A 69,579-nucleotide genomic window follows, 5' to 3' on the forward strand; every position below is an offset into this window, starting at 1 on the left:
TCCAGGGTTTGCCCCTCTCCCTCCTCAAACACCACACCAGTGCCAGTGCCCAGCTGTACCGCGGCCCCCACCTTGCACTGTGGGCTGAGATGTGCCAGCCACCTTCCAGGGAACCCCCGAAAACCATGACAGCACCCTCCCTCCAATCCTGTCTGTGTCCTCATCCCCCCTCCCTCCCACACACACACACCAGTCCATCCTCCCCTCCCCACCCCTGCCCTCCAGTCCCTCTCTGTAAAGGAAGGGGCTGGACTGAGGGCCTCTCCTGCTCAGGAGCTCTGTGAACTTGGTACTTCTCTACACTGCCCCAGGCCCAGGCCCAGCCCCAAAGCAGCCGAGCATGGAGACAGGTTGACTGTGGGCCTGCTATCTCCCCATTAGCACCCTGGCCCCCCTGAGAAGGAGGCAGCAGGCCTGATTAAGCACTCCCTGCACTTCTCAGAATCCCCCTCCGCCTCCCCAGGGGCTCCATGCTTCCCCCTCATCTCTCTCCCCAGACATCCAAGGGAAGACAGCCAGGCAGACCTGGGCCACACTCCCGGAGAGAGAACCTGGCTCAAGGCCGCACCATATTTCCTTGTCATTTCCAAGTGGCCCCAGGTGGGCTGGGCAGGCGTGAGGCCGGACAATCCCCACCCAGGAGGCAGGGCAAATTCTCAGGGTAGCAGGTCACTGAGCCAAGGCTCTGGGGCACGGCTCCTAGGGACTGGCAGGTTCCAGAATAATGATGCTGCTAGGATGTGAGGCGTTTGCTGCTCCCCCTGCCTGCCCGCACCCCAAGGAAAGCCTTGGCCCTCCCGAGCCTGGTCAACACACACCCCTCACTCCACTCTGGGAAGCTTTCCCCAGCCAACCCCACCCAGCTCTTACCACCGCTTATTCCGCGTCCCCTTGGCAATTAGACCAGAGTTTTCCCTGTGTTCAGTTGTCCTTGGTTTATGTGTTGCTTTGCAAACGTTCTCAGAAAGCTTCATATTCCACAGTCATCACTAGCTGTGAGTCCCTCTCTCTGTTAATTAAGCCCGTTTTGCCAGGATATGAGTCCCTGCCCTACAGAAGTGCCAAGAAAAGCTCTAGAATCGAAGTCACATCTCTCTTCCTGCAACTTGTTTCTCTTGAGAAGCAACAAAATTCTCAAAAATCAGCAGCTTCTCCCCAAGTCCGAGTTCCTGCCTTGATTGCCAGAGAGGCCTCAGATAAGGTTGCATCAGAGCAGGAGTCTCCGGGGAGAACCTGGCAGGGGTCCGCTCTTCCTCAAGGGAAGCTTCTCCCTCCGGAGCACTGCAAACCTTCAGAGACCAGGTTCCCCCTTCCTGGCTGCTGGAGCCAAGCTGAGTGCTCATGCTGTGTCCCCACCACCACCACCCCTAGGTCTGCAGTAAGATGTAAGGACAGCCTGGCCTGGTATTGAATCTGCGCCCTAGCACTTGCTAGTTGTGTGGACTTGAGTGCTCTGGACCTCGGATCCCTCCTCTATAAAATGGGCACAATAATAAGAACACTTAGAGAAGGTGGTCAAGACCGGAGTTGACATGCGTAAACCAGCCTGAAGCAGGCACCGTCGCGTCCCCATTTTGCAGAGGAGATCACTGCAGGTCACTTCAAGGTGACACGGCCAGTTCAGGGGGTGCATTCATTAACCCGGAAAACCATCAGTGGGGCCCCACTGACCCCGGCAGAGTGCGAAGCTCATCTGCTTCTGCACAGAAACTTACGGCGGGAGCAGGCAGACCCGTAAGTTAGAACCCTCCGTAGGGAGGAGCAGGTGCAAAGCTGGAGGAGAGTATGAACGAATCGTGGCGGGTTCGCAGAAAGCCACCAGCGGCCCCTCCCCGGCTCCCTCATCCAGTCCAAAAGGCTATTTGAATTTCATTTCAACCATAGCAGATGGATCTGTGGGGTCAGCAAAGGAGGCTTCAGCCACCAGGGTGGCTTGCCCTGGACCCTGTGAACTCCTGGGCCGCCCAGCTCCCCTCACCCTCCAGGGGCGGCCCCGGACCGGAGCCTCTTGGGCACAGCCAAGCCCGCTCAGAGACACCATTCGCATTTGGGGAAGCGAGGAGGGCGTGGGGGTTGTGTGGGGGGAGGCAGGCTCCCGTCTGTGGGAGCTGATGCAGGTCAGGCTGCCAGAGTTCCAGGGCACCTGGCGGTTGGGAGAGGGACCGCGGGGAGCCGCCCAGCCCCGCCAGCGACAGAGGGCGAGGCCCAGACCTGGAGCTTCCCGCCCGCCCGGGAATGCCATCCGAATGCCATCCGCCAGCCACAGGTCCCAGCCCACACTGGGCACCGGAGGGCTGCGGGGGAGGGTGGGATGTGAGTTCCTCCCCACCCCCCCTGGACACCTGGTGGGGAATGTGTTGAGCTCGTCAACATCTCTCTGGCCACAGGCTGAGGGCTCCTGTGGCTCCTAAATGGTGGGGCAGAAGCCAGGTCATTAGACAGGGGAGACTGTCATTAGTGCGGGCGATGCCACCACCACACAGACAATGGCAAACAGTCATTAGTGGCTGTGTCACAGGGGTGAGGCAACGTTGGCGGGGTGCAGGGAGCTGGGCTGGGGGAGCACACACTCGCACACTCACATGCTCATGCACACCCACGTGTGCGCACCCACACACCCACGTTCACTCATAAACGGAAGTGGGAGTAGATCCACTCACACCCTCACGTGGGCGTGTGAGTAGGCACACGTCCACACACTTGCGTGGCCGCACACTCACACTCATAGAGAGACACACTTGCATGATTGCACACTCACCCATTTACAAGGGACGTGAGCGGGTATGCGCTCGCACACATACACGTCCACACGGGGACAGCTGGGTGCCATCGCACACTTACGCGTTCACTTGCTCGTGTGCGGGTGCGAGCAGACGCGCTCACACTCTCACAAGTCCACGCTCACGTGCAGAACGCGAGTAGGCACGCTCACACACTTGCACACTTACATGCTCGCACGGAGGCGTGAGTCGGTGCTCACACCTGTTCCCACGCCTCACATCAGTGTGATAGATACACTCATACGTTCACACCCTCCCACGGGGGCGCCAGAGACACATGTTCACACACTTGCACAGTCACACAATCGCTCACACACATGAGGTGTGAGGAGACACGCCCTCCCACCAGGGGCGCGAGTGCTTGCCCACTCCCACATTCACATACTCAGGGGCTGAACAGACATACTGCCCAGAAGGGCCCACAGGATCCAAGAGATGCCCCACACGCACCAGAGGGGAGGGCCATAGATCCTCCTACAGCCGGGTACCCAGACACACAGATATCTCCCCACTGCCTTGAGATGGACTCACAGACACCCCCTCTCACACACCCCCTCCCATGCCACCCACCCCTCGCTTCAAAGGACCAGCACCCAGGATGGAGAAGGCACACGAAGCAGAAGCAGAGAGGCTGGCTGTGCCCTAAGGGCAGAGACCAGGTCTGTTTTAACACCGTAGCCCCTGCACACCCCCATCCTCACAGCTAGCCGTGCCCTGCCTTACTCGACTCCCACACACACACACAAAATGGGCCACTGTAGGCATGTTTCTAAGAACTCCTGAGTCCTGCAGTCGGGGAGAGACAGGAAGAGGAGGCTGGGATCCGAGGAGGAGGAGAGCTCCTGAAATCCAGCCTCGGTCCCAGTTTTGACCCTTCCCTCCCACCCACCCCTCCACCCATCAGTGGTTTTCACGTGGCAAGTCGTGGGCCCAGCTTCCAGTTCAGAGCATGAGGGCGGGGGCAGGAGGGAAGAGAGGCGGCCTGGAGCTTACTCATCAGACGCGGAAGGTGGAAGGCAGCGGAGGCTGAGTCCTGGGTGCAGATCCTAGCTCGGCCACGAGTTGGGCGTGTTGGTTTCCTGTTGCTGTTGTAACAAATAAATCACCATGAATTTGAAGGCTTCAAACAACAGAATTTCATTAGCTCACAGTTTGAAGGTCAGAGTTCCAAAATGGAATGAAATGGGCTAAAATCAAGGCACAAAGAGGGCTGTGCCCCTGCAGAAAGTGCTAGAGGAAGAACATTTCCTCGTTCTTTTCTAGCCTCCACAGGCCACCCACTTCCTTGGCCCTTCCTCTCGAAAGCAATGGCCAGACGAGGCGGTCTCACTGCCCCATCCTTCTGCCCCCCCTCTTCGCATTAGAAAGACCCTTGTGATGACCCTGAGCCCACCCAGATAGTTCAGGATAATCTCCCCATCTCAAGCCCCTTGACTTAATCATGACAGCAAACTCCAGAAGTTAGCACAGACATATTTGGGGCAGAGCATCTTGCTGCCTGCCACACCAGGTGATCTTGGACAAGTCACTTCACCTCCCAGAGCCTCAGTGTTGTCAACGCAATCTGGAAATCACTCCTACCACATGGGTGGTCATGGGGGTTTAGAAAAGCCACGTGGATGAAGCACTGTGCCTCCCCGAGGTGGGGGGGGGGTGGGGAGGGGGGGCAGGGGGACTGGGTCCACAGTACCAGCCTCTCTCTTTGCAGCTTCCTGAGCATAAAGGATTCAGCATGGTGCAGGAGAAGGGTGGCTGAGGGGCCGCAGAGACTAGCAAGGGGGTCTCTGTGGGCTTGGGCAGGGGCAAGAACTGGGAGGGGCTGTGGGTATCTGTGAGGGTCCCTGGATCTGGGCAGCCACGAGCCCCTGACGTGAGGAGAGCCACCCCGCGAGGCTAGGGGCCCCCCCGCACCTGCAGTGACCTGAGCTAGGAAGCAGGGTGGGGCTGGGCCTGCCACTCCTGCCTTCCTGCCCCTCATCTGCTGCCATCTGTTTGCAGGGCCCCGGGGCCAGCGGGTGGGCAGGAGCCCCAGCCCAGGCTGCTATTACCCTGCTAAGTGCAGACGGCAGAATGATGACCCAGGAAGATAAACCCCGCATAGTGGAATGGCTCGCTCGAAAACACTCATTAGTCCCCACGTCTGCCCTGTGCTGTTTGCCCGCTCAGGACGCAGCCGTGGCATCTCAGAGAGGAGCTGAGGTCATCGGATTCCCACTGGCCGCCCTGCTCCAGCCAGTGGCCCTGGCTGGGCGCCCTGTCTGGAGTACCCCCTGCTACCCACCGCAGTCACCTCACTGGCCCAGCCCTGCACCCCGCTCCCTCTGCTCCTCCACCCACCCCCCCTCCTCCCCCAGCTAACCATACAACCCCAGCTCTTCTCGCACCATCCCAGCCCCACCTCCTCCCAGCTTCCGCCACAACCTCGGGGTCTAACCCAGAGACTAAGACTCCAGTCAGCATGAAGACGCAACTGGGGGCACGTGGATGCTGAGTGCGTCAAGTTCAACCGCCGAGCTCCCACTGTGCTCAGTACAGGGGATACAGAGATGAATGAACCAACCACCATAGCTCAGGCTTCCGTTCTCAAGATCCCTCCTCCTGTGTGCCCTGAAAGGCCCTGAGGACCCCTGGATGAGGGGGCAGCCCCACATGTGGGGTGGTGTGCAAGCTGGTGGCTGGCTGGCCCGGCTGTGCCTTTCCAGGACTGGCTGGCCTGTGTCAGCGGGCACAGTGCCCAGCACCACCGTGAGCTGCCACCATCCTGGCAGGCTCACAGAGGCCGGACACTCTCAACAGAGAGCCGGACACAGTTTCGGTCTATTATCAGGGCAGATAAAGCAGCCGCCGAAGCTCAGGGAGTAGTTTGGGCTCACAAATAGGCGGCTCCAGATGCCCTCCCCCCTCCCCCACCCTGCCTTTGTCAGCCACCCCAGCCTTCCAGTCCCTCTTTGTTCCTCTCTGAAAGCAGCCCCAGGGAGGGGGACACCTCCTAAATACTGCGTGCACGGTGCCAGGAATGAAAGGGTGAGGAGGCTGGAAACAGCCGGGCAGCAAGCCCGGAGGCAGGGGCTAAACGGAAAGAGATTTCAGAGTTCAGAAAGCACTAGACGGGGAGGCTGCAGGGACCCGGAATGTGGGGAGAACACCCAAGTCATCACCCTGCCTGTATTCGCCCCACTGCTCAGCAGAGACCCAGGCACCCGGGAGAGGTGCAGAACATATTCCCTGAGTGAAGGCACAGCAGGAGGGGTGGATAGAATTGGCTGGTTTCTTCAGTGACCAAGACTTGGCGGGAGTTGGGGGGGTGGGGGCAGCACAGGGACAGAATAGAGAAGAGACAGGGTTCCAGACCCTGTCTAGTGGCGGTGGGGGCCTGGGGGAGGGAAGAAACCTTTACCTAAGTGGGCTGTAGAAACAAGTGCTAAATAATAAGAGGGCACACTGTGCGTTAATTCAACAACTATTTCTTGCACACCTACTATGTGCCGCTGATGCTAGAGCAATGAACAAAGCAAAGTCCTGCCATCATGAAGGCTGCTTTTGAGAGCTCCTGGCTCAGAGGGCAAGTGGGGGGGCCATTTGGGGAGACTTCCTACAGGGAGGGAGCAGGCGGACCTAGAGCTGGCTGGGTGGCTGAGCGAGGCTCAGAGCAGACAGGGTTGTTGGAAGGACCAGGGCCAGGCACAGTGGGAGGCATGGAGAGCGAGGGGAGGCCACCAAGACCCCTGCTGCTGGGGGCAGCAGACAGCAGATGAGAGGGTGTGGTCTTTCCCAGGGAACCCAGGGACCCCTTGGCCCTCCTTGGGAGGCAGTGAACCATGGAGGAAGCAGGGCCCTCCCACCAGCTTCCCTTTGTGCAATTCTTTTTCCTGCTCCTCTCCACCCAGAAGCAGGCCTGGCAACAAGGCTGAAACACCACTGGCAGAAACCCAGCACCCACACAGCCAGGCATGGGCTGGGGTTCCCCAGGTAGGCCGGGCCTATCCTACCTCTGGACCAGGGGAACCTCCCCCATATGTCCTACCCTCAGGTCCTACAGTGAAGGAGGGACTGGGGAGCTTATGGCTTGGTCCCAGCCCTGCCCCAAATGCATGCCTGACCAGCTCAGAGAGGCCTCTTCCTTCCTCTTTCTTTTGCAGGGAAGACCATCAATCTTCTCACCCACCTAAGGCATTTGGCCGCGGCAAGAGGGCCTCAGAGTTCCTACCCGATGCTGAGTGGGACCCAAGGGAACAGGATGCCAGGCCTCTGCGGGTCACCCGTGGTGGTATGTGTGAAACCCCGGGCAGAGAACCCAACGTGAGCCATGGGCCCATCCCCATCGGCCCAGCTCAGCCCGGCAAGGAGGCAGCCAGGTCCCGGAGAGCAGGGGTCCCAGAGCCAGCTTCCAGAATTGGGGGTGTCTCCCCATCCTGACTTTCCTCCACAACCCACGTGGGGTCTGTCACTCTACACCACCCAAAGCTCTTTACATCGTGCCCTGTGTTGCAATTCAGTACAACAAGTGCCCTGTGCGGAAGGGTGGCCTTTTACTCATTCCAGAAATAAATGGCCATCAAGCACCCACTGCATGCGAGGCACTGTGCCGGGCACTGGGACACCGAGGGACTAAACCACCACACCGTCCCCGTGTTCACAGAGCTTCCCAGGAGAGGCACAGGTAAACAACCAACAACAAATAATTACAAATTGGGTTAAGTGCTATGAAGACAGGAAAGTGTAATTAGCCTGTGCTCACCTCTCTCTGGCCCCCGAGGCCTGCCCTCATTATAGAATACCCACAACTGCCTGACCTCTCCAGCACGCTGCTCGGCCAAGGACCTCGCTTCACCTGGCATGGCAAAGGGTGACAACAGTTTGAGGAACATTTGCTGAGCCCAACTGGAGACAAAAACAATTTTTCTTTATTTTTTTTAACGTGTATTTATTTATTTTTGAGAGAGAGAAAGAGAGACAGAGCATGAGTGGGGGAGGGGCAGAGAGCGAGGGAGACACAGAATCCGAAGCAAGGCTCCAGGCTCTGAGCTGTCAGCACCGAGCCCGATGCAGGGCTCGAACCCACGCACCGTGAGATCATGACCTGAGCTGGACGCTTAACCGCCTGAGCCACCCAGGTGCCCCCCAAATTTTTTTTAATTAAAAAAACAGCAAACTATATGCTAACTAATTTGGATGTAAATTTTAGAAAAATAAAAATAAAAAAAAAAAAAACCCCGGCAATCATGCAGGTGGATTGTACGATCGGAGTTTACAGCCACTGAAGCCCAGAGAGGCCGAACATTTGGCCCCGGAACCACACAGCTGGCGCGTGGTAGAGGCCAGACTAGAAACCAGCGTTGCCGTCCCCGGGTCCAGAGCTCTGCCACCACCATGCGGCCCTGCTGGCATATCCCGAACCACCTCACAGCCTGCGGGAGTCTCACAGCCTCCTGACCCGTCTCCGATGCCTACTTGGCAGGGCAGCAGGGTCCGGTGGCATCACACACGATGATGGAAGTGTTCCAAGCCTGTGCTCTCCAACACGGACTCATGACATCACTCAGCAGGTTCAGGGAAATAGGGCCAGAGCGGTGGGGTGGAAACCAGCAGGGGCTGTGGAGAGAAGGAAGGTATGGAGGTGATGAGATGCGGAGAAGAAGGAGAGTAGGAGCAAAGGATCCCAAGGAATCTTCCAGACTTTATCCCATAACACACGGGGAGCCACTGAAACACTATGCAAAGTAATGAAACTCCTTGAATGCAGCTTCCCTGGGCCCCCGAGGCGGTCACTGCTCCTCTGAACTCCTCGGCGTCATTGATACCTGCCCCCTCTGGAGATGTATCCCTGTATCCCAGACGCCCTCAGACAGCTCAGTGCCTCTCCCGGGTCCCCATGGCCTGCTTGGCATGTGGAGGAGGCTTACATGGTCTCCCCATTCCTGAGACTTGGCCACTGGGCAGAACCTCCCTCCTGCGGCCTCAGAGCAGGCCTGCTCAAAGGGACAGCCCAGAGGAATTAGGTGGGAGTTTCTCACCTTATCGGGCCAGAGGGTCCTGACCCAGTGAGCCTAGATGTGGATGTGCATTTAGGAGAGAGGAAGAGAGATAGCAGGAACCTGAACAGGATCATCTGGGAAGTCTTCCTAGAGGGGTCGCCGGGCCTCCCATCATGCCCTGGAGTGAGACTAAGATTCTTCCCCACATGGAGAGTCCCTGCCTGTCTCCCCAAGAGCCACATCCCGCCCCAGAGCCCCAGCCGGGCTGAGATAAGTTCACTGGAACATTCATCCAGGAACTATGCGTTGCTGTTCTGAGTGATCCCAGGCCCGCCTGCTCGACAGGCCAAGCCTCAGGCCAAGTGCGGAGCAGAGCACATGGAGGAGACACTGAAACTGTGACACATGGATGCCATTCCCACAAGGCCACCTAGGCAGGCTGCGGGGGCTCCGAGAGGGGAAGGAGCCCTGGGCCCGGGGCCCTGAGTGGGCAGGACACTCTGAGTGCAATGGGTAGACAGGGAGGCAAGAGAGAAGAGGTGGATGAGAAAGAAGGAGACAGATCAGAGGTTGGGAGGGAGTGACATAGAGAAACAGAAGGAAAGGAAGAAGCGGAGAAAATGAGAAACTCCCCTTTGCTTCTTGGGGGACCGATTTCAGGGGCCTTTCGGACATTCAGACAGTCCCGCCCACACCTTCCCCACCCCCTCCCCCGAAGCCCCACCTCTGGCCAGAACGTGCCCCCCGCTTCTCTGCCTCCGGGGGGGGGGGGGGGGGAATCAGGATTGTATCCTGTCACCAGTTACAGGACATCGGGGCGAAGGAGGGAGACACGGGTGGAGGGAGGGGCACTGAGATCTCCGTCCCTGGACCATGTAAGGACCAACCAGGACCGGCCTCCAGAACCCCAGAGGCACAGTGTCCTGATGCTGTCTCCAGCTGGGGGTCACCCACGCTTGCGCCCCACCTGAAACCCGAAGCGAGTTTGTTGTCAGTACCTCCAGGAGGGGTTTGGAGACTGCCCAGGTACCCGAACATCCCCAGAGAGAATGAAAATTCCGCCCACCTTCCATCCTCCCTCTCCCAACCCCTGCCAGGCATCCTGATTCCTGGGAGGCCTGAGCTCCTAGGTGGTTTGGCTCTGAATGGAGGCCGGGAGAGGGTCACATCGGGTCCTCTGTAAGGGTGGAGAAGCAGGGGACTGTGTAGTTGACCCCAAGGATGCCATCCTGGAGGTAGAGGATGATGTGGGTGGAGCTTGGAGCTGGAAGTGGGAGGGGCAGGGGAGGAGGAGGGGCTGGGTGTTTGGAGGAGTTTTGTTTGTTTGGAGCTTTTTCCGCTGCTCTTCCAGTTTGGCAGCCAGAGCTGTGACGGCCAATGGCCACCGGGACCCACACCCACCTCCGGCCAGGGCCCCAGGCCAACATGCCCTCCATGCCTCCAAGAGGCCCAGCCGCCCCCAAGGAAAGCCATGCAACGCTCAGGCCCCAGAGACGGGCCGGCCAGGCCAGCCTGGAAGCCGGGGACTAGGCCATTAACTGTGCCTTGTTAAAGCTCTGAGGCTGACAGAGGTCAGCACAAGTCAGCAAGAAACAGCAGACTTAAGTCAGGCAGAGGCATTTTTGAGAATTGGAGCACCCAGCTCAAAGAAAATTAGGAGGCACAGTAAGAAGGCCCTTCCTCTCATTATCACACTGCCCTTTCTGGGGGTCACCAGGCCCAGAGGCCAAGAGAAGAGGGAGGGCTCATAACTCCAACTGTCTGGGCCCAAATCATCCCTGCCAAGTTGTGTGACCTTAGACAGGCGCTGAACCCCTCTGAGCCTCAGTTTCGTCCTCTGTAAATTGGGGCTGATGAGAACGAACTCCTCTACCTCAAATGTCACGAGGATTCAGAGAGCTAATCCGCGTGAAGCATTCAGGACATACCTGGCGTGTTGGCTGTCATTTTGGCAGAGCCCCCATGCCACTGCCTGCGTCCCCCGTCCCCACAGAGCACACAGGGGTGGCCAGCGTGGGGGAGGGCAGGCTGCTGAGGCGGACCACATGCCATACGGATACCAGGTCGGGGAGGCCGGGGTGGGCCATGCGGTGGGTGCCGAGTGGGGAATGGACAGCACGTGTCAGAAGTGGGGACACAGACACCATCACAGTGACCCGGTCACCCAGAAGTACCTCGCCGGCCCACCCCCAACATCAGAGCTGGGAACTCGGCCTCGGGATAGTCGTGGCCTCGGGGCAGATTCCTGTGCCCTAGTGAGCCAGAAATGCCCACTCTGTGGGAAAGAGGTCTGGCCTGGGAGGCGGGAGGCCTGGACGGGGCCGTGTCATCCGGGCACTGGCTCTCATCTCCAGCCCGTCTCTTCCTTCAGTCCCGGAGGGGCCGAGAGCTCTCCTACCCCTGACCCCCTGAGCCTCTCCTAGACACTCTCTCTGCTGGGGTCCCACGGCCCCAGAGTGGTACGCCAGGCCCAGGGAGGGCACACAGGGCCAGCCAGCCAGGGCAAGAGTGCCCAGGACCATCAGGCCAGGCAGGAAGGAAAGGCAGGCCCCAGAGAGCCAGCAACCCAGGAAGGGAAAGAGCAGGGGCTCTGGAACTGCAGCAGGGTGGCACGGAGGGGGCAGTCTGGGCTGACTGAACTTTCTGCCGCCCCACCAGAGGTTCTCTGGGAACCATGGGGCATCTTTTCTATAGATACTTCATTCTGAAGATGAAACAGGGGAAGGAGAAGGGAGGACGGAGGAAAGGAGAGGAGAGAAAGGGCGGGACGCAGGGCCACATTCCCACAGCCCTTGAGGAAGAGCTGCATGTGACCCCTGCCATCTCCTCCATTAGACCCCTGGGTCTTAGCCACCATTTACTGAGGGCTTCGTGCCCTGCCCTCCGCTGAGTTCCGTGCATACACCAACTCCCGTGGCGGTGGTATTTTCATCCTCGACACAGAAGTCAAATGACCTGCCTGAGATCACAGGGGCGGCGGGCAGCCAAGCTGAGTCTGGAGCCCAGGCCTCACTTGGCCTTGGCCATCCGTTTCCTCCCCAGCCCCTGAAGAGTAAGTTGTCCCAGTAGGTGCTCAATAAATGATAGATCAAAGGAGGGAAGGAGGGAGAGAGGGAGGATGACAGGAAGAGACGATAAGCTGGGTAGACTCTCAGGCAGCTAGAAAACAAATAAGAAGGTGCTGTTTCCCAGTGTCAGGATGGCACGCTGCCCAGAACGGCTGCCCTACACTCAGGGAGCACAGGGCCCGCGCTTGCCTCATCTTTTCCAGAAGTATGTGAGCTCAGATACGTCAGCCTTCAGGTATGCAGTGAGGTCTGTGGTGAGAGGTGCGCTCTCTCTCTCTCCTCGCTCTCCTTCCTCCTCAAATCTGCCCTTCCCCTGCAGCCACCCCCATCCCACCCAGCCCGCCAGCCAGCCCAGCCAGCCCCAGCTCCATGGAGGGGGGGTGGGTGGCTGTGAACAGCACCCTCAGGCAGGCAGGTCTCAGGCCCTGGAACGAGCTGGGTGCGTGGTGCCGGGGGAGGGGCGGAAGCATCGCATCATCTAACAGGTTGGTCGGGCTGGGAGGCGTCCCGCCCTCCCGGAGCTAATGAGCACTGTAGGACAGGTGTTTGCTCCTCAGTCCCCAGCCTGCCCTGCCTGCGACCAGAGCCAGCTGCCCGCCACCCCTCAAAGGCTCACTCACACCCCCGTGCCCTCCCGAGTCCCGGGCCCGGGGGCCGCGATGGCCTGCCGCTCCTGCGTCGTTGGCTTCAGCAGCCTTAGCAGCTGTGAGGTGACCCCTGCGGGCGGCCCCCGGCCTGGGACCTCGGGATGGGGCAACTGTGGAACCCCCGGGCCAGACTTCAGCTCCCGCAGCCTCACGGGCTGTGGGCCGGCCGGCACCATCCCCAAGGTAACCGTGAACTCCAACCTGCTGGTGCCCCTGGACCTCAAAGTGGACCCAGCCATCCAGCAGCAGAAGAACCAAGAGAAGGAGGAGATGAAGGTCCTCAATGATAAATTTGCCTCCCTGATTGGCAAGGTGAGCAGATGTGGGGGGGGGGGTTCCCAAAAACTAAGGACCTTCAGACCTCGGCAGGTGGCTGAGCTCTGTATTTCTGGAGCATCCTGCCCCACCCCTGACCCCAGCCAATGAGGAGCCGGCAGGCTAGGTCTGAGCACAGAGATGGTGAGGGAAGTCCCTGAGCTATCCTAGCACTGGGGAAAAAGAGGCCCCAGGATGGCTCTAAGGGATGTCTGGATAATGATGTGCTTCATGGCCTGGGGTCACTGATACCAGGGAGGAGCTCTAAGTGCGGCCAGAAGGATACCCTCTCATAGGAACAGCAGATGGAGGCATGCTTGGCCGTCCTACACCAAGGCAGGCGGACAGAGGAGATAAGTCCCCAAGTCCATGCTTCACACCAGGCCTTGGCCCTGCTCAGCTCCTGGAGACGTGCCAGCAGGGCCAAAGGGGCATGTGCAGCCTCCAGAAGGAAGCTTCAGGGTAGGGATGCCGAGGTACCATGTCAGGAGATAAGAATGCAGAGATTGGGTATTGCGAGTCAGAAGCAGACAGGCAGCCAAGCCTCCCCAGCACCCACGTGAGAGAGGGAGTGAGTCCCCAGCACCCAGACTTCCTAGACCCCACTGCCATGGCTGGTGCGCTGGTCCGGGGGCACTCCTGTCCATCTCTGCCCCAGGGCAAGGGCTTCAAGAGCTCTGAGAAAGTCCCGTCCACCTCCCAAGCCCACTCCTCATTCACCTCCTCCAGGAGACCTCTCCCGATCAGCCCTCCCTGGGCTCTGCACCCCCTGCCCTGCCCAGAAACGATGATCACAAAAGTAACAGCTGCATTCACCGCTTACTACAGGCCAGCCGCTGTGCTGGAGGCTTTACAGATATATCTCTACTTCCCTCGACAACCTTATGAACGCAGTCATAATTTTAAGCCCATTTTACAGATGAGGAAAACTCAACGTCTCCCTCCTGCTCAGTAAACCAGAGCCCCATCCTTCTGCCCCTGCCTCCATCTTTCTCTGCACTTGGCCTCCTTGCTTCGGTGCTCCTCTGCACATGGCCAGTGTCCCCCATCAGGTGGGCGTTCGCGGAGAGGGGCAGAGGGAAGAAAGTAACGGGCATGGAACGCCTGCTTGTGCCCAACTCTCTGCGGGACCTTTGCAAATATGTGTCCTTTAGCCCACACAGCCACACTCCCCCGACGGCTATGTCCCCTGCTGTAAAGATGAGGAGACAGCCGCCCAGAGGTTAAGCCCCTTGACCAAGGTCACATGACCACCTAGTGTACAGTCTGGACTCGGGTTTGTTTCCTGCCGCCCCCGCCCCTCCCCCCACAGCTCATGTGCCCAGACCAGCATTCCCGTGCCCACAGCCGGGGTGGCCGCGGTGGGGGGGGATGAGGAGGGAAACGACAGCTGGAGAAGGACAACCATCCACTGAGGTGGCACATTCCCTCCCCCCGGCCCCCGCCTGGCCGGTTGTGCAGAGTCCCGTGCTGCTGGGCCGTGTGCCCTAGGAAAACAGCCTGCCACCCTGGGGAGGCAGGTCCCTGCACAGCCACCTCCTCTCGAAACCCGCTCTAATCCCTTAAAAGGAATGCTTCACGAGCTATGTAATTTGGCTCAGATGGGTGGCTTTTCTCTCTGAACGCCAGGGCTGATATCACCTTATGCCTCTGCCATGGGGACAGGAAAGGTACATAGGCACAGGGAAGGGGCCCAAAGTGTTGGGGTCCTGTGCCCGGGGCCAGGGCGACGCCCTCTAAGGTCTTCAGCAGAACTGGAGCCTCCCAACCCGAGAGCCTTGGCCTTGAGATGGATGTTCTTCAGGGTAGGACGCAAAGAGCCATGGGTGTTAGCCTCTTGGGGACCCTGATCATTGGGGCCAAAAAGCCCCAGCCGGTCCACCAGCTCCCCAGAGAAGGTCTGTGAGCTCAGTCTGTTAGCTCGTGTCCCTTCCCATCTCCTTGCAAAGGCCTCCGGGGCCCAAGGGAAAGCCCCATTTCTGGATTTGAGTCCTGGTGCCACCTCTGACCAGCTGTTCAGTCTCGGGCAAATTATTTAACCTCTCTGTTTCTCAGTACACATCTGTGTGGTCGTCTTATCAGGATCAAATGGGATAATTTTTGAAGAGCATTTATAAAGCACTTACCATGTGCCAGGTGGGTTCTGTGTGTTAAATTTAAAAATCACATAAATGGGCCCAGCCCAGGGAGCTCTTGAACCCAGGTGGTACCTTCTAGGCAGGAGCCTGAGGGAGGAAGTGGGGAGAGCTTCGTGGGTAGCAGCACAGCATAGGGCTAGAAGGAAACGTATGGGCCCAGCGGCGAGATGCCATAACCAATGCAGGGGTGGGGGCTCTAGGCAAGGAGCAGGAACGGGCAGAGACCCTCCAGCTTTACATCCCCTCTGGGCCCTCTGAGGCACCAAGAGAAATCAGAGAGCACCAAGGAAAAGAAGGAGGAAGAGGATGGGGGGGGTGACCCCCAGGAGTCGGCCGGGGGTCCCTGGAGCAGTGTTATTTCTTCCATTTGCAGGCTCTGTTTCCTTGAGCAAGCTACTCGCCCTCTCTGAGCTTCAGATTCCCCTGCCTGCTCTGCTCCTGCTCTCAAAGTGGCCCTGAGGGGCGCCTGGGTGGCGCAGTCGGTTAAGCGTCCGACTTCAGCCAGGTCACGATCTCGCGGTCCGTGAGTTCGAGCCCCGCGTCAGGCTCTGGGCTGATGGCTCGGAGCCTGGAGCCTGTTTCCGATTCTGTGTCTCCCTCTCTCTCTGCCCCTCCCCCGTTCATGCTCTGTCTCTCTCTGTCCCAAAAAATAAATAAAAAATGTTGAAAAAAAAAAAAAATTTAAAAGTGGCCCTGAGCTGTGCCCAGCAGGACGGGGACAGATACAGCCCAGAGAGGAGGAGGGGGAATGAGCAGAGGCAGCAGGGGGGAGAGGAGGCTGAGGCAGGCAGGGAGAGGCATGCTGACCACCAGCAGAGGCAGCCAGCCAGGCACTCTCACACTCACATGCAGACAGCAGAGGGGATGGAGACAGGACAAGAGAAAGGGCAGCCAGTAGTACCCCTGAGGGAACCTAAGAGGGGTGGTGAAGTGCCTGGAGACAGAGCCATGGGCACAATGTCTTCCCTAGGCCTGTGGGGCCTCTGGAAGCCTCTGGAGCCATCAACCTGCCTGCACACAGAAGGGCACGAGCCAGTGTTGCCTGGAAGGCAGGGGATGTGACAGCCCCACCTCCCCACCACCACCACCCATGTGAGGAGAAGAACATGCCAGCCCCAGAGTCACCTCTGTAAGCTCACCTGCTGGGACCGTGAGCTGAGGATCCGAATCCTCCCTCCCCAGAGGCCCCTAGCCGGGAGCCCCAGCCTGGCCTGTTCAGGTTCCTCTACCAACAGGACGTGTCTCCCCACCCTGGCTGGGCCTACTGCTCAGCCAGGCAGTGGAGTTGGGTCACAATGAGTTCTGTGCTGCCGGGCTTCAGTGTCTTCATCTGTAAAATGGGATGCAGGTAGACCAGGGCTTTGCTCTCCGAGGCCTCTCCTAGAGCTGCCACCTGCAATCTAAGGGCGGGGGGTGGGGGTCATCCAGAATAGGGAGGAAGGGGAGTAAGAGGTGACTGTTCAGCAGCCTTGACAGGTTAGGGGCAATTAACTGGTTACCTGGCCCTCCCTAGGTCTTTGTGGCAGAAAGGGAGGAGCCTTTGGGCAGGGGAGATTCTGGATGGGGGATGAGTTTCCATCTCCTCCCACCGAGACAAAGAGAAACCACCCCCCTCCGGAGGCAGCAGGGAAAAGGACTGCTCCATTTGTCACAACCAAAAGTGGCCTCTGGCTGGCCTGCCTGGTCACATGTACAGCAAGCGTCTCCCAGCAGGCTCAGAGCGAAGCATAGGAAATGGAGGTTAGGCTAAGGGAAGGACTTCCTGGTGTACAGGGGTTTTTGCTGCTGATGGGTGGAGGAAGGAGCCTCACATCTCTGCTCTCACCTCACCCTCAGTGTAAACACAGGGCTCTGGCTTGTCAAAACAGACGGAAGGTGGAGTGAGCAAATAGCGCCCCCACCAGAGATCCCTTCCACACACACGAGTAGGACCGAAACCTTCTGCGCCTCCGTCCCTCCTGCACCTGTTTGGCTGTGACAACAGCAGACGGCAGGCTCAGGTTGGCTGTAGGCAGAACTTACCAGGACAAATGGGAGCTAAGAAAGGAAATGACGGCACGGCCTACCGGGCCCCATGGCCCAGTAGCCCAGCTGGTGTTATCTAACACAAATGTCACAGGGGACTTCTCAAGGGTATTACGGTCTCTCAGAAAACCCAAGAAGGTGGGCAGGGCAGAAAGAAAGAGGAGGACCCACCCAGCACCCAAATTCAAAAGAAACAGGGAGTCCACGAAGGTCCAGAGTGGGCGGGGGCATCAGACGGGACCGTCTGGGAAGCTTGACCACCAAGTCGCCACGTGATCCTGGACAAGTCGCTTGACCACCGTGGGCCCTCACCTCCTTCTTTATAGGTGGCGAGCACAAACCAGCTGATCAAAAGTCTCCTGGCTATGATTCTGGCTCTTTCAGCTATGATTCTGAGAGCTGGTGCCAGCAGTGGTCAGGGGAGCGGCCAGCTACCTGCTTGCGGTCAGAGGGAACGTCACCGGGCTGGTTATCTATCACAGCATCCCCGTGACAACAGCCTGCCTGTCCAGGAGCCAGGCCCCTGCCGTCTCTCCCCGCTGCCCCTGTCGTGGGCACCAAGTTGTAGGGATCCCACGAAGGGACCAGGCGGCTCCCAGTCTGACGGGGAGGGTGGTAGGTCTGGACAAGTAAGGAACAGATGACCTGAGAACCCCGTAAGGAAAGGAAGGGGGGCGTCTTTTGAGCTGTGAGGCTTCCTGCAGGAGGGGTGCCGGGAGCACATACAGGAGGGGCAGGGATGGTGGAAGAGGAGGGGCAGAGAAAAGCTGGAGCCCCGAGAGGACAGGCAGCCTGGGGGAAAGCCGGGGGCCCCCTCAGGCTGCGCTGGGCTGGACTGGGTGGAAGGAAGGACAGGATTCAAGAGGGATCCCGACAGCGCACGGTGGCTGGGGTGGGAGCCGCGGGAAGCCCTGCACCAGTGTACGAAGGAAGCGGGATGGAGGCGGTTTGAGAGAGGCCGCTGTGCCCAGAGCCTGCCCAGTTGTCACCCTCTTGGCAAAACTGGCCCCAACTAGAGGCAGAAACCATTCTGGGAAAGGCAGGGGGATCCCAGGGCCCGCAGCGACTCCAGCAGCAGACAGGGGCCGCATGTTGTAGGGGGTAAAAGATCCTAAACCCCAACCGCCTGGATTCCACACCTGGCTCTGCCACTTGCCAATTTTGTGACCTTGGACAAGTTACTTAACCTCTCTGTGAAGTGTGGCGGAAGATAACTGTACCCAGCTCGTCAGGTTGCTAATGAAGCAAAGATGCCAAGCACATAGAACAAGGTTCCAGCACACAGTAGGGGCCGCGGAAACATTAGCTAGTAGGACTGTTCCAAAGCGCCTCCCCGGATTCCTCTCCCAAATAGCCCCGAGAGGCGGCAGGGCAGGCCATCGCATCCCCAACTTCTAGCTGGGGAAACTGAGGCTTGGAGAGGCTACAAGTCCAGAGTTGTCGAGAGGATTAGCATTTCAGTACTAACCAGGCCCTCCCCTGCTGAGTTTCCAAGGCAAGATGAGACTAGGCTTGTCAGGTGGGGGGTGGGAGGGGACGACGGGCCTCTGACACCCTACGTTCCCTGGGTCTCCCACCCAAGCCCCAGGCGGGCGTGGAGGGCCTCTCACCTCATTGGCACATTCAGCCCCTTCCCTCTTCTCTCTGACCCCGCTCCTCCCCTAGGAAATCTTTGCTAATTGGCCCCGCCTCTCTCTGATGCTTCACCTTATCTCTCCATCTTCTGTTGGAACCATCAGTAAGTGGAGATGTGATCTGAATGTGCCGAGTGGGGCCCGGGGTGGCGAGCACAGAGCAGATGAGCCACCACTGTGCAGGGAGGCCCCCATGCGGGCAGGCGAGCTGGCCCTGGGTGCCCGCGCACAGCCTGTCTGCACCCGACCCTCACACCACTGCTCCCCTGTTCTTCCAGGTGCAGGCCCTGGAGAGGCGCAACCAGCTGCTGGAGACCCGCTGGCACTTCCTGCAGGGCCAGGACTCCGCCACCTTCGACCTCGGGCACCTCTATGAGGAGTACCAGGGCCGGCTGCAAGACGAAGTGCGCAAAGTGAGCCAGGAGCGGGCCCAGCTGGAGGCCAACCTGCTGCAGGTGCTGGAGAAAGTCGAGGAGTTTCGAATCAGGTAGGGCGCACCTTACAGGGGCCAGGGGGCAGAGACTGATGGGGTGGGGGGGTGGGGGGCAACCTGCACTCAGACGCAAGGGCCAGGGCACCAAGCCACGAAAAGAGAAGACTTCCTTGAAGAACATTCCCTTCTTAAGACTGACTTACTGAGGACGTACTATATGGCAGCCAGCATTCTAAATATTGGGAGGATATGACAGTGAACCCACAGCAACCTTTCCAAACGGTGGCCATGCAACAGAGTCAGTCTTGCACTGGCTGACAGCTAAGCACCGGGGCACCATCGCAGCCCCTGTCCCCTATCCCCTCCTCTTCTGCCCGTAAACACGCTCGCTCTTACCCACACATCCCACTGGCAATGGGAAGTGGTCACCAGCTAGAGCGACAGATGGGCTCCTGCCTTGGATACGGTTTGGAAATTCGATCTCGGTGGGGGCTGGAAAGGGAAGCAGGTGCAGGCAGGAGGCAGACATGGCGGGGTTTGGTGGAATAAAGAAACAATCCCCTGTAGGTGACACGTGCCTGACCTCAGTGGTCACCTTGCGATCTCAAGAGACGAGGGAGCCCCAGCCCCAGCCCGCGAGACGCTTATGGACCGAAAGGGGCTCCCTCTTTGCCTCCATCCCCTCACTAGGTCCGCGACTGCGGGCAAGTTGCTTAACATCCACACCTCATTTCCCCCTGTGTGGAGGGGTGATGGTGATGCTGAACCAGCCTGAGCCTGGTGTAAGAAGGCAGAGGGCTCATCATGGTGCCCGGCAGCCAGACATGCCAAGTCTTCTGTCCCCTAGAAGGCTGAAGTGGCCGTCACACGGTAGTGACCTTGACACAGGTTTGCTGAACCGAACTGGGCAGTCTGGAAAGGCAGACCAGGCGGTTGGGTAACTCAGAGGGGAGGTGACATCTTTGACCAGATAGTGGGCAGGGATTCCAGGACGAGGGAGGCTGAGACAGAGCAGAGAGGTGCCCCTTCCTGTGGTCCGGTCTCCTCTGGAGGAGGGGGTGTGGGGCGGGAGGCTCCTGAACCCCTCCCCTCACCTCCTCCAGCACTTGGCCCAGCCCCAAAGCCTTGCCAACCCAAGGCGAGGCCTGCAGTCTTGGGAGAAGCCAGCCAGGTGGGGCTGGAGCATAGAGCACCCTATCGGGAGTCCAGGGGTCTGGACTGTGGCTCAGCTCTCCCACCACCTCTCTGTGTGACCTCCCGTGCTCAGGCCATATTCAGGGGAGATGCTCACATGGGAAGCTCTCCCCATTCTAGAGGCCTCAATTTCCTCATCTATCAATCTAGATAGAACTTCTGGCCAACGGGCATGATCTGCAGCCCTGGCCAGGGCTCATCCTCATGGTTGAGCCCCTTTGTGCCTAGGGGCCACCTATCCCCAGCCCTGCCCTACCAGTTCCTATGGAAACCCATAGAAACCCTCACTGCCCATTCTGGGCTGCCTGGCTTCAATGTCTGACCATGATGAGGAGAACAGGGTCGGCATACCAGAACCCAAGACTCTATTCACTGATATCTAGCCAGTCTTCGGCCCCCAGAGAATCAGAGAATGGCCGGATGGGGGCCTTGGATCTTCCCTTCATGGGGAAGGAAACACAGCCCCAGAGAGGGCAGGGAGTTGTCCTCAGTCACACAGCCATGCATGCTAAGTCCCATGTCTAACCCAGCCAGCCGCAGTACAAGGCCTGCTCCTGTGAGTCCAGCCAGATCACATCCATGGAGGCGCTTTGTAAGTGGAAGTTCTGTACAAACACTACTTGTTGTTTTAATCTGGCTCAGCCTCCTCGTTTGGCCTGCTGCCTGCCTTCCATCTGCTACCTGAGCTTGCTGTTTGGGCTCAGGGCCTCTCTTCCCCTCTCTGGGTAGGGAACCCACCAGGGTTGAGGAAGATGAGTTTGGAGGGCTTCTCCGGATCTGCAGGCCAGAGCCAGGGAAGCTCCAGCCTGGCTGTGCAGAGCCCGGGGGCCCCCAGGAGCCGGGAGATGCCAGGCCAAGCCCTAACAAGGAGGGGTGTGCCCTGCCTCTATAAGGCCGATGAGATCAGCTTCACTTCTGGAAATAAACAAGTTGGGGGGGGGGGGGGGGCGGGCGGGTGCCGGGGTGGGTGTGACAAGCTGAAAAGGGCTGAGAAGGGGTTTGGGAATTGGTGGCTGGCAGACTGGCAGGGGATTGGGAGTGCGGCGGGGGAGATGGCATTTACCCAAGTCTCCATGAGGATGGAGACTTCCAAAAGCTTTCATGTAGCCAGGACCCCAAGGATCAGCTAGCTAACTCTTCTATTTATTAAGGATGAAGCAGGGGCCGGGCAAAGCCTCTTGGGAAACCACTTGCCCAAGGCCACACAGCAAGTGACTCAGGGGTACCATGTACAATTGTGCAAGAGGTTCACTGCACAAAAGCATCTGGTTGAGGAGATGAACTAGGGCTGAAATCCAATGGAGTTGGTGAAGAGGGAGGAGGGAAGCCTATACAAAAGGATGGAAAGGGGAGTGAGGAGTAAGGAGGAGGTTTGACACCTCAGAGAACCCCCACTGGACAGCTCTCCCCACGGTCCTGCCCCCAGGCAGGCAGAACTCTGCTATCCAGATGGGAGGAGAGAGGGAGAGACTCTTGAGCACTGGGCTTATGTGGAGAGGGCCAGTCAATGAGGGGCTTCTCAGCTTGGGACTTCCTCAGCGGTCACCAAATTTCCAGTGGGAAGTCTGGGAAGGAAGTGCAGAGAACCACCCACACTCCCTCTGCAAAGAGGCCTCCCAGAAATGCTAGAGGCCAAGGCAGAAGGGTTGGAGGACGGGGCCTGGCGTTAGATAGAGCAGAGCTCTGGTAATAATAATAGCTTCAGCCGGTACCATGCACTTTGCAAACACTCCATGTATTAACTTACATAACCCTCGTGACATCACTGTTATCATGACCGAGGCGCACGCAAGTAGCTTCTTCGAGCTCACGTGGCTAGGGAGCGAGGAGCCAGGATCTGAGCCCCAGTAGTGTGGCTCTGGAGCCTGCTTGCACAGGAAAGAGTGTAAGTAAACTTCCCGGGCTTCCCGGGCTCTGCTGGGCCCCAGACTGCAGACCAGTCTCCCTGGCCCACCCTCCTCCCCACCCCCACGACCTGCATCCTAAGAACCCCCCTGCCCTGCAGACAGACTCTCGGAAGCCAGGGCAGTGGCTGAGGAGCCGGCGTGTGCTCAGCACACGGAGTTTCAGAGACCCCGTGCCCAGCGGGCTCTTGTTGGCTTGGGTCCACTCCCCTGGGTTTCTCAGGGAGGCTGGTGGAAAAGAGGGAGCCGTTCCAGCCAGCTGCTGTGGGCAATGGGTGACACTGCCTCCGTGAGGTCAGGGACCTGGGAAGGCGGGCGGCTGTAATTAGAGCCGCCAGTGATTCAGGCATTCCCTGGGGAGGAGGGATGAAAACAGGAAGCACAGAATCCCCACATCCACCCATCACCCTCAGCCCCAGGGGCCAAGATTAGAGGCAGGGGTTAAGATCAGTGACCCAGAGATCCCGTCTCCCATCCAGCAACGTTCTTATTCCAAACACAAGGTGGGCCTGAGTAAGGAGGAGACAAATCTAAGAAGAGAGAGAACCCACCTGCGTTGAGTTCTGACTCTGCAATATCTGTCATGCATCAGGGGTGGGCTTGGTCCAACCCCCACACGTGCACACACATGCAACTGCACCCCTGATAGACAGGCGAGCCAAGGAAGGAGGGCTTCACCTGCCCAAGAGCACACTGTGGGTCCCTCTGGCTGCAATGTCCACACTCTCCCCTCCAGAGGGACCATGATGGAATGGTGTCCTACCAGCGAGCAAAGCAGACGAGGTGGAGGGAGAGGGTGAGCGGTGAGCGGGCATCTTGGAGCAGACTTGACCGAAAGCACAGCTTGCTGGAAATGGAGATTCTTGGGGGGAGGAGATAGGGAAAAGAGGAGAGAACAAAGGATGAAAGGGTGCTGTGCAATCCAGAGAGGCTTCCTGAAGGAGGCGGATATGAGGAAGAGCTGGGAATGGGGACAGATGCCCCCCGGGAGAGGAGTGGCTGATCATCTGGAAAGAGCGCGAGAATGGGGAGCAGATGTGCCTGCCTCCCCGGAGCCCGCACCACGTGTCATGGGCCTAGAAGGGATGTATCACAGAAGATGAGGGGCTACATCCACCTGAGGCAAGGGCCGCTTTTTTTTCCAATTGGCACAAGGCACCGAATGGGACAGCAGAGGCCCTGAGCCCCACTGAGGAGAGTTCATCGTCCCCCGAGTTCCCGCCACATGCGGCTGAACGGCCTCTCTCTCTCTCTCTTTCTCTCTGCCGCTGCCTCGCCCCCCCCCCCCAACCTCATCCCAGGTATGAGGACGAGATCTCCAAGCGCACAGACATGGAGTTCACCTTCGTCCAGCTGAAGAAGGTAGCCTACGCTGCATGTCCCAGGGGCTCCTTCCCCGTGGACCCTCCGCCCTTGTCCCCTGAGGATCCCCCAGCAAAGCCCTCAGAGGCTTGAGTCCGGGGACCATAGACAGACACCGATATCTGTCCTCACCCTGCTGCTTCCCCCCCGGCACTGAGCCAGGGCCCCCCTGGAATCCACCCCCAGCTCCCAGGATGGGCACCCCTCTCCCGCCCTGGGACGCCGCCCTCCCGCATCACTCACCACTGCTCCCACCCTCAGGACCTGGATGCGGAGTGTCTCCGGCGGACCGAACTGGAGACCAAATTAAAAGGCTTGCAGAGCTTCGTGGAGCTGATGAGAAACATCTACGAGCAGGTGAGGAAAGGGGGCCGGTGTCCCACCAAGCCAAGAGCTCGGGGGAGGGAAGGGCGGCCAGCAACAATTTCCTCAACCCCTTCCTGCACTGTGGTTAATAATCCCACGTGTCCCCACATCACTCATTTCGTGGAGCACAGGCAGGTTCCCAAGAGGCCTCTCTCTCAAGGAGAACCTGTTCCTTGGAGTGTGCTGGTGTGCAGAGGGCGTGTGGGGGACCGGTGCATCCAGGCGAGGGTTGGGAAGTGGCCTTAGGGGCAGAGAACCAGGGGGCCTTGACCAGCTGTCTTTATGGAACTGATCTCTTCCCATCACTGCAGCCTAAATGGCGGGCACCCCCAGGCCCAGGTCTGAGAGGCACGCACTTCCCCCTCCCCTGTTTTGGGCTGAGGCAGAGAAGACCTATAGTCAGGTTCTTTGGTTCCCAGACAACGCTAGCTTCTGCCGGAACAAAAATGACCCAGGAAATGCAGACCGGGGAGCCTCCAGATCCCTTCTGATTTGTCCCGAAGTCCTCAGCTGAGCCTGGGGAGAAAACGGCCCTGCAAGGCCGAGGGCACAGCCAGTGCGGTCAGCAGATGGGCCCTGCTGCTGGCCGGGGACGCCGGCCCGGTCCGCGCCACTCTGCCTCCAGGGCGTCCTCTGGGACAGATGTTCTCCTCCCCACCTGCCCAGCCCATGAGCCCGGCCCATGACCAGGAATACACCTGGGCATTGCCAGAGGCACACCCACCTTCTTGGTCCGTGCTCCATTTGGATTTAGCAGTTCTTGGACCCCAAATCCTGACTCTTCATTTCCACCCCCCCAATCTTGTGCCTTTGGGCAAATTATTTCTCCTCCCTCTGTCTCAGTTTTTTCATCTGTAAAATGGGCTGAGTCATAACACGGGGCCCATAAGGTTGTGCTGATTATTCAATGCAGTCATCCAGGTAACAAATGGCGATGGCAAGCCTGCCGGGCCCCTAGCACCGATATCACAGCAGTGGGCACGATGGGCAAAGTCCACGCTCTCAGGGGCTACCTGAGAGCTAAGAAGGGACAGGTAATGCGCCAGTGAAAGAACATGTGAGCAAGATCGTTTGGGAGGGTGAAAAGTGCCAGGCTGCAGAAAGCCAGATGTGGTAGTCCTGGAGAGGGAGGGGAAGGTCAAGGATGGGAAGGGAGGGGTGGGGTCTCAGCGGAGGTGTGAGTGAGTGAAGGCCCCCGCTGGGGAGGTCCGGCCCAGGGGAGAGCTCAGTGGGTTTCGTGCAGAAGATCTGTGTAAAGCACCGAAGGCACGAGGGGTCTGGTGAGGAAGGGGAGAGGGAGAAGTGGCTGTGGCTAGGACGGAGCGGGCAGGGGTTGGCTTACACAGGGAGTTTGGAGCTCATTCTAAGAGCACCGGGCAGCTGCCGGGGGGCACTGGGAGGGGTGGTACAGAGAGGGGAGGGGTCTGGCCTGTGCCGTCACGAGACCACCGTGCACGTGGGGGTGCTCAGTGCGCACGGCAATTGTTAGCGCGAGGTGCCTAGTCGGCGTCGGGTTATAACGTCTGCGTGTCCACGGACTGCCGCAGGCTAAGAAGGCAACACTGACCCTGCGCTCCAAACTCTCCCCACGCCCGTGGGCCTCTAAGCTGGCACTCACAAAAATAGAACGCGAGCCACGTATGTGATTGTTTTTCCAGTAGCCACGTTTAAAAAAAAAAGAAGCGGAAAAATTTAATTTTAATAATACGATTCATTCGGCCCCGTATATCCACAATGTGATTATTCAGCATGTAATCGATACAAAAAAGTAAGAGGCTGTTTTACATTCTCTTTCTCATGCAACAGCTCATCTCCGTTCTGACTAGCCACATTTCAAGGGCGGGCTATCACACGTGGCTAGTGGCTACCCCAAGGGGCCAGGCAGGTCTAAGCAAAGGGAGGTGCCAGCCACAGCTGGCTCAGGGGCCAGAGAAGCACAGTGGGACGTGAGTAACCCCAGGAGGACCGGACACTCTAGTTTTGACTTTGAGCAGACACCAGATCAGCAAAGCACGGCTACAGGGGCGCCTGAGTGGTTCAGTCGGTTAAGGGTCCGACTTCGGCCCAGGTCATGATCTCACGGTTCATGGGTTCAAGCCCTGCATCGGGCTCTGTGCTGACAGCCCAGAGACTGGAGCTTGCTTCCGATTCTGTGTCTCCCTCTCTCTCTGCCCCTCTCCTGCTCATGCTGTCTCTCTCTGTCTCTCAAAAATAAATAAATGCAAAAAAAAAAAAAAAAAAAGCGTGGCTATGTAGCCCACCTCTGCATTTCAGAAAATAGGACTTCCCTCTCCCAACACACACACACACACACACACACACACACAGAGGCCAGGAAGCCTCAAAAGCGGATGACCAGGGGCTTCTCTGGGCCTCATCTATACACTGCAGCTGCCTGGGCAGCCCTCTGCCCCTCACCTCCCAGGGAGATTAGCCGAGGGATCTACTGACAACCCCCTGCAGGCAGGCGCCCCTCCTAAAATGCCGACAAAGAGAACCTGATGGGTCTAAGTTGATTTGGTGCCTGCTTGCCCGCCTTCATAGTGCCGGGGAGGCTGCTCCAGGAATATAGGCTGCTTTGCCTCCGGACATTTCACCCTGGTTTCATCACCTATCACAACAACAGTATGGTTAGCTACTGTTTATTGAGTACCTACTATATCCCAGGCACTGTGCTAAGTGTTTTCCAGGTGTAATCTCATTCACTCCTCATAGCAACCCTATAAAGGTAGGCATGATGATTAAGAGAGCACAAACTTCAGAGCAGCTTGGATTTGAATCCTGGCTCAGTAATTATGTGAGCTCCAGCACGTTCTTTTATCTCTCTCTAGACCCCAATTTCCCTATCTATAAAATGGGAAAATAATAGAGCCTAGCTTACTGGCCTGTTGTGAGGATCTATTTTGTTACTATACACTAAAGCAGGGGCGCCTGGATGTCTCAGTCGGTTAAGCGCCGACTTCAGCTCAGGTCGTGATCTCGCGGTTCGTGAGTTCGAGCCCCGCATCATGCTCTGTGCTGACAGCTCCGAGCCTGGAGCCTGCTTCGGATTCTGGGTCTCCCTCTCTCTCTGCCCCTCCCCTGCTCACACTCTCTCTCTTTCTCTCTCTCTCTATCAAAAATAAATGAACATTTAAAACTCGCATATATATGTGTGTATATATATATATACACACATATATATGCTAAAGCAGTCAGAACAGTATCTCGTATATGGTAAATATTAAATGTTAGCTGGTTTCGGTTCTACAATTACACCCATTTTACAGATGAGAACATGGAGGCTCAGAGAGGTTTTAAAAAACCTGGCCAGGATCGCACAGCTAGCAAGAGGTGGCAGCGTTCAGAGCCCAGTGCCATTAAGTACTCTATTTTACTGAGCGGCAGTCAATTACCCCCGCAGAGTCACCGCCTCCCCTGACGCAGGAACCACAAGAGGGTGGTCACGCACGTGGCAGTCTCCTCTGGCTCTGGCTCCGAAGAGAAGCTCTAAACTGCACACTGGCTCAATTGTTGCCAACTTGGAGGTGCACATGCTCTGTAGGGCCCATCCCGTGGAGGCTGCCTGCACACAGCCGGCATTGTTATGTCCTCTGCAGCCCAGCAGGGCCCAGCGTGTCGGAACAGGTCTACAGATGTTCTGCACCCTCCGTTTCCTACTTCTGTTTACCGAGCTCACGCTTACTCTGCCTCTTTCCAGAAAGGGACTGAGTCTGCGCCATCGGCTCTGTTTTGCCGATCCCTTCTCCCTCCCTCCCGACAGTGCGTTCTGACAGTGCCCTGGCCTTTTCCTGGCCCGTGACAAGGGCCAGCTCATGCCTGGGCTAGAGGGCTTTACGTGAAACTTCCTATGCCCACTGACACCCCCCCCCCCCCAGCGTGTTGACCAAGGAAGCCCCAAAGCTGCACTCCCGAAACCATCCACAGCCAAGCCCTGGCTGGGATACTGGTTCCAGGTGGGAAATGTCAGCCTCCATTGGTGACCTGGGAACAGCAGAGGTGGGACATGGGTCTGTAGGAACCATCAAGCTTATTCTGACAAAGGGTTGGGGCTTCCCCCTGCTTTTGCCCAGAGATCTTTGTTAAGTGCATTTGAAGAGCAATGAAAATCCTTCATCAGGAGACTTCAAGGGGCAGCTGGCCACCAGGCTCAGGGTCCTGCCAGCTCCGGGATGGGGACAGGTTGCCCCCAGCGGGCCTTCTGTACACCCACCACTGCCTTAAGCTTCCTTCTGCACGTTCCTTGTCCCCTGGGAGGCTGGCGGGTGAGGCTAGGCAGCCAGCAGACAGGGCAGGGGGGGTGCCTTCCTCCTCTGGCCTCCAACCTCTCTGTGCATAAAGACAGACCGAGGCTCAGGAGGGGGCCCGAAGTCAGCAACGAAGGTCAGAATATGGTCATGAGACAAAAACTGAACGTGGATCCAAGCAGGCCTCACCAACTGCCAGTTTTCAGGAAATGCAGGGGGCACGGGAGCAGGTTTAACACCAGCACATGGCACAATCAGTAAAATCCAGACTGGGGCTCGCTACAAGGCAAGCAACCCAGTGTTTGCAGTAAGAATAGCAAGGAGACTGGGTGACTCAGTCGGCCAAGTGTCCGACTCTAGGTTTCAGCTCATGATCTCATGGTTCGTGAGTTTGGGCCCCATGCCGGGTTCCATGCTGACAGTGCGGAGCCTGCTCGGGATTCTCTCTTTCTCTGCCCCTCCCCCACTTGCTCTCTCTGTCTCTCTCTCTCAAGAAAAGTAAATAAATAAACTTAAAAATTTTTAGTTAAATAAGAAAAATAGCAAAAGAGAGAGAGACAGAGAGGAAGAGAGAAAGTTGGAAGGGTATCTATAGAATAAGAGAGACTTAGAGACATATGGCCCAATTGCACTAGAGGGACCTTCTTTGGATCCTGATTCAAACAAGCAAGCAAGACAGAGAGAGGGAATATATATATCTCAGAAAAATGGGAACAGGGACCAAAATTTGCTGACTGAGGCAAAGGTCAAGGGTGAACTGTGAATGCCAGTAGGAGTAATTGTGCCGTCTGTGCCCCACGCCCTCCCTCCCCCCAAGTGAGCCCCACCCCTGCCTCCCAGGGGGCCCGCCCCCCTCCCTGCCACCTGACTCACTCTGTCTGTACAATGCTGGCCATGGACCCTCGCTCCTCCTTCCCGCACCAGTCCTGCCCAGGCCTGGGTTGTTCCGCACCTCCAGGGGAGGTGGCCCAGGGCCTGAAAGGTGACACCTTGCAGCCCCTTATGAAGACCCCTGTCCCCACCTGCCTCTCTCTACGTACCCCTGAGCATTCAGGCCGGAAGCTGTCAGGTTGCAGCCTGGGGCTAGAAAGATAGACCGGCTTCCGCCCCTGTCCCTTCCCCTCTAGGGGAGCTTAGCAAGAGCAGCAAGGGCTCTTGGAAGGCAGTCTGCACGCATGGTTGTCTCCATAACCTCTCTGTGCCTCATTCTCTTTCCTGTCTGTGATCTGGGTCCTGCCAGCCTGGCGAGGATGAAATGTGAGGTCTGGAAAGCACTTAGCACATAGCCTGGCCCGTAATAAGCCCCCTGAGAGCTGCTACCACTTCCAGGGGTCTCTGAAGATGTGGGCTGGCATTTCCTTTTTTTTTTTCTTCCCTGACAAAGTGAGGGAGCAAGGGCAGAGGGAGAGAGAGAATCCCAAGCAGGCTCCACGTTCAGCGTGGAGCCTGACGGTGGGGCTCAGTCCCACGAACCGTGAGATCATGACCTGACCTGAGCCAAAATCAAGAGTCCGACGCTCAACCAACCGCACCGGGCTGGCATTTTCGAAGCAGAGGAAAGGACAGAGAGGAAGAAGAAAGAAGGACCCTAAAAGATGGGGAGAAAATGAAAATATCGAGGCTAAATTGTGTTGTTGTGGGCAAGCTCCTCAGCCAGATTGGGGGGGGGGGGCGGGGGGCAGGTTGTGGCAAGTCTCTGGGGTGACTCTGAAGTCACCTCGGCCTCTGCCCCTGGCAGGGGAGCAAGGAGGACAGTTTGGTCAGCCTCCAGCCCCATTCCCGCCTCTCATCATTCACAGGCTCCCATTCCAATACTTATTCAACAAACAGTGTTCACTTCCAGATGTGGGGGGTGGGGTACAGAGAGGGCAGTGGCTCCCCAGGCCCTTGGGGAGCTCCCATCCAGAGGGGGAGGCCAGGCTGCATTACCACTGAGCCATGACAGACTAGAGGGGCCACAGCCCCCCCACCAGGCATCCCGGGCCTTTGTCCCATCAGCCAGGAGCAAAGTGTCCCACCCTGGGAGAGGTGGGGACACCAAAGAGAAATAGGCTTTCAGGATGAGCCTCTGGAGCCAGGAGTCCCTCACTGCCCTGTCCCCTCTACCCAGAGAGGGAGGCAACACTGGGTGAGTAGGGGCAGCGAGCTGCTTCCCAAGAGTCGGAGCTGGGGGCAAGTGGCCGAGAGGTGCCCATCACTGGGTCATCCCTCCGGGAGGCACAGAGTGTCACTCTCCACTCGCCCTGGGGACTCAGGGACCACAGGGGTCTATGGCTGGCTGCGGGTGTGGTCCACCTCCACCAGCCCTGAGGCCCCGCATCTGTGCCCGGCCAGGAGCTGAAGGACCTGACAGCCCAAGTGAAGGACGTGTCAGTGACCGTGGGCATGGACAGCCGCTGCCACATTGACCTGAGCGGCATCGTGGAGGAGGTGAAGGTCCAGTATGATGCCATCGCGGCCCGCAGCCTGGAGGAAGCCGAGGCGTACTCCCGGAGACAGGTGCGGGGCTGACTGAGCCGGGCGGGGAGGGGCTGAAGTCACCGGCAGCTCTGTGCGCTGACAGTCTGTGAGAGGGACGTGGGGAGCACAGGGACGGCGTGGGGAGCACAGGGGCGGCACAGCCGGTTCACGGGCAAGTGTGGACAATGTGAGAACCCAGCACTCCAGCACTGCCGGCCGAGAGCTGATGCGCTGGGGGACAGGTCACAGTCGATGCCCTCCAGAAGCCACCCAGTAACATCAGGCCAGGGGTGGGTCCAGCCAGAGTCAGGCGTGGAGGGGGTAGGAAGGCAAGGCTGGCCTAGGAGTGGTGGCTGCAGAGGAAGTGGAGCTGGGGAGGGGGGCGCTGGTAAGAGAGAAAGGGAGCAGCAAGGGGCAAGGGCACAGGGAGGGATGCAGTGAGCTGCCCCTCACTGCCACCTCCTCCGCGCCCTCCAGCTGGAGGAACGAGCCGCCTGCTCAGCTGAGTTTGGGAACAGCCTCCAGAGCAGCCGCGGCGAGATCGCTGACCTCAACGTGCGCATCCAGAAGCTTCGATCCCAGATCCTCTCCACCAAGAGCCATGTGAGTATCTTGAGGCCCCTCCTGGGGGTGAGGCAGGGAGGAGTGCAGGGGCACACACTCTCTCACCCTCACGCACGGACACACGCAGACACATGCTCACATGCTGAGGGCATGCAAAGCACTGGGCAGGTCACTTAGCAGCTCTGTGCCTCAGTTTCCTCACCTGTCCTAAGATGGCTGTGAGGATCACGTGAGCATTGCATGTAAAGGTGCTCTGTAAACTGGCCAGCGCCATGGGTACGGTGCAGAGCACCAGCACAAATCCCCAGAACCCACCTCCTCCCTCCCAGGCCTCTGGCCAATGATACCGAGAAGAGAGCGGACGCCCGAGCCCAGCGTCCAGCCAGGACAAGCCTTAGAGCAAGTGCTGCCCTCTCAGGACAGCTGAGACCGGCTCCCGGGGTGGGGGGTGGGGGCTGCAGAACTTCCCTCTCTCGTGGCCTCCGGAAAGGGTCTCCTTAGGTCTAACTGGACTCCCTCTTGCCTCAGGGCAACCCGGCACCACACCCAAGAATAAACCGCCGCAAAGCCCTCCCTGCTGTGCATACCTCCCCCTTGGACAGAGGTGGGCTCCCGGCCCACTCTCTCCTTCCGCCCAGTGCTCGCTAACCCCTTCCCTCTCTCGTCCTGGCTGCAGTGCCTGAAACTGGAGGAGAACATCAAAGCGGCCGAGGAGCAGGGGGAGCTGGCCTTCCAGGATGCCAAAGCCAAACTGGCCGAGCTGGAGGCCGCCTTGCACCAGGCCAAGAAGGACATGGCCCGGCAGCTGCGGGAGTACCAGGAGCTCATGAACACCAAGCTGGCCCTGGACATCGAGATCGCCACCTACCGCAAGCTGGTGGAGGGCGAAGAGTGCAGGTGAGGGCTGGGGCTGGCGGGGTGGGGCTGCAGGACAGACTGGACACGGGTCCCACGCAAAGCCAGCCTCCCCTTCCAGCAGGATACGTGAGCTGGGAAGACCTGGGGTCGTGTCCTGGCTCAGCCACTTACAAACTGGGACCTTGGCCCATTCGTTAAATCCTGTTTCCTTATCTGGAAAAGGAACTGACCGTAACACAGCCTACGGTGGGGAGGATTGATACGAGTCTGCATGCAAATGTCTGTCGTAATTAAGTGCTCAGTAAATGTTAGATACTTAGGCAGGGGAGAGGAAACAGAGGCCCAGAGAGGACAAACTGGCTAGCCAGGGTCACACAGCAGGCCAGCCCAGGACTGTGAATAACAGCCCAAGAACTGCCCTCCACCTGCCACTCCCCAGGGCCCCAGGCCCAGGGGGGCTTAAGCCACAGGCCCCCTTCACATCCTACCATTTCCCTCCTCCCCCAGGATGGACTTGCCTTCTACTGCCGTGGTCAGCGTTGTGCAGTCCAGATCCAGAACCGGTGAGTCCACTTGCCCTAGGAACCCCTGGTGGGGAAGGGGACACGGTGGGGGGGAGTCACGACCTTGAAGGCATCATTTTAAGTGGCTCCCAAACCTCCAGCCCCTTCCCTGCCCCACCCCTTATGTTCCCTGTAGCTGCCTCCAAGTCTGGCCTTTCAAGAGCCCCCTCCCGGATAAAGAAGAACAGAAAAGGCCCTGTGATCCAAATCACCGAAATGTCTGAGAAGTTCCTCTCGCAGGAGTCAGAGGCCTCAGAGTAAGGCAGCTGGACCCCAGGAGCCCAAGTCACCCCCCTGCAGCAGGAGGGACTTAAGCTAGACTCAAGAAAGCAGCTTGGAGCCTCTAGGTTGGGAGCGGAGGCAAACCTGACTCTGAATGAGATGGAGAAGGGTTCACAGCAGGGCCTGCTTTTTTGTGGGCTGCCTGGGGTGGCACAGGACTGTCGCCAGCTCTTGGGAATCACTCCACTCCATCTCGGTATTCCAGTCCCACCCTTCCAACCTCCTGGCCGGAGGTTTTCCCAACTAGGTAAACTGGTATCAGGGGTCAGTTTTATCACCACGTCCTTGCTCTCCTGAGGCTCCTCCCCAAACAGAGGGCTCTGACCGAGGAATCTTTGGCCCTTTCGCCCAACCCTTGCCCTAAACTCGCATCTCAAGCCTTGCCTTGCCTCTGCCCCAAGACTGAGGTGGGTGCCCTCACTCACCCAGCCCCAGCCAGCCATGAATCAGGGGCTGGTGAGGACTGTTTGGGCACCCTCCCCACATCTGGCGTTCCTGGGTGCTGAGCACCCCCGGGCCCCCCAGAGACCTGACAGTATTAGGGAGTGAAAGGAGGAAGTTCCCCAGGTGTGTGGGCCCTGAGCCCGGGGGTCAGCCCAGACACCTGTGCCTCTTCCCTCCTCCTGTGGGTCCAGTCAGAACTGGACAGGCTGCCCAGCCAGCTCCCGGCTCCTTCTCCAGAAGCTATTCTTGCCATGATAAACCCCCCGCGAGAGGGAAGTCCGATGGCAGCCTGGGACCAAGCAGGAGAATGTGGCCCTCCCCTCTCCTCCCTGCCATCCTGCGGTTCACCACTCTGCCCAGGCTCCAAGCTCTCTGCACCCCCATCTCCCGCCTAAGTGTTTCCAAGCCTGGAACTTGGCCCTGGTGTGCCAGGCCCTGGAGACCCCTAGGCCCACCCCTATCATGAAACCCTGGGCCATTTCCCATGAATCCCACCTCTCGGGGTCTCTGTTCTCTCCATCAGGCCGATCAGATTGACCCTTCCCTCCTTTGTATCACTGAGGGGCCCAGGAACACCCCCGCACCTGTGGGGTGAGAGCCCCCTCCTCCCACCACGCCCACTCCCCTGCCTACAGTGGGGCCATGAAGAAGGCACAGTCCAGGCAGGTCTGGGAGCTTCTGAGCCCTTCAGATTGGGCGGGGGAGCCCCAGTGACAACCAAAAGGAATTCCGCGTCCAAAGAGAAGATCAGGGCTGGGAAGAGCGTTCTCTTTCCTCATCTTGGTTCTCACCTCTGGGGCTCACAGGGGGATCCTGGCAGCTCCAGCCCCCCGGGTCCACAAGCCACCCTCTGTCCTTCCCTCCCTTCTCCCTACCTGCCCTTGCCTCTCTCCACTGCTAGCCTCAGTCTTCCTTTCCTTCATCTCAATTTCCAGGACATGGTCCCCCAAGGCCCCTGCGAGGCCTCAAGGTCCTCCAGCCTGTGGGGGGCGCTGGAGGGCCACTGACTCTCAGGCTGGAGGAAACTCAGACATAGACTCATCCCTGAAGTCCCCAAAGGGTGCTGATTGCTGCTCTTTCTCTGCCTATTTATTGGTTTCCAAGGGAGCAAGTCTTCAGTGGGGATGCAAGGTATATAAAGTATATATATTATTTTTCATAACTTATGTGGCTTTTAACTTATTGCTTCCCTTCCTGTTTCTGCATAGTCAGTGCTATATTTACTATCTGGATAAACAACACATATCCCAGCCACCCCAGCTGGCTGGCAGACTATCTCGGGGCAGTGCCCCCTTCTCCCTCCAGGGGATGAATAAAATGCTGAGATTTGTCCGTGGAAAAAGCTGTGTGTCTGTTTTGATCTGTCTTCTCAGGATTGGCCAGTCACTCACTGATCACATAGGTTGACCACAGGACTTTGGGGATCCTCCAATTATGGGGAAAGGGGTCCAGGGACTTATACCTTCAGACCAATGCAAACTTGGACACAAAAAGTTCTCCTGCCCCACCACCCTATAATGAGACTTGCCCAGTGTCAACCTACGTTCCCGACACCTGCTGAGGTATGTAGGCACCACGTGGCCGCCTCAGCAAGCACAGACAATGGGGGATTCCCCCCAAGCTCTTCACCGCGACCGTGGGGGTTGGGCACAGCCCAGAATATATTCTGATGGGTACAAGCCTAATCCTGTCAATTCAAATTTTAGATCAACAAACAAGGATTCAAGGACCTTCTCCAAGCCCAGCCCTGCATTAAGGCACCCACAATTGTTCCCCACCCCTCCGTCTCAGGAAGCTCGCAGTCAAGTCGAAAGATAAGCTATCTACCTAAGATAGCCAGCCCGAACTTCCTAACCAAGTGACAAGTCCAGGGAACCAAAAAATCAGCACAGGCTTCTTGGAGGAAGAGGGGCTTTAAGTGAGCAAGAAGGAGCTAGCTAGACAGAAGGAAGAGCAGATGTCTCAATGACAGGAAGCTTGAGAGCAAAGAAGGGACTTTGAAGCGTTCGTGTCCTGGCTCACCCACTCACTGAGACCCCAGACAAGCGGAGCTTCATTTTCCTCATCTGTGAAATGGAGCATAGACCTTCCCTACTCACCAGATAGGGTGTTTGAGGATCTGACAAGATAGCTGTGTTCTTTCCTATCAGGAATACCACATCCTTCATTTCCAGCACTCTGAACTATAACAGGATTGTGAGAAATGTCACTATTATTATAGCACGTGTTGTGGATTAAGCCCACTAGTTCGAATACCAAATAACAGGCAAAAAATGGGCCTCGGGCTGGCCCTCTTGGGGCACAGTACAGCCAGTCCCCCGGACTGGAAGTTCTGAGACTTCTATTCAGGGTTGATCCATTCTTCTGAGGTTGATCCATTCTTCTGAGCAGAGCCCTCGAAATTCAGCAGAAACTGCTGGATAATCCACATTCCCATCTAGGAGAGGTCTAGAACTGAGACTAACTCGCTCCTTACTCTATTCTATTACTTTCTGGATTATGACTTTCTAAATACTAATTTGAATGTCTGGATCTGAATATGAATTTCAGAGCCAAAAATTATACACACACTTGTTATTTCCTTCCTTCTGCTTTCTTTGAATTTATTATTTTTTTTAAGCCATCTCTGTGCCCAACTTGGGTCTCGAATTCATGACCCTGAGATCAAGAGTCGTATGCTCTACCAACTGAGCCAGCCAGGTGCCCCTGAATTTATTATTTTTACCATTTTCAACTTCTTGAGTTGAATGCTTTAGTTTTCCACCTTTCTTCTTTTTCAATATAAGATTCTTTGAAGACCATAAGTTTGCTTTTAAGAACCATTTTGAGGGGCGCCTGGGTGGCTCAGTCGGTTAAGCGCCGACTTCAGCACAGGTCACGATCTCACGGTCCGTGAGTTCGAGCCCCGCGTCGGGCTCTGGGCTGACGGCTCAGAGCCTGGAGCCTGCTTCCGATTCTGTGTCTCCCCCTCTCTCTCACCCTCCCCCATTCATGCTCTGTCTCTCTCTGTCTCAAAAATAAATAAACGTTAAAAAAAAAAAAAGAACCATTTTGACTGCTTCCTATTTTCCCATGTAGCATTTTTATCAACATTTCATTAAAAAAAAAAAAAAAACTTTACTCTTTAACTCATAAGTTATCTAAAAATTTCCCCACACCTGGGTCACTCATCTCCAGACATTTATTGAGCACATACTTAGTCTGTGCCTAGACCTACATGGATGCTGAGGGAGACATTAGATTCACCCAACACTTATCCCTAACTATCTGCTTCAGCCATGTTTCACTTGCCTGCTTTGGTGCCTTTTATCCAGAAGACTCTCAACTCCTTGGGGGTGAGGATGGCATCTTATCACATCCCCAGGGCCTTGCACGGTGCCTGGCATAGGAGGTTTTCACTAAAAAGTGAAATTGATGACAGAATGAATGAACAGTGTACCTTCCCAACTGAGGCCTCCTGGCCTAAATGAGCCATGCAAGTGAGGGTGCGGCTCCTTGACCTTTGTATCTCCAGTGCTAATGCAATGCTTGGCACACTGAAGGAGCACAGTTAGTGCAGGGAGGGAGGGAAGGAAAAGAAGGAGGGAGGGAAGGAAAAGAAGGAGGGAGGGAAGGAAAAGAAGGAGGGAGGAAAGGAAGGGAGGGAGAGAGGGGGGAGAAAGAAAGAAAGAAAGAAAGAAAGAAAGAAAGAAAGAAGAAAAGGGAAAGAAGAAAGAGAACAAAATAAGAAAGGAAGAGAAAGAAAGAAAGAAAGAAAGAAAGAGAAAGAAGAGAACAAAATAAGAAAGGAAGAAAAAGAAAGAAAGAAAGAAAGAAAGAAAGAAAGAAAATAAAGAAAGAGGGAAGGAAGAGGAAGAGAAAGAAAGAAAGAAAGAAAGAAAGAAAGAAAGAAAGAAAAGGAAAGAAGAAAGAGAACAAAATAAGAAAGGAAGAGAAAGAAAGAAAGAAAGAAAGAAAGAAAGAAAGAAAAGGAAAGAAGAAAGAGAACAAAATAAGAAAGGAAGAGAAAGAAGGAAGGAAAGAAAGAAAGAAAGAAAGAAAGAAAGAAAGAAAGAAAGAAAAGGAAAGAAGAAAGAGAACAAAATAAGAAAGGAAAAGAAAGAAAGAAGAAAGAAAGAAAGAAAGAAAGAAAGAAAGAAAGAAAGAAAGAAAGAAAGAAAGAAGAAAGAGGGGGGCGCCTGGGTGGCGCAGTCGGTTAAGCGTCCGACTTCAGCCAGGTCACGATCTCGCGGTCCGTGAGTTCGAGCCCCGCGTCAGGCTCTGGGCTGATGGCTCGGAGCCTGGAGCCTGTTTCCGATTCTATGTCTCCCTCTCTCTCTGCCCCTCCCCCGTTCATGCTCTGTCTCTCTCTGTCCCAAAAATAAATAAAAAACGTTGAAAAAAAAATTTATATAAAGAAAGAAGAAAGAGAACAAAATAAGAAAGGAAGAGAAAGAAGGAAAGAAAGAAAGAAAGAAAGAAAGAAAGAAAGAAAGAAAGAAAGAAAGAAAAGGAAAGAAGAGAACAAAATAAGAAAGGAAGAGAAAGAAAGAAAGAAAGAAAGAAAAGAAAGAGGGAAGGAAGAGGAAGAAAGAAAGAAAGAAAGAAAGAAAGAAAGAAAGAAAGAAAGAAAGAAAGAGAATTAAGTGCCGCTTTCCTAAAGGTGCATGGGAGAAGAATGAGTCACAAACAAGTCAGCTGCAAGAGAAAGGGAGCAGAGGATGACAGTTTGGAAGGACGGTCACCGCGAGCAACTCCTCATTCTCATATTTATTGGGAAAATCATATAAATCACCAATAGACATCACTATTCATTATATTGTTTAAAGAGTGTTCTCGGGAGGAAAACAGAACTTGTTGAAGCATGTAGCGGGAGTAATCTATGGTTGAGCAAGCACAAAGAATCTGATTAGACCCATAACAGGTGGTCATGGTCTCTGAGAAAGTGGAGAAGTACGAAGAAACAGGCGGTGTTCCACCCTGAGCGGGCCAGGCATTCCCAGCTGCTTGGCTTCAGCAATGTAAATCAACCGCCTCCCTGGAGAGACATTTCAATAGATGTTCTTCTTAGAGCTATCTTGTGTATTGTATAGTTCCAGTTAATGTTTTCCTCCAGTATTATGTTTGAAGCATCACATTGTTCTGAGGGGCCATTACAAGGAAGGAAGAGGAAGGAAAGGAAAGGAAAGGAAAGGAAAGGAAAGGAAAGGAAAGGAAAGGAAAGGAAAGGAAAGGAAGAAAGAAAGAAAAGAAAAGAAGAAAGAGAGGGAGGAAAGAAAGAAAGAAGGAAAGGAAGGAACAAAGAAAGAAAGGGAAGGAGGAAAGAAAAAAAGAGAAAGGAAGGAAGGAAGAAAGGGAAGGAGGAAAGAAAAAAAGAGAAAGGAAGGAAGGAAGGAAGGAAGGAGAAAGAAAAAAGAAAAGAAAAGAAAAGAAAAAGGAAGAAAGAAAAGAAGAGAGGGAAGAAAGAAGGAAAGGAAGGAACAAAGAAAGAAAGGGAAGGAGGAAAGAAAAAAAGAAAGGAAGGAAGAAAGAAAGAAAGAAAGAGCGAGCAAGCAAGCAGGAAAGAAAGAAAATTATTCTTATCTGCTGCACCTTTCTCACTCCCCCTCCCTGAGCAAGCTCCCTCCTTCCTCCTCCTTCCCACTCCCGCCCTCTAGAGGGATTCACTGAACACTTGGCCAAGGATGGACCCCTGCTCTGAGTAGAACAAAACCAAGCCCCTGCTTGGGTTGGGCTCTTTCTTCTCCTTGATCTCTGGTCCTCCTAACTACCTGTGAGACGGACAGAACAGGTATCGTTAGCTGAGGCCCAGAGAGGCCAATCACTATAACTTTGGTCGTCCAGCAAGTGAAAAAAAAGCATTGTGGTTTCATGGAACCATTTTTTACCTGCAGACTGCGTGCCATAAGGGCATGAAAAATGACCAACCCCAGGAGTTGGTGAAATGGAGACTAAAGACCCCCACCTTCAAACACAAAGAGTGGTGAAGTTGAGCAGTTACTCAACAGCTGGTGCCCAGCCTAAGCCCCTGGGGCTCAGCGTGGATGATCAGAGCTCAGAGGTCTTGGGCCAGGACTAGCAAATCAGCACCCTGGTGGCAACAGGGGGTCACCCTTCCTCTAAGGGAGTCCTGGGGCAGAACCCAGGAGAGGCCCTGTGTGCTAGGGATTGACAGCATGACCTCCCCTCCTGCCCCTTCTGCTGGTCTATTTAGGCCTTAGAAAAAACAGCCAGAAGGCAGGTGATCCCTATACTTGGAAAACTCCAGAGGCTGATGAGGGGTAGGGGGTACCCACAAAGAAACAGAGAACCAGAGATGCGTGGGCAGAGCTCAAGACCTCCACACTGGGGTCTGCAGAGGAGTTGGGGGATGTTAGTCAAAGAGGGTTTGGAGAAGGGGAAGGAAGCAGCTTGGAAGGAGGTAAGGAATAATGAGAAGTGGCCCGGAAGAGGGAAGTGGAACAGATTGCTCAGCCTCCTGCCCGGGGAAAAGGGTAAAGTCACCAGACAGGAGCACAGGAAGCCCGCACTGAGAATGAGGAAAACCACAGAAGCTCCTGTCATGAGGTGGGGGAACCCCTGAAATCCCCACCAGAAGGTGAGCCAGCTGTGAACCGTGTCATTCAGCTGTGCATCGTGCTGTCTCGCAGGGCGCCAAGCATACAAGCGGTGCTTACTAAATGCTGGATAAATGAATGGAGGCATGAATGGCAGGTGACTGCAGCTACTGCAGGACGGAAGATGTCCCCCCCCCCCCCCCCCGCCACCGAGGACTTCCGGAGCCCCTACTGTGTGCGGCACCCAGTGCTAGCCCCCGCAGGGAGGGAGGAGGGCATAAAGGGTAAAATGGAGTCCTTGTCCTCAAGGGGTTTCTGGCGTCCGGCCGGGATCGGGCTCATGGTCTCCTGTTGTGCCGAAGGCCCCGCTGTCGTGATTGGCCGTGTGCTCTCCGTGGGACCTTGGGCAAGTCATGTCCCCTCTCTGGAGTTTTTCCTCTGTCTGCAAAATAAAGGAGTAAGCTAGGTGCTCCTTCAGGTCCCTTGGCTGTCAACACCTCAGCGCCCGCCCATCCCCTCCCTACCCACCTTGATTCCGTGAGCACCTCACCCTCCTACAGAGGCAGCAATCAGAGCGGCTGAGACGTAGCCTGTACAGAAAACTCGGGTTCTAGTTGTGTGGTCTTGGGCAACCTCCAGGAGATAAGAGCACCTGCCTCCTGGGTCTGTTGTGAAGCTTTAGAGAGATGACGGACGCACGATAAAAGACATTTAGCCCAGTGCCTGGCACATGCTCGGTGCTTTAAAATAGCAGTAACACAGCAAGCGTGCGAATTCTGAAAATCTCCCCCCTTATCCTGTGGGGAGTTGGAACCCGTCCCCTACCCGGCCCAGGTCCCCACTATCTGCCCAGCCTCACCCGCCCCTTCCCCCCTCCAGGAGAGACCAGGGCTCAGAGCTGTGCTTGGGAGCAGCTGAGGATTGGAGTGTGCAGGGAAGGGGCCCGTGCCTCAGTCCCTCCGGTTGCCTGCCTGCGGGAGCGTCAGCCCACATTGCGTTAGGGGAAGGTCAGCGCCGGCCGGCGAGCACCGCGATAACCACTGCCCCCTGCCGGCCGTGGCGAGACCAGCACTTCCCGGGAGGCGAGCCTTCTTGGGCTTCCCGACCAGACCCAGCCAGGAGGAGGCGGCGGGGCAGAAAGGAGGCGGGGCGGGACACCTGGTGGCTCAGCGGGTTAAGCATCCGACTTGGGCTCAGGTCGCGATCTCAAGGTTTGTGGGTTTGAGCCCCGCCTCAGGCTCTGTGTGCTGACAGCTTGGAGCCTGCTTCGGATTCTGTGTATCCCTGTGCCCCTCCCCTATTCACGCTGTCTCTCTCTTAAAAAAAAAAAAAAATTTTTTTAAGAAAGGAGGCGGGGCTGCGCTTCCCAGCGTTCAACCTGGATCTCCAGTCTCCACACACTTAGCTCAAACCTCAGGCCTCAGTGATAGGAGGCTCCCAGGGCTGAGCGAGCTCTCTGCCCACCTGGCAGGGGCAGGGGCAGCGCCCTGCCCTGGGAGGGCGGCCACAGCCCGCGGGCCCCAGTGAGCCTGTGCCCACCAGAGATGTGGCTCCCTTCCCCCAGCCTTGGCTCCTCTCACCTGTCGATCTCTTTTTGTCCGCTCAGGTGTGGCCTCCTCAGAGAGAGACCCGCCCACCCGAACTAGCCCCTACTACCTCCAAACCACTTTTTCTTTCTGGCTCGGTTAACGCCCCCCCATCTGGTGTTCTCACAGCACTTAGCACAACCTGCTTTTATTGATTTTTCCTTCTCTGGTCTATCAGTTGGTACCTCATCATTTCACACAGAAGGGATTCCATGCAAGTAGCTGATAGTGTGGGTACTGAAAGCTGCAAGGACAAAGGGGAGGTGGGTGCTGAGGAATTCTAGGAGTGTAAGCACAGGAGGTAGTCCCATTTCTAGGGCGGAAAGAGGAGCCTTAACCAAACCCAGGGGCTCAGGTGAGGGCCCCAGGGAGCTCCTTCTTGGACACCGGGGCAGGGGCTTTGGACAGAGTAAAATGTTTTCCTTCTGAGGGAACAGCTGGGACTTAAAGCCTGGGCCACTCTTCTACCAAGACGGCTAAGGTTCCCTGGGCTTCCAGAAGGCAGCCTGCACGTGTGCCCCAGCTGGAGAGAGTGTAACACCTGCAAATCCCCTACTGCAACCCCTCTGTTCAGAAACGACCAACATCCCCCCAAAATCAACAAGTGGGACCACATCAAACTAAAAAGCTTCTGCACGACAGGATCAACAAAATGAAAAGGCAACCCACAAAACAGGAGAAGATGTTTGCAAATCACGTATCTGATAAGGGGCTAATCCAAATATATAAAGAATTCATACAAGTCAGTAGCAAAACACACACACACACACACACACACACACACAGCCAATTTTGAAAATGGGCAGAGATGGTCAACAGGAACATGAAAAGGTGCCCAACATCACTGATCATCAGGGAAGTTTAAATCAAAACCACAGTGAGGTATCACCTCACACCTGTCAGAATGTCTAGTATGAAAAATACAAGAAATAACAAGTGTTGGGGAGGGTGTGAAGAAAGGGAACCCTCGTGAACTGTTGGTGGGAATATAAATTGGTGCAGCCACTATGGAAAGTATGGAGGTTCCTCCAAAAATCAAGACTAGAACTTTCATATGACCTGGCAATTCCACTTCTGGGAATACATGCAAAGGAAATGAAATCACTACCTCAAAGAGATATCTGGACCCTCATTTTCACCGCAGCATTATTCACAGTAGCCAAGATATGGAAATAACCTAAGTGTCCATCTATGGATGGATGGCTAAAGAAATTGTGCTATACTGTACATATACAATGGAATACTATTTGGCCATAAAAAGAAGGAAATCCTGACGTTGGTGAACATGGATGGACCTTGAGAGCATTGTGCTAAGTGAAATGTCAGACAGAAAGACAAATACTGTATGATCTCACTTATATGTGGAATCCAAACAAACAAAATCATAGAAGCAGAGAACAGAATGGTGGTTGTCAGAGATGGGGGGGGGGGGGAAGGAGGGAATGAGAAAAGAGAAAAAGGAAAGGAAGGAAGGAAGAAGAAAAGAAAAGAAAAGAAAAAAGGAAAGAAAAGGAGGGAGAGAGAAGGAAAAGAAAGGGAAAGAAAGAAAGAAAGAAAGAAAGAAAGAAAGAAAGAAAGAAAAGAAACAAGGAAAGAAAAGGAGGGAGAGAGAAGGAAAGGAAAGGAAATGAAAAAAGAAAGAGAAAGAAAGAAAGAAAGAGGGGAGGGAATAAAGAAGGAGGTTGGGGGAGGAAAGAAAAAGGGAGGGAGGGTGGAAGGATCACCTACCACCCTACTTTGATCGCTAGATTTTTTACATCTTTGATTTCTTTCAAAGGAAGAAACCTGCCTCTCAACTATGTCCCAACTAAGGCATGTGAGTTTGGGGGAGGTTACCATGGCCACTCAACTTCTGTCCCCAAAAGAGCAAGAAAGAACCAGAATGCTCCCGCCTTCTCCTCCCCATCCCCCAGTCCTCCAGCCCCTAACAGGTTTGTGCCAGTGGTGGCCCAGCTGCAGCTGCAAAGCCGGGCACCTCCCTCCAAGGAACGGTGCTCCCAGCACCGAGGAACGCATGCCTCAGAACCAGCACTGAGCATTCCCTTGACAAATATTTATTGATGCCTGCGATGCGCCAGGCACGTGTTAGGCTCTGATGATACAGCGAGAACAAATCTGCCCGAAGTCTGCTCTCATGTGGACTTTGCATTCTTGCGGGGGGAGGCAGATAAGAAAGAAATGTATTGTAAAAGAGATCGTTGGCCAGATGGCAATAAGAACCGCTGCGGGGAAACATACAGGAGAAAGGAGCATGGGGAGTGTTGGAGGTAGGATCGCTTAATAGGGAGGGCAGAGAAAGCCTCGCTGAGAAGAGGACATTTCGTCAAAACCCAGGAGGGGAAGAAGCAAGCCACGTGGACGCCCTGGAAGAGCATTCCAGCAGAGGGGACTGGCCGAGGGCAACAGCCCTGGGGCAGGACCCCGCCTAGCACGTTTGAGGACCTGCAAAGGAGGCCAGCGTGGCTGCAGTGGAGGGAGAGGGGAGCGTGGGAGGAGACTGACCAGAAGCAGGACTCCAGCTTGGACTGAGTGACGTGAGGATCTGCAGTGGGGAGTGGCTGGATCTGTCTCTGTGCCAAGAGGTAGAGGGCCAGAGCAGAACAGTACAATCTGGAATTTTCCCAGCCCTGCACTTGACAAGAAATAAAAGGGCCTTCTCTGCCAGTCTTTCTTTTAATCCACAATTTCCATTTTAAAGCATCAAAATGAGGGGGTTAGTTTTCAGTTCAACAAGCCCTAGGACACCCCTTCCCATCAGAATGTTAGCTCCCAGAGGCAGGTGCTATGTGATTTGCTTATCACTGGACCCTCAGTGTTTCACTAAAGGGCCTGGCACTTAGCAGGTGCTCATTAAATATTTGTTGAAGGAAAGTGAGGACATCCCCAGGACAGCGTGCTCAGGCAACTTGTCATGACCCCCATGGCCACATTGTGGGTCGAGGCCTGTGTGGGGCACTGAGCACACATCACCCCCATTTCAGGAGAGGTTGAGTGACCTGTGGTCTCCCCGGGGCAGAGCTAGAATCTGACCTAAGCCTGCCTGACTCCAGGGCCGTTGCTGTCTCAAAGCTGTCACACTGTCACAAAGGCCCAGCACCCTTGCCAGGTCACTCCCAGCTCCACCCTGTTCACCCAGGGCCCTCTAACACCAGCCCAGAATGCTCCAGAGGGGGAGGGGGCTGTCCCGGTACCTGTCCCTCTGAAGGTCTGAGAATCTGTTGGTGGAGGAATTAAGTCTGTCCCTCCGGGGTAGGGGCATATATCTGTCCCTCTGGGAGTCTGCCCCAAGTGGTGGGAAGTCTGTGCTTCCACTCCTACCCCCACCCCACCTGCAGGTGGGTCTCTACCGTCGTTCAGCCCCGCCCTGCCCTGCCCTGCCCTGCCCATCCTGGTCCCGCTGCCTGCCTGCAACGCTTCTCCCCGCCATCCGCAGGTCCCGAGCGCCCCCTGCTGACCGCGGCTCCACCTGCACCCCTTGCCCCGCAGGAGCGGGAGAGCAACTGTGCCAAGGGCAGTGCGGTGGGCTACAGTTTGGCTTCAGCCTTTCTCTCCCACACCCAAAGGATCCCTTCTTGGGTCCTCTCATCTCTCCATCCCCTCCAAGGCTGAGGGAGGATTACCTAGCACAAACAGAAAGGGGGACAGGACACAGCCAAGTCCCCCAGGGCCCCAGGACTCTCCTGCAGTCTCCCTGGGGAGCCTTGAGAGAGGCGGGTAGAAGAAGGGAGGCAGGATCAGGGTTCCCTGGGCCAGTCTTCTGCTCAACGGCTGAAGAAAACCGAGGCCAGCCCCAGCCCCAGCCTTAACCCCTCTCATTCTATGCACCCTCCTCTTATCCAACTCTGTGCCTGCCCATCCTATCTGTCCCCAAAATTACCTTCTTCCAAATCCTCCCAAGTCCCGGGGCTACCCACAAGGCCATCAGATGTCCTGCTGGGGCACTGACACCTGTGCCAAGGCAGGAGCCCAAGAAGGGGACGGAAGGTGGGTGAGCTGGAGAGGAGCACGTCTGCGCAGCCACATGGCTAGGTGTGGATGTGCACACACACACTCACCATGCACAAGTGTGCACACAGGGATGCAGGTGCACCCTGCACACACATGTGCTTGTGCACGCGAGCATGGAATATGTGTCACATGCTCATGCACGGGCATCGTGGGCACGCCTCCACGGATGGACACGGGTGTCTACACCTAAGCAAGCATCCTTAGACGCAGGCCAGTATGGGGCCGCCATCCAAGCGCACATCTCCACACACGCTGATGCTCCTGTGCACACGCGTCCACACACATCTGGGGGGGAACTACACTCCGGAGTCAGAGAGACCGCAGTCTGAACCCTGGCTTTGCCTTTACCACTCAGTTGCTCCGTGGCCTTGCATGTGTGTTACCTTTCAGAGCCTCAGTTTCCCTGTCTTACAGACAGGTAAGAGGGGGTACCTGTGGGTTGTAAGGATCAAAGGAGCTAATGAATGGATGGGGCCAGTGCACGGTAAGCACTCAGCGGGTGTCAGCAGGCAGAACCCCTGCCTCGAGCCTGCGTGTGACTGCAACTGTAAAGCGACAAGAAGGGCTCCCATCCGCAGTTTGAGGCCATGGGTCCCTGAGCCTGGAGGCCCCCGGCACAGGCACACACATGCGCATGCACACAGGGGCTGCTCTGTGTGCCTCCGCTGTTTGCACGGGCTGCTTAGCTACCAGCCGAGTTGAAGGGCACATGGGCCCACTCGGAGCCCGGCCCTCCCACCCCGGCCTGTTGGGACAGGGCCTGGCCAGGATTCCTGCATTCCTGCTGCCTTCCCTCCTCCTCCTGGCCACAGACACGGATACAAAATGGAAGACTCCGGGACCTACTCGTCCTCCAAGCCACCATAGGCTTTGCCCTGCCCACAGCAAGTTGGGGGTGCTTTAGGGGGCCTTCCCCGAGACTGGAAAACTTGAGGGTCCTCCTGGGGACTCTGCAGCCTGCCTAACAGCCCCCTCCCCAACTCCGTCATTTCCACAAGCAGGAGGCTTCTGAGACCATGCCTCAGGCAGGTGGGAGGTGGGAGGCCCGCGGGCCCATAGTGCCCTGCCCCCCACACAAGCTGCCCCCACGGCCTCCTGAAAAAAGGAAGCCAGCCGATACCCCTGTGACCTCCTCTCCCTAGGACCCAAATCCCCTCACAAAACTGTGTCCCACCAGGCCACCCCTCCATGGCCACCCCAGTGCCTGGGCCCAGAGGAAGAGGAGCTCCTCGTCCTGGGTCCCAAGCAGGGAACAACCTGGGCTGACAAGCTAATTTGAAGAACTTTCCAAGGGATCAGGGACAGCCACATGGCAGGCTGTCCCTTAAGAGTGTCCCATTCAGTCCTCAAGCCCCCAGCCCATCAGGCCCCAAAAGAATGATCTAGGATCCTTCCCCTTGCCCATTCTCACCCCCAGTGGTCAGGGAGCACCCAGCAGGAACTGCCGCCATATTTAGTGGACAGTGAGAGCCACATTCTTTTGTCCTCTGGAAACTAAACTGGCCCAAAGGTAAGCAGTGCAACGCACTTAGGCCCTTCCCCTGCCGGGTCCCTCCAAAACAGCTCAGGGCCACCTCAGATGTGGGGGCATAGAGAGTAGCACAGGCATCCCAGGAGTGATATCCCAGCACGTAAATACAGCCTACTGCCCCATTTTACATATAGATAAACGGAGGCCCAGAGAGAACAGGGGCCTTGCTAGAATCGCACAACAGAGGTGAACTTTAGGCAGGGAGCTGGGCCTCCTGATCCCTCCCCACACCCTCTGGAGACAGCCAGGGCTCCAGCAGATCTCTCACTCTGAGCTTTGCTCTGTGTGCTGGAACAGTCCAGCTGGTGGGGTAGAAAGGCACATGGGGGACACACACACCAAAATCAGTGGGTATTGTGCTGGGAGAAGGAACAGGCTGCAGGAGGCTTCTTCCCAGGGCCCAGCCTTAGAGCTGACAGTGTTAACACTGCCCGGACAGGGTCCCTTCTGGAACTTCTGCGGCCTGGACTATGGCCAGAATGAGCAGGTCACTGGTGTGACCACAAACAGACCTGAGTTTGGGAAAGGAGACCCTGAAGATACTCTTGAGATCCACACCCTCTCCACTACTATGGCTGTGCAATTTTAAACCAACCAAAAAAAAAAAAAAAAGTGTGGCGATAAGGAAAGGGGAAAAGAGCCTCAGTATACCCACCTGTCAAATGGAAATGGGGTTTGTATTCTCCCTGACCCCTACCCCCACCCAACGCTGCCAGAGCCTGCCCTCCATGGTCTGAGCCTCTCCCTCTAAGCCAGGAATGTGCCTTCCCACTCCTCTGTTTCAGCCCTCCAGGCCAAGGGCAGAGTCAGCAGGACTTGAGGGACTGAGCCAATGTCCAGTCCCCTCCGGGCTCCATGTGTCTGGCTTCCACTCAGTGACACCAGACAGGAGAAGCCAGACCCAGGCTGTAACCAAAACAGGCCAAAGCTGGCATTTCTCTTTTCAGCTACTTTGCGCCCCCCGCCCCCCACCCCCACCATCCACACCCAATCTGAGGACCACAGTTATGGGACAGGGTGGGAGTACCGTGTCCCCATGGGGAGGACCATAGGGCTCTATTCTGGGGAGCCGCCTGGCCAACCTGCCAGTCTGCTGGGGGAGGTGAGGAGGGACCACCACCCTTTGGCACTGTCCTGGACCACCGTCCATGAACGTCTGGGATCATCGCCCACAACAGTCCTGCAAGATAGTGCCCTCGCTCTCTTTTAACAGATAGGGAAAACGAGGCCCAGGACTCTAGCGCAGCTCCCGCTGCCTCCAGCAGGACAGGTAGAAGGCCGCCGAAAGGGTACCGGGGACCTAGGTGGCCCGGAGCCACCCACCAACGGGGCAGGTGTGTGTGTCAGGCCGCTGTCCGACGAGGGTCCCCCGGACCCTGAAACTCAGTACCTCGGGGCCCGTGGCCCTGGCAGCCGCCCCAGCGCCAGTGCCCACCCCCTCGGCGCCCGGACGGGGGCTGGGCCGGGTGTGGCGCCAGGTCCCGGGGCGGGGCTCGGAAGCCTCTGTTCCCGCAGCGCCGACACCTGGTGTCCGCCCGCCCGCGGGCCGGCGTGCCCGGGCAGGGAGGCCGCTCCGGGCCGCCCGGACCGGACGGGACGGGACGCGGGCGGCGCCGCCACATCTGAGCCCCGCCGCATTCCGGGGCGCCCCGCCGGGGGCGGGGAAGGAGGAGCTTCCCAAAGCCTGTCGGGCACCGCCTCCTGCCGGCCGCCGCGGGCTACTGCAGGTCCCGGAGCCGGTGGCCTTGAACACGTGACAAGGGGCCTCCACTGGGGGGGCGGGGGACAGCTCAGGGGCGCCTCCCATGGTCCCACCACCCCCACCGATCACTCACCAAACACTTCAAAGTGACAAAGCCAGAGCCTTGTGGAGGTCTTGCCCTCTACCCTCTTTCACTCTGCCAGGCTGAGCCACACCCCCAACACCCAATAATACCCCTGAGATCACACTAGCCACACACTCTGCACACAGCCAGACTCCAGAAGTGACCTCCAATTTCCAGACTCCCCTTATCTACGAAGAGGACAGAGCTGGAGACTCCTTCTCTCCCTGACTCTGAGCGGCTCGGACATCTGCCAAAGCCCACCTGTCATGCTACCCTCGATGCCCACTCCAATGCCTGCCTAGCCTGCCCCCTGGGAGGCAGAAGAGACAGCCAGGGTTCTGATAGGCTGCTGTGTGACCTTGGCTAAGTAACGGCTCCTTTCTGAGCCTGTTTCCTCTTCCATGCTCTGAGGGGCTGGGCTTGGGGCTGTGAATTCACATAAGGATCTTAAGCCCTGTGGAGCATCCCTTCACTTATAGACAATAAGATGAGGCCACGCCAGCCACCTTCTCCACCTGGAATGTCTGCCCAGTCCTTACCTGGACACTCTAAGACCCCTCAATGTGTCAACAGCAAAATGCTTATACAGCAACCACTGTTCTTTCTGCTTTCTAAGTACTCACATTTAGCAAATCTGCTCGGAACAGTCTGCATGGCCCATACCTCTCAATCTCTCTCTCTCTCTCTCTCTCTCTCTCTCTCTCTCTCTCTCTCTCTTCTCTCTCTCTCTCTCTCTCTCTCTCTCTCTCCTTGGGTCTGTCAGTAAGCCTGAGCCTGGGCTTCCATGGATTTCGTGTCTGGGCCACCGCCAGGGGCCACAGTGAGTCAGAACACTGCACAGCCTGTCTGTCCCTCAGCCGGAGCCCCCTTCCCTGCCATGGTGCCCACTACTCAGGCAGCACTGTGGGCAACAGGTGCTGGGGAAGGAACATGGACTCTAGTCCCAGCCACAGTGGATGCCATGTGGCCCAGGGCAATGCATGAGTCTCTCTAAGTTTCTGAGCTGGTTGGAAGAGGCCATTTCGAAAACCATGTTAGTGATGCCCATCTGGGATTCAGGGTGGCCCTGGGGGTGTTTGCTTCACAATGTGCTTTCCTCTCCTGGAGTCACGGTGCTTTGTACACAGGAAGTGCTCACTAAATGCATGAACTAACAGCTGTTCACAGACTGCAACCCTGCTCTCAACCCCACTCCGAGCCAGGGGAACTAGGAGGGGCTATACCCTCTGCCTTCCATGCCCTGGCCCTCCTGGCTTCTAGAATCTCCTCATGGATCAAGGTCCAGGCCCAGAAAAGTCAGTGACAGGGAGGTGCTAGGGCCTAGCACCAGCCTACAGGCCAGAGAGAAAGCTAGCCCAAGTTCACACATGTTCAGATACCCCCATTAGAGCACTCTGAACCAAAGGTCCCTGTGGGCAGAACCTACAGGGCTTACCCCGGAGCTTCCCATTTGGAAAGTCTGGGAGAGTCCACTGACCACAGTTTCAGCTGCCCGTAATAAGCCTGTTACAAACATTTATTGAGCACCAACCAGCATCAGCAACTGCCCAAGACACTGGGAATACAGGCTAGTTCAGAACACAGAGAAGATGCTGGAAACCAGCTCAGGTGCAGAGTCAAAGAAAAATCTGGGGCAGGAGGCAGCACTTCCTGGAGAGGGGCGTGTGTGCAAGGTGTAGGAAGCCAGGACAGGGCCAGCAGGCTGGGGAAGGGGCGTGGCGAAGGGCATTCCCCTTGGGAATTCAGAATGGAGCCTCAGGCTTCCCCAGACCCTGCAAGTGGGAGCGGGAATGCGGGTACTTGCAATCCTGACCTCCAAATTAAGGTGGCCTGAGCACTGGGTAGTCTGCATCCTCCAGTGGACATGGCAAGAAGAGAGGGGGTTCAACACACAGCAGGAGAGACTCGAGTCAGACAACAGGCAGAACTTCCCGCGAGAACTTCCGAATTCCAAACTGACAAGACACTGTGGGGTTCCCTGTCCCCCAGGGCCTTCAGGAACAGGTGCCACCCCAGGGGGCTTCAGGAGGGGTCCTTTCTGCACCATGGCAGGGGGTTGGGGCAAGACTCTAAGGACTGCTCCACACAGGGGAGGCTGGGAATGGGAGAGGACAACTCAACCATTCTTACATGTTTGGCCTGGTTTCCTTCACACAGAAGTTGCTTTGTCAGCTCCCCGAAAAAGTTCTGTGCAATCACTGTGCTGGGAAGCTCCTACACCAGAACGGAGGGAGGAAAGGAGGAGATGGGCGCAGGGCTCCTCCCTCAAGCCAGGCTTGGTACCTGGCCCCCACCCTGTCCTCTCCCAGCAGGGCCATCTCAGTATACTCACCAAGCAGAACCTAGCGCCCCGCAAGGCCCAGGGCTAGACGGACAAAGAGGGAGAAGTCTCCCCCAGGAAACAGTCAGGACTGGGGGTCAGAAGCCCTGGGCTCTAGTCCCAGCTCTGGGGCTCAGTTGCCCAAGGTCCATGGTGAGGGGTTGGATTAGATAACATCCAAGAACACTCCCAGCTCTGAAATTTCTAGGACCAACAGGAAGACACGCTCCCTTCCTTCACTGTGCCCACAGGGGGTCCATGGCTAGAGCATGGACTGACTCCAGGCCCGGCCCTGTCCCTACCATTAGGTCAAACCTCTGTGATAAACTCACCACCACGTGTCCCGGCAGAGGGCTGTTACCAGGGTCAAATTCAACAATGCTTGTAAAGTGTAGAAATTTCGAGTCAGTGCTTTTATCTCCAGGGCGAAATTCCAAGATGGGGCATCTGGCTCACACAGGATGACCATCGCCATGGAAGGATACAAAACACATTGCACCCGAGGGCTGGGGCAGGGTGGCGGCTTCTGGGGAAGGTCAGCTTCTAAGACAAGTATTACAGGCAGGAAGGCAGGTCTATGGGGAGAGAGAGAGAGCACCTGCTTCTTTGGGCTGTCTCCACTGGGCCCCATTGCTGGCAAACAGGCAAACTGAGGTAGGCCACGTCACCTGGAGAACTGACCAGAACTGCCCAGGGAACCCCAGCTTCCTTGGAACAGGGAGGGTAAGCCTTTGCCTAGAGAGCCAAACAGTGCAAGAAAGGAGGATCCTGGGCTTGGGGAAAGTGGCTGGCATGGCCCGGTCTTATCAAGTGTCTATAAGTGAAGGGACCCTCCGTAGGGCTTAAGATCCTCATGTGACTTCACACACCTAGCTCACCCCCTCACTGCATGGAAGAGAAAACAGGCTCAGAAAGGAGCAGTCACTTAGCCAAGGTCGTACAGCAGCCTCTCTGAGCTCTAGCTGCCTCTTCTGCCTCCCCGGGGGGCAGGCTAGGCCTCCCCATGCCAGAGGCCCTCACCTGAGTCTGGGCTGGTAGCAGGTGCCCCCTGAGGTAAGGAGGTGGGGGCAGGGGGACACTGTAAGGCGCAGGGCCAGAACTGGGATACCACCCCAGCCTAAGCTACTGTCCTGCCTAGGTAGGGCGGGGAGGCCTGGAGGCAGGGAGGTACCTCTCCTCTCACCTGGCAGACAGCATTTGTTACCTTATAAGGTGCTTTCTCCTCTCCCTCGAACAGTTTCTGACAAAGAACCAGGTGGGGTTGTGGGTGGAGGGGGGGAACTGCACCCTGTTCACCTACCCAATGGTACCCGGTAACCAGCTACCCAGGCAGCCCCTGGTCTGTTGGAGAACATCCACTAACCTACAGGTGGTCTCTGAGCCCCAAGCCTGGCCTGGAAACAGGACCCGTGGGCTCTCCTGCCCCCTCACATTCACACAGGAACATACACATACTTGTGGGGAAAGCTGGTGGTCATGTAGAAACCACACTTCCTGTCCTTCCCCGGGAACAGTGAAGCCTGGCTCCCCAAAGAGGGAGCTGGCCCTCCTGCCCCTTCCCCCAGAGAAGACAGATGGGGACGGTCCAGGACTCCAGCAGGTCCGTGTCTGTCTCCATCCTCAGAAGTCTAGAAAGGCCTGGGACCCAGGCCCAGTGGCTGGGAGGGGCTGCTTCCTCGCCCTAACCCTATGGGACCCCTGCCTGACTCTGAGTGAGAGGGGCTGTTGAGGGGGTCCCAGTGATGAGCTACCCTGAAGCAGAGGCCGGGGGGGCAGGCCGCTACCGCAGTACCCGCACACATGGCAAGGAGGTTGAAGGCAGGCTGGCCACTCACTAGCATCTCTAAGCCCCAGGTCCTTCATCTGTAGTGGGAATGATAGTTTCCTCCTCTCAGAGTTGTTTTCGGGGTCCCGTGGGTTGACACTTTGGACAGGAGTACATAGTGGCCTGCAAGTGCCCTTTATCGGGCAGCTGGGGGAAGGGTCAGCGCCCGCCTCAGGGTCTGGTTGTGTCCGTGGGGCCCAAACCCTGTTCCAGCTCCTCTAAGGCTCTAATTGGAGGTCACAGAGCCGTTGGTCACCGAGGAACACCTTGGAAAGTGCTCACAGCACCACTGTGCCCCAGGTTGCCGAGCCCTGGCCTCAGCGCTGGCTGCGCATGTGGCTGTGTGTGTGTGTGTGTGTGTGTGTGTGTCTGGGGTGCCGCCGGGCCGGCTGGGCCACACCCTGGTGATTCAGGGCTGCAGCATGCACCCTACCCGGCTAGTGGGAGAACAAAGCCACCAGCTCAAGTCCCCGGCATCCAGCCTGAGTCACACTCAGACACACCCAGCCAGGTGCCCCTTGCCTCCTGAGCCAGACCCACCCCAAGGGATCTGCGGTGCAGCAGAGGCAGCCCCTCACCCTGCCGACCAGGGCCATGCCTGGGTGCAGCTGGCTGAGACAGGAGCCGCGCCCAGGGAAGCCCGGAGGTCCCTGGCCCAGACCAGGACCACCAGCCCACCGCTAGGGCCCCCAGACTCCAACTCATTCCAGGTGGCAGAGTACAGCCCCTGTGGAAGCCTAGGCCTGAGGTTCAGGAGGCTGGCTCTTTAGGAGGCTAGACTCAGGGAGGGTAACAGAGGACAGGGGAGAGGCTGTCCATGAAGGCCGTGGGCCCTGGTCAGTCTGGGTTGGGGGCATATGCTGCGGACACAGCCTTAATCCTGGGCCCCCAAGTTGGGCCCTGAAATGTGTGGGGGATCATGACAAGGTGAGACAGCCAGGCCTTCCGGGTACCACTGTGGTGAAGGCCAAGTGGAGAGCAGGCCCGGTTTCCCCACCAGGACCTGGGAGTGAGGGTTGTCAGGAGAGGGGCTAGAACTCACCCTATGAAGCACCCCCGGCCAGCGGTGGCTCAAAGAAGCCAAGGTCCCCCGACAAGCATCCTGGGTAAGAGAGGAGGCCCGGGCAGGAGGCCAGGCAGCCAGCCAGTGGGGCAGGGGGACTGTATTCACTGGCAGGGTGTAGCCCCAAACCCAGGCTCTGTTCCGTGTGAAATGGGGCCCCTGCTTCAGCTGATACCCAGGCTCCTGAGTAGGTTCAGGGCTCAGCTGCAGAATGCTGCTTCTTCCGGCCCCAGCCTGGGCTCAGAGGCTGGAGGGGGTCCTGCCACAATGAGGGCCAGAGCACCTGGTCTCCAGCCAAGGCCATGGCTGAGAGCACCCCACCGAAAAGGGCGGGGACACCACAGGGCAGACAACCAGATCCCCAAGACCCTCAACAGGTTCCAGGCGCACCTAACCTTAACATGTCAGCCTGACCCTGACCCTGACCGTGACCCTGACCCAAACTGACCTGACCCCAAACTGCGCCTCATGCTAACCTGTGTCTGCCCCACCTCACCCCTGAACCCATCTCCAGATCTGACGTTTTGCTAACCCCAACCCTACCGCCACATCAGAACCATACCCCAGCTCTCCCCTAAATCCCAACCTCGGTGTTTCCCTATGCCCAAACCCTAGCCCGTCCCAAACCCCCGATCTGATCCGCACCCACCGTCAGTCCACACTTCTGCCGACAGTTCCCGCATCAGCCCTGCCCCTGCCCTAACCCCACAACAGTTCTCCAAACCCTGCCTTCCCAGGCCCTCCCTGATCCTAACCCCTCTTCCACATCCCAGCGGCACCCCACACCGGCCTCTGCCCTCACCCCAACTCTACCCTCAGCCCCCCCCCCACACAGACCCACTTCCACCCCAGCTGTCCACGTGCACCCAGCGCATGGCCACGTCAGCCCATCTGACAGTCAGGGACCTCTGCCAGATCAGGCTTGCCTGCGTGCGTCAGGCCTGGCAGGGACCCAGAGCAGCAGGTCAGATCCCACACGGCCAGGCTGGGAGACAAGATGGAAGGACCTCCCCCCGGGTACGAGCATCAGGCCCTCTGCCAACAGCACCAGCTCCTGCAGCCAGGGCTCCTGGAGGCCCCGTGCTAAGACTTCTGTGGGGGATCACTCAGAACCCGGGCCTACCTTGGCCCTCCTCCCCTCCTGGCAGTGAAGGGGTTGGGGGGCAACTGAGAGCAGTCCAGTGCCTACCCAGGTCAGAAACCCGCTGCAGCACCGCCACTGCCCCACTGAGGTTGGGGACAGGGTACCAGCACCTCAAAGAAGGGGGTCAAACCCAGCCCCTGGAACTTGTGCCAGCATCCCCCCAAGTGCCACAGCCCCTCTCCCAGCACCCCCAGCCTCTGCCCCTGGACCGTAGGCCCAGCAGGCTGAGCTCAAGGCCATCCTGTGCCATCTGCGGAGGGAGGAGCGGGGCTGGCTGGTGTCAGCACCCCCTCCTTCCCCTGGGCCCAGGCTGCATTCCTAGCAAGCCAGGACCAGCCACTCGGATAAACAAGCGAGCTCAGCACCCTCCTCCACCTGTCCCCCCGAGCCGCCTCCGAGACTTGAGAGCCTTGAGCCTCCGCAGCGGCGGCGGCTGCTACAGCTGGCTGCGATCTGTCCCTCAGCTCTAGCCTGAGGCCCTCATGCTGCATTCCAAGACTCCCCATGACCCCTCTCGGCCAGGCCCACGTCCCCCAAATCATCAGGCCTACACAGCCCCTCTCACTCCCAGATGCCTTGCACCCACAGCAGCAAGACGATCCCGGGGAGTTCTTTTCTTAGCCCATCCCCTTCCTACCAGAAGTAGGAGTGGAGTGGGAGAATCAGAGCCACAGCTCCACAGTAGGCAAGGGTGGCCCAGAGAGGTCACAGCCAATCACATATCACCCTGCACCGTTAGGGCCTAGACTCCCTTGCCCCACCTCAGGCCTCAGCCGGTCCAGGGCTCACCCCAGAAGCCTGGATAAGCAAATGGGGCCTCTGGAGGGAGGCTAGGGAGAGGCGGGGGACTCAGGGGATGGTTATGCAGGGCCAGGCCCATAGACCAGGGCTTCCCCAGACAAGGGCCATCTCACCAGCCATCTAACCTGATTCCTTGCAGTCCACAGGGAGAAGTTTTTCCTCCTCGCCATCCATCTAGGCACCAGCCACGTCAAGGAGGCCCAGGCACCTGTGGCCCAGGGACCACTCCATGCCATCCCAGCTGGTCTCCTGGCTCTGGCCCTGTCCCTCCGCTCCAGCCCCGTGCCGAGCACAGCAACCTCCCTGCTCTGGCAGCCCAGAGTTTTCCCGAAGCTCGGTTCTATCATGGGGCCACGGCCCCCACCCCAGACACTTCTCATTGCCTGCTGCCTATGGGATTCACTGCAGGCCTCATCACCAGCAGCCAAGGACCCCCACAACAGGCCAACCCACCGTGGCAACCTGACCCTGCTGTTCTCCAGCCACCCCCTGCCCTGGCCACACAGGGCCCCCCAGCCTAGAGCCCTCCCCTCTGAGAGAAGCTCCCCTTCTGCAAAGCCCAGACCACTGTATTCTGTCTCTGATGGCATCCCCATGTCCCCTGTCCTGTGGCTTGGCGGTAGGTCTTTGCTACCCCCTGACCTCAGCTTCCTGAGGGCTGGAAGATGGTCTGGACACAACTCTTGCTCTCTGGTGCATCATCTTGGCAGGAGACGGGGCTGTGATCTCACAGTGGTCTTGTCTGATACCTCCATCCCTCCCCAGTCGGCTGCGGACCACTGGGGGTCAGCCAGGGGCTGGGTGCCTAATGCCAGTTCTCACTACAGCCTTAGATTACGTCGGTGTTATTGTCCCCATCTTACTTATAAGGACAGTAAGGCCGCAGCAGAGTGAGTTATTGACCATGTGGCAGAATGGGGATTAGACCTCAAGGCCCACCCTCCAAAGAATGGAGGACCTGCCCCAGGTGGCTGTGGAGGTGGAGTCCCCTGGGGAAGGGCCAAGAGGGGTGGCAGGGCCAAGGCCAGACTTTCACCTAAGTCCTTATAACCATATCATGGGGTCCCCCAGGCCTGCAGGGACAGCCAGGAACCTCCACTGCAAGCCATAAGGCACAAACCCAGCACTCAAAGTCCCACGTGCCCTCATCCCTGCCCCCACTCCTGGCCTCCACCCTCAACACCCAGACCAGCCAGACCAGCCTGGCCAGCCCAGGCTGAGAGAGGCTCCAGAGGCTCCCCGCATCCACGTGGAGCCAGGATACAAGGATTCCGTGGGGCAGGAGCGCCCCCAACTGACCAGTGTGGTACAGGCAGGGGACAAGGACCCAATCCAGGCCCCAGAAAAGAAAGGAGTCCTGAGTGCCCCAGGACCTCTGCATGCCCACCATTTCTTGACCTTCTTGAGCACCCAGGGCCAAACCAGAGGAGGTGGCCCAGGAGCAGAGGAGAGGGAAGAGTCGACCCGGGAACCACACAAGCACAAACATTCAGGAGAGAAACAGCAGGGCACAGGGTCAGAGGCAGATGGGGGTGTCTGGAGCGTGGTTTTCAGCCTTGAACTTGGTGATGCAATAGGCTGGACTGGAAGAGTCAAATACAACTCCTAGATTTCTGGGACTGGGTGGGTAGAGAGACTGAAGGACTTGCCTTGAACATGTTGGCCTTGAGGGACCAGAGCAGCATTGGGTACAGACCCACAGGAGTTGGACCAAAGCTCTGGAGACTCCTTGGACGGGGCAGGGAAGCAGGCTTCCCTTCCAGAACTGTTCCCCTCTCTGGCTTCTGACCTCAGGCTTGGGCAAGCCTATTCTCAAAATGGGCTTGGTGTGGATAAGCCGCCCCTAAGGACCCTTCCCACCCTGGACTTGCCATTCCCTGGGCCTCAGTCCCCTGCAGAGTCCTCCTGAAAAGACACCGAGGACACAGATCATGTCAACTCCCATCCACTGAGCACACGCCAAGTTTATTGAGCACATACTAAGGCAATGTGCTAGGGTGACCTCACCAGCCTGTGTGGAAAAACGACCACTTTAACGTCAGTGCCAAAATCAGAGGGGGTCCTGGACCACCACCCTCCCCCCCCCCCGCTGTGTGTTGCAGGACCTCATGCTGTCCCCTGAAAGTCCCCCCAGTTACTTCCAGGCCCAGCCAAGGTCAAGGGTTCACGCACAGATACCCACACCCCACCCCACCTCGAGCTCGTCCATTCCTAAGTATTGACGGGGAGGGTAAAGGCTGCCTCTCCCTTGCTGTCCCTCTCTCTCTTCCCACCCACCTCCACCCTTGATGAGGGGACCTTCCTCTCCTATTCCCTTCTGGCCTTCCCAGCCCCTCCTGCCCCTCTCACCACGTCAAGGAAGTGACGGCCCCCGCAATAGTTGATCAGCGTTCCACTTAGAAATACAGCCAACAGACAGGGCTACCCAGACCCAGTCCCGCCTTGAACCAGACCCTGCAGCATCCTGATGAGCAGGTGTTCTACCATACCATGTGGGGACAGCACAGACTGTCAACCAGCCCCTCACCTACCCTCCCTGTTAGTCCCCACCTGCTCTTCTCTGAAGCCACACGGAACACAGAGGCTTGCTCCTCCGCGTGATGGGGGCAGCCGGGGAGACAACTATCTTACTAAGCACCTGCTATTGGCCAGGCACTTGGGGTGCAGAGGTGAGCAGCAAGCTGTGGCCCCTGCCCTCGGAGGATGTGACAGGTCCCTGCAATACAAATAGAAAAGGAAAAGAAAAAGAGCAAATTTTATTGGGCATTTACTATGTACCAGACACTGTTCCCAGTACTTTATGTGAAGTAATTTAATTATCCCCAAAGCCCTCTTTTTATCTTCACATATGCTATTAGCCCCAAGTCCCGCAGACAGGATGGTGAGCCAGGATTCCAGTCAAAGGGGCTAGCAGCTGGAATTAGCAACTAACTCTGCGTGTTTTAAGTGTTGGCTAGAGTTTCACCTCTCAATTTAAAGCGTTCTTCTCTTCCATCATGTCCAAAACACTAAATTTGCCTGTGCTCCCCAGAATGGCTGGGGGCCATTGGAAAGCGGCACCGTCCGGTGGTGCCATCTAGGGGCAGAAATGTGCGTTGCAGAGGTTTAAGTGCAGTAGAGCTGGCCGGTCGTGCAGGGACCCAAAGGACCAAGTGCAGAAAAAGATCCTGTTAGAATGCCAAGCGCCAACCACCACCCCCACCAAGTATGTGCTGTGTGTGCCATTCGGAGTTGTGATCAGGCGTGCGGTTCCCAATCAGGAGGCAGTTCACTGTGCAACTGCGTCTCTAAAACCGTCATTTCTTCAGGGGTCCCAAGTTCTTTTTAGTATGAACCCAGGTGACTTCAAGAGTTCTGAAAGCTGGGGCGCCTGGGTGGCTCAGTCAGTTAAGCATCCAACTCTTGATTTCAGCTCAGGTCATGATCTCCCGGTTCCTGAGATCGAACCCCACGTCGGGATCCATGCTGACATCGCAGAGCCTGCTGGGGATTCTCTCCCCCTCTCTCGGCCCCTCCCCCCCTCTCAAAATAAATCAATAAATAAACTTTTTTTAAAAAGAGAGAGAGAGCGTTCTGAGAGCGAATTATCTGACCAAGGACTTCATACAGTCCCTGAGCAATGTGCAGTTGTACCTGTTTCTGGAGTTAGGTAGACTGGAAACAGTGACCTTACTGGGGGATGTTAGGGAAGGGACATCACTCACAATACTGGCAGTGTTCCTTTCCTTAGGCTGGGTGGTGGGTATATGGATGTTCATTTTATTATCCATTAAGCTTTTTATATATTTTTATAGATATGAAATATTTTTTAATGGATTAAGTCTTGGGGCACCTGGGTGGCTCAGGCAGTTAAGTGACCGACTTTGGCTCAAGTCATGATCTCCTGGTTCATGAGTTCGAGCCCCGTGTCAGTCTCTGTGCTGAATGCTTGCTCGGAGCCTGGAGCCTGCTTCGGATTCTGTGTCTCCTTCTCTCTCTGCCCCTCCCCCGCTTGTGCTTTGTCTCAATCTGTCTCTCAAAAATAAATAAATGTAAAAAAAAATTTTTTTTGTTTTAATGTATTAAGTCTTGGGACACCTGGGTGGCTCAATCGGCTGAGTGTCCAACTTCAGGCTCCGGTCATGATCTTGCGGTTTGTGAGTTTGAGCCCGGCATCGGGCTCTGTGTTGACAGCTCAGAGCCAGGAGACTGCTTCGGATTCTGTGTCTCCCTCTGTCTCTGGGCTTGGTGTGGATAAGCTGCCCCTAAGGACCCTTCCCGCCCTGGACTTGCCATTCCCTGGGCCTCCCTTCCCCCATTCATGCTCTGTCTCTCTCTCTCTCTCTCTCTCTCTCTCTCTCTCTCTCAAAAATGCATAAATGTTAAAAAGAATTTTTTTAATGTAGTAAGTCTTTAGGACAAACTTCCCAACATTTGAGACCAACTCAGTATCACCCCAGTGTTTGTGATGAGAGGTCTACAGGGAAATCTCAGCACGTAACCCAGCACTGGCCGTCCAGAGAAGAAAACCAAGCCCCAAGGTCGGGAAGCTATGTGCAGCTCCGTCCTGAGAACACAGCCCCTTCAGCTCCTGAAGTCTAACGGACAAGAACTACAACGGATATCTTACTCATTTGAAAAACAGTAAGTACTTACGATGTGCTCAGCACCCCGTGCGGTGCTGGGAATCCAAAAATAAGCTAGATGGGGCTCCTTCCAACACAGAAGTGGCTTCATACTGGAAATGAGTCCTGACCAGAAACAATGGGACAAGACAGAGGGTGGGAGGTGTCATCAGAGGAACACTGGGGACCAAATGAGCACTTGCACCTGGAATTGGCTGCTTGCAGGAAGGGGCATAAAGCTGGGCCTTTCAGAAGATTTGCCGGAAGGAAGAGACCTGTCCCAGAAGGAGAAAACAGTGCCAGGAAACAGCAGAAGGTGAGGCTCCAGGGATAGGTTTGGGGAAGAGCAAGCAGAAGATAGATTTTGGAAAATGAATCCTGGATTCTCAAGTCAGAGAAGGAGCTGAGGCCCCCTGGCGGCAGGCCTGGGAGAAGTTTAGACCTGACTCCGCCAGGATGGGGAGCCATGGCAGGTGTCTGAGCAGGAGAGGGCCCATCGGCATTACTGCGGTGTACTGGTGGTCAGGACAGGGAGCAGCTTGAGGCAGGGAGACCTCTAGAGCTGACCAGCAAGTCAGCAGTGTGGGCCTGTGCCAGGAGGGGCGAGCGGAGGAGGAAAGGGGTCCCATCTTGGGTCTGTCTCTGTCAGGGAGTCCACATGTCCTGGGTGAGGAGTCAGCTGGCAGACTCTCCCCGCCGCCAGAGGAGATACAAGGTTAGCAGCCCAAAGTCAAGCATACCCATCCCTTTCCCGCCTTCTCCGTTCAGCCCCACTTCTCGACGCCTTCTTATACCCTCAGGCTCGTACGTCCCCCGCCCCGTCCTCCGAGCACCCTCAGACATTTCCACGAGCACTGAGCACCTGGTGTGTGCGCAGCACCCACTGGGCCCTGAGGGGGTCGCAAGAGAGGCTCAAGCCCCGCGCTTCGGAGCTTACATCTGCACACGCCAGAGGGACAGCCGGGGTCTGTAAGGTGGAGCCTCTATGATGCCCCTTCCTCCCACCAAAAGAAAATCCCCCCACCTATCTGCCCACTGAGGTCCCACCACCAGAAGAGATGCATTGCTTAGATCCCAAACTTGAGTCCTTGTAGTAGATGGAATGGTGGCCCCAAAAAGAGATGCCCGCATCCCAGAATCTGTGAATGTGAGCTTATTTGGCAAAAGCGTCTGCAGACGCAATTCAGTTAAGGTCCTTGAAGTGAGATCATCCTGGATTATCCAGGTGGGCCTCGAATCCAACGACAAGTGTCCTTATAAGATACAGAAGAGGAGATGTGGACACATGGAGGAGGAGGCGATATGAAGACCGAAGAAGGAGAGACTGCAGTGATGCAGCCACGGGCTTATCACTACTACCCTGATGCACAGAGAGGTTAAGCGGCCCGCCCAGGGTCACACGGCTTCTGAGTGGTGGAGCTGGGATCAGTGCCCTCACCCTGAACCATTGCAGGGGCCCCTCTCGCCAGCTAAGGGCTCTTGGAACATTGCTCTGCTTTCTTCTTTCTGAGGACAGCCTTGTAAGCACCCTTTCTGTCCCAGCTGCTGCGAAACTCAAGTCAACACTGACCCTCAAGGACAGCAATGGGACTCACCCCTCGTGGCCACCAGTCTTGTTTCCTTGTCGATTCAGGGCCTCTGGCTTGCTATCTCATCATTACTGACAGCCTGCTTCTTTCTAGAGAGGATGCGGGAGGCAACACGTGTCAAAGGCATAAGAGTGAGACCAACACGTAGAACTGAGGCCGGGCCCACAGAACACAGAGATTGTACAGGCGGCCTGGAGCGGCAGCAGGTGCTGTGATATAGCCTCAAGGCCGCCAGGGTGGAAGAGGAAATCTGATCTATCTGCACGAAGCAGACTGTTTTCTCTGTGGCGACAAAGTGCTCCCCTTATAATAAATTCTGATGAAAACTGCACCCATGGGCCTTAATATAGGGAGTGCTGAGCAAGGCACGGGGCTGCCCGTGTCCTGAAAAACCTTTGTTTGCTGCAAAGGGAAAGTCTTCTTCCGTGTGTCCCTTTGCTGCCAAGGGAAAGTCTTCTTCCGTGTTTCCCTTTGTTTGCTGCAAAGGGAAAGTCTTCTTCCGTGTGACTGTTGACCAATGCTGAGAGCATGGCACCAAAGGACACTTGGGGAAGGAGAATCCTCTAGGAGAGCGACCAACATCATCCAAGGACAGACTCTCCCAGGGCAGGACAGTCCAGTCAGGACCAGGACTCGGAGACCTAGCCTGGCTGGACAGCACGGCCCTTCGAAGCCATGCCCTAAACACCCTGCGCCGGCTTTGGTTTGTGAGGAACTGGTTGTTCCCTGAGGGCAGGGTCCGGGCCTTCCCACGACAGGCTTCTGGCTCAGTGACCTCAACTGTTGAGCTGGTTGGAAAAGTGGGCAGATGGATGGTTGAGGCCAGCCGCCCGCGCCCCCTTGCCTATTGTCCCCTAATCTCTGCTGTCCCTTCAGTAGAAGTAGTGAAACTTCCTAGTCTGTAGTTTATAGCTGGGCCCACGGGCGCCCATGGTGTTGCCCAGCACCCCAGGCAGCTGGATGTAGCCTTGTGACTGACTACAGGCGACAAGATGTGAGTGGAGGTCATGAGTTCAGCCCTACACTGGGGACACGCTTTCCCCCGGCCCTGTCCCCTCCTGTTGGCTGGAACCCAGAGGTGGTGGTGACAGTCAGCTTAGATCAAACTTGCCTGTCAGCCTGTGAAGGAACAAGACAGAAAAAGCCCGAGACCTGGTTCTGGGAAGCTGCCATTCCAGTCCGGGAACGCTCCCGCCAGGACGGTTAGGGGAGAGGAAACCGAGCTCCCCTCTTAAGCCACTGTTGCTTTGAGTCTCTGATGCACTAGGAGAATCCACAGGCTGCCTATATCCCAGTGAACCCAGGAACTGCCATGAAAAGCCACTGCCTTCGGTCCCTGGGCACTCCTTTCCACTACATGGTCTCCTGGCTACTCGGTTCCACTATCTACACTTCCAAGTCGGGGGCTCGCTGGTCCCACCGGGGCCATCACTGAGCCTGAGGCTTTTCACAGCAACCCTGCAAGAGACTTTCTATTCCTGTTTTACAGATGGGGAAAACTGAGGCTCGGGGACATGACCAAAACTGTGAGAGCTCAGAGGCACTAAGAACTGGTAGAGGGGCGCCTGGGTGGCTCAATGGCTTAAACAGCCGACTTCGGCCCAGGTCATGATCTCGCGGTCTACGAGTTCGAGCTTCGCGTCGGGCTCTGTGCTGACGGCTCGGAGCCTGGAGCCTGCTTCGGATTCTGGGTCTCCCTCTCTCTCTGCCTCTACCCTGCTCGCACTGTGTCTCTCTCTCAAAAATAAATAAACATTAAATAATAATAAATAAATAAACAAACATAAAGAAAGAAAGAAAGAAAGAAAGAAAGAAAGAAAGAAAGAAAGAAAGAGAGAAAGAAAGAAAGAAAAAGAAAAAAATGGTGGAACCAGTCTCAAATCCAGGTCTGGCTGCTCCCAAGGCTCTGCTCTCTCTGACAGAAAGAATTGTTCACCCAACTCAGCCAAATGTCCAGTGGTTGTTTTCGTATCGGGAGAGAGGGTGTCTGTGGGAGAGGTCCTGGTGAACCTGTCCAGATGCTAAGCTCAGTCCCCCACGAGCTAGGGAGCTTGTGATAAGATTTCAGAGGGAAGCTATTCTGCATCAAACAGGGAGAAGACTGGGACCAGGAGGAGGCTGGAGGGAGAGGGGAAGATCGGTGGGGGGGGGGGGGGGGGGGGGGGCGCGGTTTGCAGGGAGGGCTGGGCAGACTGCCAAGAGCTGTGACAGGGTGCTGCCCACCACCCACTAAAATCTCAGTAGGACCCTCCAAAAGTCACAGAACACTGGAAGGAGGTGGCTTTCTCGTGCAAACGGGGGAAGACACCAGCCCTGGGCCAGGGTTGAGGCCCCAGCTGCCACGTCGTGAGAGGGACACGTGGTGGAGGGAGGGCCTGCGTTCTGCTGTGTAGCCATGACCTTCCCAGCCGGCCGGTTGGCAGATCCCACCAAGTGCGCCTGGACTTTGCGACCCTGAAAAGACCTCGTTCCACAACAGCCCACGGCGCGTGGGACCTGGCAGAAGCCCCCTTGCCCTCTGGAAGGGCCCTGCGTGAACCAGGTTGCAGTTAGCTACTGCAATGTTTCAAACCTCCTCCAGCCTAGTGGCGTGAGCAGCCCCCGTTGTGTCATGCTCACAGAGTCTGGGGGTCAGGGCTTTGGGACAGGGTGTGTGTCAGGGACGGAGCCTGGAGCCTCAGTTTGGGAGGGCTCGACTGGGTGGGGGCGACTCGGACGTCTGGGGCTGGAACCCTTCTTCCGGCTTCTTCACGCACATCTCTTTCCAGAGAGCACCTGTGGCTAGGACTGGGGGAGTGAGCCCCCGGGTCACTGCGCTTCCCCAAGAGTCCGTCCTGACTAGATGCCTGGGAAGAGAAACAGAAGGAAAGAAGGGGCGATGTCTAAGGTCCTGAAGGTGAACTTGGCCAGTGCCGCCGTGTCACCAGTCTGGTCCTCCCATGAGCTTCTGCTTCACCGCCACCTCCACTTTCCCTGCTCCCCACGCCCCTGGCCTCTGAAACAGGACTCCGGTCCAGCCCTGTACCCCTGCGGGGTCCCTCCACCGCCTATCCTCCAGCCTGCTGGGGCTCTCTCTCTTGTTTAGAACCAACGGGCCCAAAGATCTGTTTTAGGAGTTGATTCAACGTTCTATTTTCGTCCGTTCCAACCAGCCTCATCTGCGTGCCTACTGCACAGCCAGTGCAGGAAACAAACCATTCTAGGGAAAAGAGGGGATTCGGTTCAAGGGAATCCGGTGCTCGTAAAATCGCGGGGTGGAGATGGCAGGCGTCAGGAGGCTTCCCAGGGAATTGCTGAGTTCAAGGACACACCAACAGACCCCCAGGTCACCATCCACAGATCCAGAATCACCACCACCAGAGCAACCACCGGACGCCCAAGGCAGTCGTGCGCGGACCCCGTAGTCTCCATCCCACAACCTTGCTGGTCGGCAGAGGATGGCCCCCGCCAAACCTGCAACTCACAAGCCCTGCACAAGTGCATGTATCTGACGGCACGTTGCTGCAAGGGAGCCTGAGGAGCATGGTGTCTGATTTCCTGGCCCCCGCAGGACACACTGGGGATGAGGACACATTGAAGGATGAGGGAATGGATGCTGAGATCCAGTGCACAGACCCCAGCCAGACGAGAAGGCAGGAGTTCGCCGGACCCCTCACTCAGGGGTGGGGGTGACAGGACTCTCTGTTCTCTGGGCACCATCTGAAAGTTGGGGCTCATCTCCCCAGTTGCCTGACTTCTGGTCTATTTTTCCTGCCGTTGCTTTGGCACCTCTAGAGCCCTCCATCACCCGTGGACCTCTTGCCTCAATAGACTGACGTCCTCTCTGCTGGAAAGCGGAAAGAGGCAGGTGGAAAGCGGAAAGAGGCGGGTGATACTGGCTCCTTTTGCCACCAGGTCCCTTTAATCTCCCCCAAAGGCACATCTACTCCATATGCAAATGTCTTTACCGAAGTACTTGCATGAAAGGGAATTACCCCTTCTGAGAGGAAACATTAAAGCCCCAGCTGACTTGGAGTTTCCCTTGAGTTTCACTAAGGAATGCACTTAAAAACAAGGGCCTTTCCAAGGCAGGGACTCCTCACCTGGAGTTTCCCAGTCAGGGCTGCCCTCCTGCCTCCAACACCCCCTTCTCCTTTCCTCTCCCTCAGACATCCACCCCTTCCCGCCATGGGCCCCTCACCTGCCTTCAGAACAGGCCTCAGGTCTGGCTCCTGCAGCCTTAAATAGATTCCAAGCCTGGAGGGCGGCTTGGAGGAGGTGGGGTGCAGTCCCCAGGGGACAAGGACAGCAAACCTCCCATAAATTTCCTAGTCCCACTAAGGGAACTAGAGACACCCCGTTCCTTCTCAGGTGGCTCCAGGCTACATGAACGTGGAAGCAACTCCCAGGGACAAGACAGTCAGACGAATGTGACTGCAGGAAGAACAACCCCACACTTGCAAGGTGCCTGTCCTGCTCCAGAGGTCATCAGGGTCATCCCGTTACCCTGTCCAGGATCCTTCAGGGCCTCTTCGCATCAGAACAGGGCCCTGGCCTGGGTTACCTTCTTTAATCCAGAGCCTTCCCTATGCAGAAATGAATGGTGCCTCCACTCCCCTAGCACACTCTCAGGGTGCCTTGGGAGCTTATTCAAGGGAGTTGAGGCTGAGACAGTGGCCCTCCCCTCCCTCACCCCTACTTACTGCATAAGTAAGGGGGTGTGGGCAGGGGTGGGGTATGCCAGGGGAAGTGCTGTGGGCAAGAGCACAGCCTTGAGGCTGGCAAGGGCTGGAAGAAAGGCTCAGAGGAAGAGATAGTGGCTGGTGTGGCTGGAGTCGAGAGGGAGGAGTGGGCAGGGAGCCTCTAAAACGAACTCCTTAGGCACGACCTCCCCAGACTTCTCCATCAAGTAGCGGTGGACTGAGGCTGTCCCTCTCTGAGGCTAGGGGAGGGGAAGAATGGGGTGGCCATCCAGTTTTCACCCACTCCTGCATGGGAAGCTGCTGCTGCCCTCTGGCTAACAACCAAGGCGAGAGCCTGCTGGGCTGCGGTGGCCCTCTGATGCCTCCCCAGCGACCATTCCCCTTTTCTTGGTAGTGTTCCTGATATTCTGTCCACACTTCCCCAAACAACTCATTGTGCTTTGTGGGAAACTGACGCCCCCATGGGTTCTAGGGTGGGCGTGCAAGACCATGCCTGCTCCCCACCAGTTATGGGCTCAGGATGGGAATATGACCCATGTGGGTCAAGTGGGCTGCTTGGAAAGTCGCTTCCTCACCCTCTCAGGAGAGCCTCCCAAAGCCGCCCTCCCTCTCTACCTGGACCTGAACCAGGGAGCCGCAAGCGCGGGAGCTGCTGTACCCCTTTGGGCCACACGAGGGCACCAATCTCAGGTGGCTGCCACATTCACGCCTGGCTGTAGAGAGACTGACTATCCAGACTTTGCCCATCTGAGCTACTGACTACCCGGGTCTTGACTGGCGGAGCCTGAGTCAAACCAGCCCTGAGGTCCATCTTCCTCTGTACTAGCCAGTTGGCTGAGCTCCTAAACCTTTTTTACTGCTTAGCCCAGTGTGAGTGAGGTGCGTGTGTCCTTGCAAAGGAAAGCCTTCTGCTAACTCCACGGCGCTTCTCAAGCTGCAAAAAGCAAGTGTGCCCAGGCATGAAACAGGAAAGAGTCGACATAGGCAGGGAGCTGCCGAGAGTTTGGTGGCCAGAACAAAGGATGCATGTGGGAACAAGGGGGCTGGGTGCACCCAGGCGACATGGAGGTGTAAACCAGGTTAAGGAGACACAGAGAAATGGGCAACCAGGGAGGTTTGAGGCAGTAATGTGATAACAGAGCAACACTGTCCTATAAAATTTTCTGCAGTGACAGAAATGTTCTGTACCTGCACTGTCCGATATGGAAGCCATTAGCCACACATGGCGACTGAGTACTTGGAATAGGACTTGAACTAGGACTGAGGGACTGAATTTTTAAATTGTATTTCATTTTAATTAATTTAAATGTAAGCAGCCACAGATGGCTAGCGGCTACAACATTGGACAGCGCCGCTCTGGAGGAAGGGCCGGAAGGCAGAAGATTTGGAGGCAGGGACCCCTGTGGAAATGGTCCAGGGAAGAGAGGGAAGACAGTGGCAAAGACATGGAGAGGACAGTATGGATGCCAGAGGTTGTTAATAACTAGAACCAGGAAGCAAGTCATGATGATGAACTGAGAGTGGGGAGGAGGGAGGGAGAGCCTCGGGGGTTCCCAGGCAGGATGCTTTTGCTACAGCATCACCAGGAGCAGGCGTAGAGATGATGAGCTCCATTTTGGACATGGGGAAACTGACGTGCTTTGGGACATACAGGTGGGGGCATCTGGTGGGCAGTTCTGTATGCGGCTCTGGTGCTCAGGAGAGAATCAGAGCTGGAGAGGGATTTGTCAATCCCTAGTGCTCACGAACTGACAGCCCACAAGCCACGTGAGACCACACGTGGAAGTTTGGACTGGCTCACATTGTTTTCGAATGGAAGCTACACTTCAAATTCATGGTATTTGAAAATCTGTATTTCCATCTCTTCTTGAAAAACCGAAAGATCTGACACCATCAGGCCTGATCCCTCCTGCAAGAGCCGTCTCTAGTTGCCTAGCGGCCCCTCCCTTAGAGGGACACCCTCCCTTGCCCACCTAGCCCTGTGGGCACTGTCTTTGATCACCCCTGATAGAATATTTGGTAGTTGTGGTAGATTGTTTCAAAAGACTCACAAGACTTCCTCTTCCATCCTACAGGACCCTTTACAAAGTGACTTGCTCACTACTGTCCTCAAGAGGTGCCATCTAGGGGCTCCTGGGTGGCTCAGGCCATGAAGGTTGAGCATCTGACTCTTGATTTCAGCTCGGGTCATGATCTCATGTTTCGTGAGATCGAGCTCCGCGTGGGGCTCTGCGCTGACAGCTCGGAGCCTGCTTGGGGTTATCTGTCTCTCCCTCTCTATCTCTCTGCCCTTCCCCTGCTCGCTCACACGTGCATGCATACACTCTCTCTAAACAAATAAATAAATAAATAAGTACTTTTTTAAAAGGCCACCTATGTCCTCCTCTTGAATCTGGGTTGACTTTATGACTTGCTTTGACCAAATGCAACAGAGGTGATATCAGGTAACTTCTTAGGACCCAGCACCATGTCAAAGAAGCTCAGGTTAGGGGCGCCTGGGTGGCTCAGTCAGGTAAGCATCCAATTCTTGTTTCGGCTCAGGTGGTGATCTCGAGGTTTCGTGGGTTCAGGCTCCACATCAGGCTTCGTGCTGACAGTGTGGAGCCTGCTTGGGATTCTCTGTCTGCCTCTCTCTCTGCCTCTCCCCAACTTGCACTATAACTGTCTCTCTCAAAATAAATAAACTTAAAAAAAAACAAAAAACAAAAAACAAAAAAAAAAAAACAAACCTCGGGCTAGATTACAAGAATGACAGATCAAGGGAAGAGAAAAGTGCCCCAGCCATTCCAATGCCCTCCCCCCATG

General features: G+C 56.5%; 1 protein-coding gene and 1 long non-coding RNA gene across 3 annotated transcripts; one reads left to right on the plus strand and one right to left on the minus strand.

Moving 5' to 3' along the window:
- The first annotated feature begins 12,229 nt into the window (after positions 1 to 12,229).
- On the plus strand, positions 12,230 to 34,601 carry KRT80 (keratin 80). 2 transcript variants are annotated; one of them, XM_058742700.1, is made up of 9 exons: positions 12,230 to 12,782; positions 18,861 to 19,069; positions 23,415 to 23,475; positions 23,737 to 23,832; positions 30,423 to 30,587; positions 31,026 to 31,151; positions 31,789 to 32,009; positions 32,478 to 32,533; positions 32,635 to 32,786. In XM_058742700.1, the coding sequence occupies exons 1-9, from the start codon at positions 12,348 to 12,350 to the stop codon at positions 32,667 to 32,669; spliced, it is 1,404 nt and encodes a 467-aa protein (XP_058598683.1). In that variant the 5' UTR covers positions 12,230 to 12,347; the 3' UTR covers positions 32,670 to 32,786. The 2 variants fall into 2 exon arrangements, with proteins under 2 accessions (XP_058598683.1, XP_058598682.1); XM_058742699.1 differs by having other exon boundaries at positions 12,236 to 12,782; positions 32,670 to 34,601.
- Positions 21,926 to 25,470, minus strand: LOC131519567 (uncharacterized). The gene is made up of 4 exons (XR_009265696.1): positions 24,566 to 25,470; positions 23,719 to 24,357; positions 22,792 to 22,975; positions 21,926 to 22,077 (listed from the first exon to the last, which is right to left on the minus strand). It is a non-coding gene; the product is annotated as an uncharacterized LOC131519567 (long non-coding RNA).
- Positions 34,602 to 69,579: the final 34,978 nt, after the last annotated feature.

Source organism: Neofelis nebulosa, chromosome 8, assembly GCF_028018385.1.
Source record: "Neofelis nebulosa isolate mNeoNeb1 chromosome 8, mNeoNeb1.pri, whole genome shotgun sequence".
NCBI lineage: Eukaryota > Metazoa > Chordata > Mammalia > Carnivora > Felidae > Neofelis > Neofelis nebulosa.

Coding starts and splice junctions, on each gene's coding strand:
- KRT80 (XM_058742699.1), top strand. CDS start 12,348: ATGAGCACTGTAGGACAGGTGTTTGCTCCTCAGTCCCCAGCCTGCCCT. Junction 23,476..23,736: donor CCTTCGTCCAGCTGAAGAAG/GTAGCCTACGCT, acceptor TCCCACCCTCAG/GACCTGGATGCGGAGTGTCT. Junction 23,833..30,422: donor TGAGAAACATCTACGAGCAG/GTGAGGAAAGGG, acceptor GTGCCCGGCCAG/GAGCTGAAGGACCTGACAGC.